This window comes from Ranitomeya variabilis, chromosome 3 (assembly GCF_051348905.1).
Source record: "Ranitomeya variabilis isolate aRanVar5 chromosome 3, aRanVar5.hap1, whole genome shotgun sequence".
Lineage (NCBI taxonomy): Eukaryota > Metazoa > Chordata > Amphibia > Anura > Dendrobatidae > Ranitomeya > Ranitomeya variabilis.
In genome coordinates, this window is record NC_135234.1 from 324,141,376 (window position 1) to 324,213,193 (window position 71,818).

A 71,818-nucleotide genomic window follows, 5' to 3' on the forward strand; every position below is an offset into this window, starting at 1 on the left:
CTTGCAAGAGGGTGCCTGCAGATTGCACCGTGAGATTGCGAGGAAATTACAGGACTGACTGGACTACGAGCGTTGTAGATGGCGCGGTGCAGCAGTGAGCAGATACCGCCAGCTCCTGGCGTGCTCCGGCCGGAAGCTACGCCGGAGCAGTGGCAGAGTGTGTAGGGGGCGTGCTACCTGTTGTGACGTCACAAGGTTGAGAGGCGGGCGCGTGTCAGGGTTGCCCTGGTGGGCAGAAAGTTGAATTTTGGGTGAAAAACCATATTTCCACACTTAGAAAAATATCAGACGTGTGTCAGACTTCCAGGCGGGGGAAACCGCTGGAGGCGTACCGAGGACACTTCCAGGAGCCTGGGGAAGCTTTTCTGAAAGTGTCCTTTGGACTTAGAAAAGTGCGTTGGGCCATCCTCCTCGGGTCTCACCTCATGACTGGTGTGTTGGGCTGCCCACCTCGAGTCTGGCCTCATGTCTGGTGTGTTGGGCCGCCTGCCTCGGGTCTGGACTCAGAACACCACACCAAACACGAGGCCAGATCAGAGGAGAGCGACCCACCTCCCCAGACACAAGGCCAGACCCGAGACGGGCAGACCAACACACCAAACAAGAGGCCAGATCCAAGGCGGGCGGCCCAACATACCAGACAGGAGGCCAATCCCCAGGCGGGCGGCCCAACACACCAGACATGAGGCCAAACCCAAGGCCAGACCCGAGGAATCCGGCCCTACACACCAGACACGAGGCCAGACCCGAGGAATCCGGCCCTACACACCAGACACGAGGCCAGACCCGAAGTGGGCAGCCCTACACCCCAGACACGAGGCCAGACCCGAGACGGGCGGTCCAACACACCAGACACATATATATATATATATATATATATATATATATACACAAGCTTTCAGACCACAAAGGCTCCATCATCAGGCTGTTTTACAAATGAATTCATAACACATCTGTAATTTTTCTTTGTATCTCCTCGCCTTATCCTCCCATTAAGATACCATGGTAATCGCAAACAATGTCACCTTTTTTAAAGACCTGGGTGGACCTATGGACCTATGCACTGCAACAAGTCCTTTCCATAATATAATATTGCAATATCGTTTACCTACATATTATTCATATTTGCAGCATATTAGTAAGTGTTTATCAAAGTCTGGGGTCATTTTCAAACTTTATAAACAAGTCATGGTCACTTTCAAGGGGGAAGAAGGTGCAATGCCTGAAAGTTCACCAAATGAAAAATAAATAAAACTGAAAAGGGGCGCACCAATCTATAATATCAAGATAACTACCAAGGGGTGCAATACTTAGTCTACATATGGCACATGAACATATGGGAAGAGAAAGGAGTAGACTAAAAATCGTATGCACAACCCAAAAGAATTGTAAAGACAATAACTAATTACCATAAGCAAAAGCACCTTTATTCAACACCTCAAAAGACATTTAAAAACATTTAAAAACAAATGGGTGGGTGCGCTCCCACCTTATCCCTCCTTCCCACCTTGGTGCCATTTTTGGGACCGTTACGCTCCTTGATTTCATATGGACTTTATCCCTGTGGTGCCTTGTGCCTTTGGACATTGCTGCACTTTCACAGACCTGAATTGACGTTGGACAGGTTGTATTTGCAGCAGTTACATTGCATGTCATATCTTTATTTTGGGATGATGCATTGCATGTCAGTTCCTATTTCTTTATTACTTCATGGCTTACAGCAGTGCAGATTGACATAGGGTGGCTCAGTCCGCTGTGGCCTATATAGGCACATCTTTTCAGGATTACACATGTGATCAGGTGGACCCAGGGTAGGACACTATCATTTCCCCATTTATGGGACTGTTATCTATCATGGGATATGGTGGGCATAGGTATTTGTATATTTGTTTTTAAATGTTTTTAAATGTCTTTTGAGGTGTTGAATAAAGGTGCTTTTGCTTATGGTAATTAGTTATTGTCTTTACAATTCTTTTGGGTTGTGCATACGATTTTTAGTCTACTCCTTTCTCTTCCCATATGTTCATGTGCCATATGTAGACTAAGTATTGCACCCCTTGGTAGTTATCTTGATATTATAGATTGGTGCGCCCCTTTTCAGTTTTATTTATTTTTCGTGCCAGTTGTTGCCCCGTGTCCCGGGGTGTTCTCTGGGAGCAGCACACGCATATTGTTGCGTATTTGTATATTATCATTATTTATTTCTGCATACACAGGTTTGGGGCGATGGATTGGGAGGCTAGGGAGGCGGCCTGTCTAGCCAAACCATCCAATGTATTCGATCTGTCAGGATCGGTTGCTGTCGAATCTGAATCTGGTTTTTCTAATGTGTGCTCAGAATTGATAAGGGCACATAAGACAGGGATTAGACTCTGGTGGAATATGAGGAGTCTAGAAGAATATTTGAAATTAGGTTTAATACCTCGTGGCTTGAGGGTCTCTATATTTCCAGCTTGGGAACCCTCAGGATCATTTAAACAGATCTGGGAACAGGGCCTTACACGTTGCTCCAATATACTCATTAACCTACTATTGGAGCACGATAGAGATTTATTTACACTGACTAAGTCTTCAATTAAGGAATTGGAAGCCAAACTGAATACATTTGAAGGGACACAGGTGCATACCTTTAAGACTACACTTAAAGAGACTTTGGACAAATATGAGGCAGAGGTGACAAGCAGAAAACGTAAGAAGCTCATCAGGGATAAGACTGACTTGGAGCAAAATGTAGTGTACAGATGGACGCACAGGGGTAATCCACGCCGGACTAAAACTTATGGCCATGGTTCCATGACAACAGCTACCACATCTATTTCTCTACCTCGTGGTGAAGAAAGTTCTAGTGATGATTTTTTATCTTCCACCGGAAGCGAGGTAGACCACGGACCAGACGTGGGAGGAGACAGAGGGGGAACAAGAAAACGTATAACACGTTACAGGGACCACAATCCGACTTACCCCCACAAATATTCAACCAGACGGAAATAAATCAAGCCTCCTCCCTGCCTGACACGGAGCAGACCTCGGGAGTCGCCACATCCACCCTCCAGGTAATAAATCTTTCCACACACGAACTCACTGCAGTGGAACTTGCCGTACTAAAGAGGGGTTTAACTTTTGCTCCTACGCATACAGCTGACAAATTTACCCTGGTTAAGGACCTCTATTTGTTTTGTAGGAACCTTACATTCCAGGTTATCTACAAAAAACCGGATATCCTACAATCAATACCGGAGGATGAACGTCAAGCTTTTCAAGATCTATTAGCTTTATTGGAGGAGAATGAATCAGGGTGTACCAGAAGAAAGTTCCCCGGCAGGAATAGATCCCTTAAAACGCCTTCCTTTTCCTTGGTACCCGTGTTAGCCGGAGTATTACCACAGCAGCGCGTGTTACTTCATATAAGCAGCAGAATCCAACGTAAGGCAAACTGTGTTTAATATATGCAGCTTGAACTGGAACAAAATAAGAAAGTTTTGACAGTAACTACCGATATAATCTAGTCCATGTAACACATGTCTCTCTGTGAAGGAAACAGCAGCAGACTGATGCAATCAGTGAGTGTCCTCTGACCCCTTTTTTTTTTTTTTTTTACAAACTTTAACAATCACAGCATAGCTGACAAATGAACACTCATAGACATTCAATGCAGACTACAACAGGAATGGAGTTGTTGCATTTAAACTTATTCCAACACCCCCACTCAACAACTGCTTATCCTGTTAGTCCCATTGCAGTTCTGAATTCTTCAAACTTGGCTCTTGACAATGGCTTTGTCAAAACATCTGCTAACATCTTGTCAGATTCACAGTAAACAAACTTTAGAACTTCACGCTCTACTAAGTCACGCAAGTGATGATGTTTAACATCAATGTGCTTTGTTCTTGCACTTATCCTTTCACTGCTGGCGAGCTTGATACATCCTTGGTTGTCCTCATAGATAACAGTTGGTTCAGCTAGTGGTTTGCCGAATTCTTCCAAAAGTTGCTTCAACCAAATTAACTCTTGACTTGCATGAGCAGCTGATGTATATTCTGCTTCTGTAGAAGACAATGCAACTGACACTTGTTTTCTACTCGACCATGAGATTGAAGTGTGTCCTAACTTGAACAAGTAACCACTTGTTGATCTTCGATCACTTGAGTCTCCAGCCCAATCTGCATCTACATATCCTCTGAGAATTAGATCTCCTGATGCAGAAATCTTTAGACTTAACTCTTGGGTTGCCTTAAGATACTGAAGAAGTCTCTTAATTGCATTCCAATCTCTTTGGCGTGGCTTGCTTACACGTCGGCAGAGAATTCCCACTGTGGCTGAGATATCTGGACGGGTTGTGGTTGCTATGTATAGAAGTGCCCCCACTGCTTGTCTGTAACTGTCATTTGTGGGTAGCAGATCTTCTTCTCCTTCCAATTTTAGGTAAGATGGATCCATTGGAGTTGATATGCCTTTGGCTTCTGACATTCCAAACTGGTTTAGAACTGTGGAGATTTTAGAATTTTGATTAAGAAGAAAACTTCCATCTTCCTCTCTCTGGATTTGGATTCCCAAATAGTATGTCACATCTCCAAGGTCCTTGGTCTCGAAATGCTTGTTCAGAATTTGACCTAGTTTTTGAAATTTCTCTCTCTTCTTGATGCGCTATTATTACATCATCCACATATAGAATAACATACATCCAATCTTGTGATACACTTTTTGTATACAAACATGGATCCGCTTGAGACCTTTTAAATCCTTCGTCGATTAACACTTTGTTCATCTTAGTGTTCCATGCTCTTGCTGATTGCTTAAGGCCATAGAGAGATTTTTGCATTCTGCAAACAAGGTTCTCTTTACCCCTTTTAACATAGCCTTCTGGTTGAGTCATGTACAGCTCTTCTTCAATGTCTCCATGTAGAAAGGCTGTTTTGATGTCAAAATGTCTTACTTTCATCTGCTGAACAGCAGCTATGGATAATAAAGTTCTGAATGTAGTTTGCTTGGCAACTGGAGCAAAAGTAGCATCATAATCTTCACCATATTTTTGTGAATATCCTTTTGCGACCAATCTTGCTTTAAAACGGTGAATATTACCTTCGGAGTCATATTTGTTCTTAAAGACCCACTTACATCCAATTGCTTTCTTGCCTTGAGGTAGCTCTGTGAGCTCCCATGTTTTGAGCTTATGAAGGGATTCCATTTCTTCATCAGCAGCTTTTATCCATTTTTGCTTCTTATGAATAGGCAGTTTTTGCATTTCCTGCCATGACTGTGGCTCTTCTTCTGGAATTGATCTGACCATATAAGAAAGGCGTTTAGCTGGAATTCCTTTATTTGATCTTTCTGATCTTCTGATCTCCTGAGGTTGGCTTGGTTCTTCTGTTTCTTTTTCAGTACTTTCAGAGCATATCCAGACTTCAGTATTTTCTTTGAGATTCTCTTCAATGTCTGGAATCACTGACTGAAATTCTTGTTCCTTAGGTTGAATTATTTGCGTAACCTCATGAAATTTGAGCGATACTGAGTTTTCATCAATCACTACATCTCTGCTGATTGTTACTGTGTTGGTCTGTGGATGCAGGATTCTGTATCCTTTCTGAGTTTCACTGTACCCCACAAGAACTCCTTCCTTTGCATGAGATTCCCACTTAGAACGTTTTTCTTTGGGAACATGCACAAAAGTTTTGCTTCCGAATATCCTGAGATGCTTCAGGTTGGGCTTCTCACAGTTCCATAGCTCATATGGAGTTTTACTTGTAGCTTTACTTGGCAGTCGATTTTGAAGATAGGTAGCAGTCATGATGGCTTCTCCCCAATATGTTGTAGGTAGGTTTCCATCAAATAGCATACTTCTTCCACTTTCACAAAGAGTTCGGTTCTTTCTCTCTGCTGTGCCATTCTGCTCTGGGTTGTATGGAACGGTTGTCTGGAACACGATTCCATTCTTTTTCAGGATGGTTTGCACTTTACCACTTGTATATTCAGTTCCATTATCTGCTCGCAGTACCTTTGGTATTCTTCCAAATTTGTTAAGAACTGCAGCAAGATATTCTTCAAGTTTCTGTGGAACTTCATCTTTACTTTGAAGTAGGTAAGTAACAGTATATCTGGAATAATCATCAATGAATGTGAGAAAATATCTCTTCTTGCTGGGAGTAAGAACACTCATTGGACCACACACATCTGTATGTATCAAATCCAGTATCTGTGCAGATTTAGTAGTGCTTACTTTAGGAAACGATTTTCTGGACATTTTCCCTTTTAGGCAACTTGTGCACTTCATTGTTTGATTACACTGGTTGATTGCAATACCATTTGCAAGTTGAGCTAGTTTCTTTACTGCTTCTGGATCTCTGTGGCCTAGGCGTCTGTGCCACACATGAATACAGTCCTTATGAAAATCTTGTCTAGCACTGTAAACAGTTTCATTGCATTTCAGCTGATAAAGTTCATCTTTGATTTTTCCTTCGGCAAGGGTATGACCCTTCTTTGAAATGATGCATCTGTCATCCTTAAATGTAACTATATTTCCTTGTTGTGCAAGCTTCTTTACAGATAAAAGGTTACTTTCAAGTTTGGGAACATACAGCACGTCTTTAACTGGGATTTTTCTGACTTGTGCTGAGGATTGAACTTGACAATGGAAATAACCATCTCCTATTCCTTCTGATGTCATATAGTGACCATTAGCTAAAATTACCTTTTCAGACTTGCTTTCATCTAGATTAATGAAGAAATCCTTATCACGTGTCATGTGAGCAGTCGCTCCAGAGTCAATACACCAAACATGGTTTGCATATGGGCTTGTGCTGACCCCAAATGCAGTCGCAATACATGCATCTTCCTTCTTTACAGCTGTTTTAACCTTTTGATGACTGTCCTGCTTTTTAAACTGATTCATTCTTGCTTTCCACACTCTGCAGTCTGCTTTAAGGTGACCAGGCTTTTTACAGACAAAACATTCACGAGTTTCCTTTAAATGACTCTGAGCTTTAGAAAAGTACTGTGTCTTTAATGCTGTTTCTGCTTTGCATATATTATTGCTAATAGTCTCTGACTTTCTCTTGTATTCATCTGCAAGTTTCCCTTTCACATATTCTAGTGTGAGTTCATCATCTGGTCTGGCATCTAATGCAGTCACAAGCGTGTCATAACTTTCTGGAAGACCACTTAATAGTAATGCAGCCACATGAAAATCTTTAATTTCTTCACCAATACCCCTTAGGCGCTCCACAATCTCTAGGGTGTTTCTGATATAGTCCTGCATATGCTGGCCATCACTTAATTTAGACTGATACAGCTTTCTCATAAGATATAGCTTATTGCTGAGATTTGACCTTTCATGCACTTTCTGTAATTCTTCCCACATTTTCTTTGCAGTATCACATTTGCATACATGTACAATCTGGTTATCATCTATGCTGGGGGAAATAGTGCTTTGTGCTTTCTGATCAGTCTCTAGCCAATCACCCGGTACTGGGTCAGGCACAGGCTGTTCAATACATTTCCATGTACCCTCTCTTATAAGTAACATCTTTACCTTGAATTTCCAGGAGCTGTAATTGTGATTTGTGAGACTTGGCACTGTGTACTTCACTGCATTCCTTTCTGTAGACATTCTTGTCTCTTGTACCTCTTTTTTTTTTTGTTTGTTACTGGCCCTTTAAGCTGCGCTGTCCGGTGCTCTGTACACTGCGGTACCTTTGCGTTCCGGTGTCCTTGTATTCCGGGGGTTCCTCTGTGCTGTCTGCGCTTGGCTCGCTGCTTATTCCGGTGACTGGGCTTTTTACCATTTACTTTCCGGTGGCTGGGCCCATAACCTGTTAGCCGGAGTATTACCACAGCAGCGCGTGTTACTTCATATAAGCAGCAGAATCCAACGTAAGGCAAACTGTGTTTAATATATGCAGCTTGAACTGGAACAAAATAAGAAAGCTTTGACAGTAACTACCGATATAATCTAGTCCATGTAACACATGTCTCTCTGTGAAGGAAACAGCAGCAGACTGATGCAATCAGTGAGTGTCCTCTGACCCCTTTTTTTTTTTTTTTTTACAAACTTTAACAATCACAGCATAGCTGACAAATGAACACTCATAGACATTCAATGCAGACTACAACAGGAATGGAGTTGTTGCATTTAAACTTATTCCAACAACCCGCCATCAAGATATTCTTTGAGCTGGTGAAACGAGACATTTTGGCAATGCCAATACAGGTGAGTAGATCTTCTAACCTGAATCTCGCTGAAAAACGAGCTCTGCGGGACTTACAAAGTAACAAGGAATTTGTGATTAAAGAAGCGGACAAGGGAGGCAATGTGGTGCTGTGGTCTAGTGTAGCATATCTAGAAGAGGCCAATAGACAGCTCACTAACCCTAGATGCTATCAAAAATTACCTTCAGACCCTACGGCAGTGTTTGCATCTAAATTTGACTCTCTACTCTGCAGGACGTTAAGCTTCGGCATCATCTCACCCCAAGAGAAGAGGTATCTATGGGTGGAACATCCGGTCACGGCAACATTTTATATGTTGCCGAAGATACACAAAAACGACAAGAAACCACCAGGAAGGCCAATAGTCTCCAGCATTGGGAGTATTTGCGAACGGGCAAGTGAGTATTTGGACTTCTTCTTCCAGCCAATAGTCACGGCCTTACCCTCCTTTATAAGGGACTCTGCCCATTTTATTGAAGTCTGTGGACGGATAGAACTGTCGGGAGAATTCTATCTGGTGACCTGTGATGTGGAGTCCTTGTACTCCAACATCAAGCATAGTGATGGTCTACATGCGGTGACTTTTTACCTAGACAAACTTCCACACGCGGATCGGGGTCATGATTCTTTTTTGCTGGATCTGTTAAAATTTGTTCTCTATCACAATTATTTTTTGTTTGATAGAACATTTTATTTACAAACAGCGGGAGTGGCCATGGGGGCGAAATGTGCACCAACCTATGTAAACATCTTTTTAGGTTGGTGGGAGGAGATGTTTGTATACCCATCCCTGGCATATCAACATCATGTTAGGTATTGGCATCGTTATATTGACGACTTATTCTTCATCTGGTCGGGCAGTATAGAGGGTTGCACTGATTTTATCCATAACCTCAATTCTAACCCCCACAATATCTTCCTAACCCACTCTATTTCCAGCAGTATGATCAGCTTTCTGGATCTGAAAATACTCGTACAAGGGAACAAGCTGGCCACGGACCTCTTTCGGAAGCCTACTGCTACGAACGCTCTTCTGGAGTTTAATAGCTTTCACCCTTGGCATACGAAGGTGGGTGTCCCGACGGGACAATTTTTACGTATTAGACGTAATTGTACTCGTGATGAAGACTTCCTGATACAAGCTCGGGATCTGACGAACCGTTTCAGACAAAGAAATTACCCCAAACGAGTGGTTTCCACAGCTTTTCAGCGAGCAAGACGACATGATCAGGCTTCCCTTCTCATTCCGGTGGGTCGCTCTCGAGAATCCCAGACGAGGTTTATCACAGATTATAACGACTGCTGGGGGCAGGTAAGACATATCCTCACTCGACATTGGCCGATTTTGCAAACAGATATGCAAACGACACATGTTGTCAGCAACAGGCCGTTATTGACATCTAGAAGGGCCCCGAATTTGAGACAGTTGTTGACCAGGAGCCATTTTTCCAGGCCCATGGTCAAACTTAATAGAGGCATTGTCCTTAGGGGATCTTTTCCGTGTGGGGAATGCAATGTTTGCCCCTTCATGACGCCCACCCGGGACATATTTACACACCCCACGAATTCCAGCAGACATGGGTTGAAAGCGTACATCAATTGCAGGAGCAGAAATGTTATTTATGTACTAATTTGCCCTTGTAATATGATCTATGTAGGGCAAACATCACAGGAGCTACGCAAGAGGTTTCAAAAACACTTATCAACCATACGCCTGGCGGTTACAGACCAAGGCAAAGGTAAAATCTTGACTCCTGTGGCGGCACATTTTCTGCTGAAACATAGGGGTTCGCCCACGGGTTTGCAAATTGTTGGGTTACAGAAGGTTTCCTGTGGTGAAAGGGGTGGTAATATATCTAACCATCTTTTACGCGCTGAGTCTAGGTGGATTTTCGACCTTCAGGCGGTCGCACCTATGGGCCTTAATGAAGAATTGCTTTTCACGGGGTTCTTAGGATAATTGGCGCGTAGACTCATGGAGGTACTGTCAGTCCAAGGATTTGGCATTCATATTTAATTCTGCATCTGTCCCCATTTAGGAAGGCTGAGGATGCACCCATGAGGATGAGGACCATCCCGGGACATTGGGATATGAAAACTACAAGTTCACTCTGGGGACCAATGTGGATGTGGATATCGTCGATACGATGGATAATAAAGTAGATTTTGGAGGGTGGATGTGCGGCATGCCATCATTAAAAATGGAAGGACATCTTGTGCAGAAGAGATTTGGTCCTCACTGCCATAATGTGGATTCTACCCTTATGATGAACGATGGGCTCAGATGTGGAGATTGGCAAGCTGGAAGAGGCTTATGATGAGGAATACCTTTTTACGCTTTATTGAGATGTTGTCGGTGTCATTGCACATGAGACTATGTGATGTCTACCTGACACCGCTATATACTGTATGGATACTTACGTGCATCTATGTTTATGTACTTGGTAACAACAATAATATGTCCTTTTCCCCTCTCAGATGTGCTATGTGGCCTCATACGTTTGGCCTGCTTATATCCTCTGGCGTTTTTGCCTTTAATTATCAATACACATCTCTATACTTTTTGTATATCCCTCGTTATTTCATGGGTGGATATTATGTGCTGTCATATTCTGTCACAATATATTTAAACTTGTCCGCTTCCCTCCTCATTTTTACCTTTTATATATATATACATTTTTTTTTTTTTTTTTTGTCTGTTTGCTGTGTTCTTTGACCTTCAGTGCAGTGCCTCATTGCATCCCCTCTATTCTGGGCCCTGCCATGCATCCATTCGGCGGGCCCTGCCGTTTCAGCTCAGTTCCCCATTTTAATCTCACCCCGGGCTTCTGTGCCCAATTTTGTGTCCATCCAGCCGGCTGGTACTGCGCGTGCGCAACGCGGTCCTATCGGATACCGCGGTTTGCGCATGCGCATGTCACCTTCCTGGACGCTCTGGGATCGTCATCCATCATGGTTTCACTATCATGGCGCGGCCGGCGCTTCCGGCACTCATCTCCCCCTCTTCCGTTCCGTTCCTCTACACCGGTATGCAGTCTATTATTATTAGATGTATTATTTAAGCATTGATTATGGCACCTTCAGCATCACTTCCCCTGACGAAGCTGCAGAGGCAGCGATACGCGTGAAAGGGTGCGCTCCCACCTTATCCCTCCTTCCCACCTTGGTGCCATTTTTGGGACCGTTACGCTCCTTGATTTCATATGGACTTTATCCCTGTGGTGCCTTGTGCCTTTGGACATTGCTGCACTTTCACAGACCTGAATTGACGTTGGACAGGTTGTATTTGCAGCAGTTACATTGCATGTCATATCTTTATTTTGGGATGATGCATTGCATGTCAGTTCCTATTTCTTTATTACTTCATGGCTTACAGCAGTGCAGATTGACATAGGGTGGCTCAGTCCGCTGTGGCCTATATAGGCACATCTTTTCAGGATTACACATGTGATCAGGTGGACCCAGGGCAGGACACTATCATTTCCCCATTTATGGGACTGTTATCTATCATGGGATATGGTGGGCATAGGTATTTGTATATTTGTTTTTAAATGTTTTTAAATGTCTTTTGAGGTGTTGAATAAAGGTGCTTTTGCTTATGGTAATTAGTTATTGTCTTTACAATTCTTTTGGGTTGTGCATACGATTTTTAGTCTACTCCTTTCTCTTCCCATATGAAAGTTCACCAAATAGCACAATATAAAATCTATCTATCTATCTATCTATCTATCTATCTATCTATCTTTCTATCTATCTAGATACAGCAAAAAAGAGAAAAGACTAGACTAATGATGGTATGCACACCCGAAAATTATAAAAAATCTGAAAACTTATATTATAACACCTCAATAAAGACAGACACAGATAAAACCATTTAAAAGGGGCTAAGATATAGGACCAATAAGTGACACCCCTATATATCGCAACTATAGTGTAGTACAACCAAAGAAACATTATAATTATAAGCAAATATGCATAATATAATAGGCTGTACAAATATAAATAACAAAATGTCTCTTGCTCATAGGTTAAATAAGTCAAGTCTCCTAGTATTGAACCAAAACCAAAAGAATGTCATGACACACAATGTGCTGCAAACATATACACACATAATTGAAGCCCTATGAAATAGGCGTGACTATAATAATTAACAGTGTTATCTAAGAGAGATTATTCACATGACATGAATGCCGATATGCTGCGGGGGGCAGCTATCCAGGCATTGAGCATGCTTAGAAAACACTTCCTAGGCACCTCAATCCGCTGCACTCCCCCGCAGCTCGAGTAGTATTTATCTACCTAGACTGGGCTTATTTTTCCCTAACATTGTGATATGAATATTGGTATTTGGGCTTTCCAGGCATTGAGCATGCTTAGATAACACTGTTAATTATTATAGTCACGCCTATTTCATAGGGCTTCAATTATGTGTGTATATGTTTGCAGCACATTTTGTGTCATGACATTCTTTTGGTTTTGGTTCAATACTAGGAGACTTGACTTATTTAACCTATGAGCAAGAGACATTTTGTTATTTATATTTGTACAGCCTATTATATTATGCATATTTGCTTATAATTATAATGTTTCTTTGGTTGTACTACACTATAGTTGCGATATATAGGGGTGTCACTTATTGGTCCTATATCTTAGCCCCTTTTAAATGGTTTTATCTGTGTCTGTCTTTATTGAGGTGTTATAATATAAGTTTTCAGATTTTTTATAATTTTTGGGTGTGCATGCCATCATTAGTCTATTCTTTTCTCTTTTTTGCTGTATCTAGTTTGCCCTACAGACTAGGTTTTGCACCTTGTATCATCATCATCAGTATAAGGGTGCGCCTCTTTCATATATATTTACAAGATCTATCTATCTATCTATCTATCTATCTATCTATCTATCTATCTGTCTGTCTGTCTGTCTGTCTGTCTGTCTATCTATCTATCTATCTGTGACCATTAATTTAAATCAAGCTACCAGTAATTAAGTGACTGCATGACTTTTATTTGATTTCCCCTCAGCCACTGATAAGAAATACAATATCAGGGCCGTGTGTCTCATTTTTATACCACAGTTCAGTTCTACTACATACATACACTCAGCCTTTTTCAGACGTTTCTTTAAAGTATTATTTAAAGTTTATTAACCTTATATATAAACATTAGTATAAAAACATGGGTATATGCACAAGTTTAAAAAAGGAATATCATACAGTTTATAGAACACAGTAATGGCAAACCTTGGCACTCTGACTGTTTAAAACTACAACTCCGAGCATGCCATAGCAACGTGCAGCAGTTGAGGCATGCTGGGAGTTGTAGTTTTACCACCACTGGAGTGCCAAGGCTAGCCAACACAATTCAAATTAAATGTATGAACTCAGGTTGTTGTCACGTTTCCAGCCAGTTCAGATCTTCTCCTTCTCCATAGGAACATCTTTTCACTCCGTAATCAAAAAGAAGTTCAGTTCCTGGATAAATGTCTTCCTTTGCCTCAAATAATATAATTGGAATTGTCCCACCCTTCATATATTTCAGAACCGGCTTTAGATTGTTTCTTTTACGTGAGTGGTTTATCAGGCGTCCAAATGTCGAAGGCATTTCTGAATGGCACTCGCAGGGCGCCTGGGTTGCATTTATGCACATTTTATGTCCTTTCTCACGAAAGAAGAAAATATAGCACTTTTCATCCGTGATTTTTCCTTGTATCTCTTCTCCTTCTCTTCCTCCCATTAAGACACCGTGGTAATCACAAACAATGTCACCTTTTTTAAAGACCTGGGACGTCTTTATGGATTGTCCACCCTTTTTGTGATCCTGCACTGCAACAAGTCCTTTCCACTCCTGGGTGTCCACCAAGCTTTCTATTTTAAACCATGTGTCCTGAATTTTCCAGGATTTGTGAGGTCTCCAGGCCTTTAGAACAATCTCAGGTTTCGGTATGTTGGTCTGCCAGCCCTGTTCCTTCATGTACACCATGATTTGCTGTTTGCTTGGAAGATTTCTGAATTTTTCTGCAAAAAAATAAAGCAAAATATTGTAAAATAGTCAGTATGCATACAAAACAACACAATAAATTGTTGCACAGGAACACCAACGTCTTGAATACATTAACCCATTCCTTCCATTATAATTAGCAGAATTGCACACCCAGAAAAAAAAATGTTGGCGAAAGACTGGGCCATTATTGACTTAGGTGTTTTTATACACAGGCATGATCTACCGCCCTCCCCAACAACCCTGATTGCAATAACACAGTAAATATAACAAAACCCGGCACTCAACTTCAATATGAGATGCTGAATATTTTATTGCGTAGTGTCAATAACAAAACGTTTCGGTCCTTCAGACCTTCCTCAGTTACGATTTGTGAGGTGAATAAGATAGAGTCTCATAGCCAATAGGTCCCTATTGGAATCACTTAATTTTCAGAAGCAGCTCCTGGATTTGAGTAAGAGCTGTTGTGTGTCCGGGTATAGACGCGGTGTCCACCGCTAGTCATTACCGTCTGCCGGAATCTATCTTATTCATCTCACAAATCGTAACTGAGGAAGGTCTGAAGGACCGAAACGTTTTGTTATTGACACTACGCAATAAAATATTCAGCATCTCATATTGAAGTTGAGTGCCGGGTTTTGTTATATTTACTAGCTATATGGTGTGGGAACCTACCCGTGCACCTACTGGAGCAGTGCTCACGGTCTAGTTCACTGCAATAACACAGTGACTTATGAAAACAAAGTGTTGTGAAATAATGAACATAACATAGACCTAAGGCCACGTTCACACGTTCAGTAGTTTACCTTAGTATATATAAGTCAAAACCAGGAGTGGGTGATAAATACAGAAGTGGTGCATGTGTTTCTATTATACTTTTCCTCTGATTGTTCCACTCCAGGTTTTGGCTTACAAATACTGAGGTAAAAAACGGACCAAATACTGAATGTGTGAACATGGCCTAAAATGCCGCAGTTATTGAAATATGTTGTATTTCCTAAAAAAAAGCATTAATATCCCAAAATGCTTATCACACAAAAATATGTAATCAACTGGAAATTACCAACAATGCATGCTTGAGTAATTATATAGTTTCAAAATTTTAACTAGACTATTTTTGTAGAAAATTGCAAGCAAATAAGCTAGGAGGCCTAAAACGCACCAGGTATGCATGCTAGGGTTAACAACTGGTTATATCAGAATAATAGATTCTGAAAAAAAAAACAAATACACACAACTTACCAACAACATTATCTATTCGAAGCTCCTTCTGCATCCTTCTCCATTTGTCTTGTGTGTATTGTGCAAAGTTTCCACTTGATTCTGCACACACGGCTATGGCTGGAGGTCGCGCATTTATATCAGCTGGACATCTTTTAAGCAGCCTCTTGAAAGCCTCTACTTTTAAACCCTTATTTTCCTCTGTATATGATGCATCTTCTTCATCTTGTTCTCCTTCTTCATTGTCTTCCAAGTCATTTTCTGTCCTCTTCCTTTTTCTAGATTACACAGAGATGCATGTCAATTACTATAGTTGATCTATAGTCATGGAGGATCTACCATCATGGTTGGTGAGGAATGGTTGAGAACAAAAACGACACTTACCTGGAGCTCTCTCCTTGATGATCGGACTTCAGTGTGGCCAGAATATGCATGCCTTCAAGCAGATGACTCTTTCTAACCGTATCTTTTAGATCTTTAATGTTGATATAGGTATATACAAGATCTCTTTTTTCATTGGAAAGATTCATCAGTGCCCACTTGTCAAATGCATCTCTTGCCTCTTTACAGGTAACTGAAGGTAGTTGAAGCCTAAAAAAGATTATTGAAGCCACTGTTAGCATAGTTTAATTAACATTAAAAAAAAAAAAAAATGGTGGCTCGTTATTACATGTACATTCCACTTCTCATGAAATCTTGACAAGTCCTTTGAGGCATTTTTTATAGGCTGTCCCTTAGATGTTACAAAGAAGCAGTCAACTTTGTGTGCATCCTTGACCAGCTGAGTCGGTCTGATGAATTTATAGTAAATGTTGAAGAGCTGGTAAAGGAAAACATTGCATTACTGACTTGCTTGCCAATTAATAAAATAGAAACATGCAACACATTGACAGTAAATGACTTAATGCTTACAAGCTCTTCCTCTTCTTCTAGCACGATGATGGTCTCATCAGAAGAGATAATAGCCACCTTCTGGTTTTGAAAGCGGGAGAACTTCCTTTCAACCCACTCCTTTACCTGTAAGAGAAATAAAGTTAATGAGGTTTAGAAGATCTGTCATTAGTCGATGAGCTGAAATAATTAATAATATTTCACAAATTATTTACATAATACATAATGTAATACATAGCAATACCAATAAAATGTAAGATAACACATTTGCAATATTTTCAAACTTTATAAAAGAGGTTGTCTGGGAAAAGAGAAATAGAAAAACCGCTTAATACCTGTTTATAGGCTAGAAGTGATATTTCACATGAGCTGCATCACTATGATGGAGATCAGCTACCGTAACACACTTTACCTATGGACAGGTGTAGTTCAGTAATAAAGCAGCCCTGCTTTTTTACATTTTGGACAACCCTTTTAAACTGGAATATCAACCACTCTATATAACACATAGTAATACAAATGCAATGTAGAAAGGCACAAAGGAAAAACGTTTCCAACAATGTGAAAAACATTGTCTGGGATAAGACAAACACAAAAAGTTAATGAGGCCTATGGGCTGAACTAACAATTAAAACTTACTGTCAGATTATGGATGATGGATGGTTTTTGAAGATGTTTCAACATCAGCAAGGCCTCAAGGTGCAAACAAGCAAGCATCTTTTCTTCAGTGTTCAACTCCTCGCCCAATTCTGCCTTTGCGAATATACCGTCCATAGTGGCTTTTTCTGAAATAAGAACCTTTCGACTGTCTTTGGGTCTAAGAAACCTGAGAACGAGAGAAGGCAGTTATGATGATGTTTATATTTTTTATGGCCATAAACACATTTATTCATAATCATCTAGCATACTTAGAGATACTTACTGCTTTTTCTTGTCCTTCTCATCTTTTGGGATCATTTCCTTATTAATTTCTATTAGGCTTGCCAGAAAATTGTCAGCAGCCTGTTTTCTGTCATCACCTATGTCATTGGGAAAGTCTTCAGAAATAGCAAATCTGACAAAATGTTGACTGTGCTTCAAGTACTATTTCACTGTGCACCGAGATGTCTTCAGACTTAAGAGGGTGCTGACAAACCTCTTTGTATTTTCCAAGTCATTCATGAATTCTAGGGAGATGCCATCTGGGTTCATGAAATATAGATACCTGGAAACATTTTCCACCTAAAATATACACAAGATGTCAGTTTCTGCATTGCACATTCAAGGAATAGTCATAAAATGCATGCATCATAGAGAACAATTCAAATCCTACTGACCATTTGCCTAATGCATAACTCAGAAAAGTTCTTCTCCAAGTACTGTTTAAAGGAGATCAACACCGGCAAATCAATGTCATATTTGTTGTGAAAACCAGCTTGAAAAAGTTTCTTACGCAGAGGGGAACTTGTCCTGAAATCAAAAGAAAGTGAAAGGTTAGTGCACATGCTACTGTTAGATGATCCATAGATAAAGGGATAGATGTACAGAAACATATATAAGATAAAGTTTATCTTTATAGATGGAAAAGTACATTCATATTGTGATGTAGCTGAGCTGTCAGCTATGCTACATGCCAAGCTCTGCCCATGTAGCACTGTTCAGCACCATAGAGTCCTCACCTGGTTGCTGCCGGCAGCACTCTCTGGGTCCTTCTAAAGTTGTTTTGCTTCTCCTGTCCATAATAGACATGAAGAACCACAGAAGCCTGGGGGACCCAGAAACAATTGCCAGCACACAGGTGAGGATGGAACCTGCTTCCTGCTTAGTGTCGCCTCATGCTGTGCTTGGTTACAGCATCAGATTTTCAAGGGAGCAAGGGCATGATGTGTGCCAGCTACCTTGCCAAGTCAATGCTAAAACCAGGCTGATCATGATATGAAATGTACTGTCACCACTAGGGTTGAGCGAAACGGGTCGATCATTTTCAAAAGTCGCCGACTTTTGGCTAAGTCGGCGTCTCATGAAACCCGATCCGACCCCTGTGCTTGTCGGCCATGCGGTACGCGACTTTCGCGCCAAAGTCGCGTTTCAATGACGCGAAAAGCGCCATTTCTCAGCCAATGAAGGTGAACGCAGAGTGTGGGCAGCGTGATGACATAGATCCTGGTCCCCACCATCTTAGAGAAGGGCATTGCAGTGATTGGCTTGCTGTCTGCGGCGTCACAGGGGCTATAAAGGGGCATTCCCGCCGACCGCCATCTTACTGCTGCTGATCTGAGCTTAGGGACAGGTTGCTGCCGCTTCGTCAGAAGGAGGGAGAGCGTTAGGCAGGGTCCACTAACCACCAAACCGCTTGTGCTGCAGCGATTTCCACTGTCCAACACCACCTTCGGTGTGCAGGGACTGTGGAAGCTATTTTTTTTTTTTTTTCCCCTCAGCGCTGTAGCTCATTGGGCTGCCCTAGAAGGCTCCGTGATAGCTGTATTGCTGTGTGTACGCCACTGTGGAAACCAACTGCTTTTTTCAAAGCACATATCCTCTTGTTCCTTCCTTTCTGCACAGCTATCTTTTTTGTTTGTCCACCTGCCATACCTGGCTTAGATTACTGCAGGGAGATAGTAATTGTAGGACAGTCCCTGTTTTTTTTTTTTTTTTTTTTTTTTTGTGGGAGATTAAGATTTGCATTTCTGCTACAGTGCCATCCCTGTGTGTGCCATCTCTCACTGAGTGGGCCATAGAAAGCCTATTTATTTTTTTCCGTGATTTGTGTTCTAAATTCTACCTCAACACAAAAACACTACATCAATCAGTGGGAGAAAAATATTGGCCTCAGTCAGGGCTTGTGTGCCACTGCTGTGTGTGCTATCTCTCATTCAGTGGGCTATAGAAAGCCTATTTTTTTTTTTTTTTAATATTATTTGGTTTCTAAAGTCTCCCTGAAAAAAAAAAAAAAACCTAAAAAAACATTGGGAGAGTAATATTGCCCTTTCAGCTTGTGTGCCAGTCTTGACTCCTGGGTGTGCCACCTCTCTCCCTCTCATTCAGTGGGCCATAGAAAGCCTATTTATTTTTTTTTTTAAATATTATTGGGTTTCTAAAGTCTCCCTTAAAAAACAAAAAATACATAAAAAAACAGTGGGAGAGTAATATTGCCCTTTCAGCTTGTGTGCCAGGCTTGACTCCTGGGTGTGCCACCTCTCTCTCTCATTCAGTGGGCCATAGAAAGGCTATTTTTTTTTTTGGTTTTTTTAATATTATTTGGTTTCTAAAGTCTCCCTGAAAAAAAAAAAAAACATAAAAAAACAGTGGGAGAGTAATATTGCCCTTTCAGCTTGTGTGCCAGTCTTGACTTCTGGGTGTGCCACCTCTCTCTCTCATTCAGTGGGCCATAGAAAGGCTATTTTTTTTTTGGTTTTTTTAATATTATTTGGTTTCTAAAGTCTCCCTGAAAAAAAAAAAAAACATAAAAAAACAGTGGGAGAGTAATATTGCCCTTTCAGCTTGTGTGCCAGTCTTGACTCCTGGGTGTGCCACCTCTCTCCCTTTCATTCAGTGGGCCATAGAAAGCCTATTTTTTTTTTTTTTTAAATATTATTGGGTTTCTAAAGTCTCCCTTAAAAAACAAAAAATACATAAAAAAACAGTGGGAGAGTAATATTGCCCTTTCAGCTTGTGTGCCAGTCTTGACTCCTGGGTGTGCCACCTCTCTCTCTCATTCAGTGGGCCATAGAAAGGCTATTTTTTTTTTGGTTTTTTTAATATTATTTGGTTTCTAAAGTCTCCCTGAAAAAAAAAAAAAACATAAAAAAACAGTGGGAGAGTAATATTGCCCTTTCAGCTTGTGTGCCAGTCTTGACTCCTGGGTGTGCCACCTCTCTCCCTCTCATTCAGTGGGCCATAGAAAGCCTATTTATTTTTTTTTTAAATATTATTGGGTTTCTAAAGTCTCCCTTAAAAAACAAAAAATACATAAAAAAACAGTGGGAGAGTAATATTGCCCTTTCAGCTTGTGTGCCAGGCTTGACTCCTGGGTGTGCCACCTCTCTCCCTCTCATTCAGTGGGCCATAGAAAGCCTATTTATTTTTTTTTTAAATATTATTGGGTTTCTAAAGTCTCCCTTAAAAAACAAAAAATACATAAAAAAACAGTGGGAGAGTAATATTGCCCTTTCAGCTTGTGTGCCAGTCTTGACTCCTGGGTGTGCCACCTCTCTCCCTCTCATTCAGTGGGCCATAGAAAGCCTATTTATTTTTTTTTTTAAATATTATTTGGTTTCTAAAGTCTCCCTGAAAAAAAAAAAAAACATAAAAAAACAGTGGGAGAGTAATATTGCCCTTTCAGCTTGTGTGCCAGTCTTGACTCCTGGGTGTGCCACCTCTCTCCCTTTCATTCAGTGGGCCATAGAAAGCCTATTTATTTTTTTTTTTAAATATTATTGGGTTTCTAAAGTCTCCCTTAAAAAACAAAAAATACATAAAAAAACAGTGGGAGAGTAATATTGCCCTTTCAGCTTGTGTGCCAGTCTTGACTCCTGGGTGTGCCACCTCTCTCTCTCATTCAGTGGGCCATAGAAAGGCTATTTTTTTTTTGGTTTTTTTAATATTATTTGGTTTCTAAAGTCTCCCTGAAAAAAAAAAAAAACATAAAAAAACAGTGGGAGAGTAATATTGCCCTTTCAGCTTGTGTGCCAGTCTTGACTCCTGGGTGTGCCACCTCTCTCCCTCTCATTCAGTGGGCCATAGAAAGCCTATTTATTTTTTTTTTTAAATATTATTGGGTTTCTAAAGTCTCCCTTAAAAAACAAAAAATACATAAAAAAACAGTGGGAGAGTAATATTGCCCTTTCAGCTTGTGTGCCAGTCTTGACTCCTGGGTGTGCCACCTCTCTCTCTCATTCAGTGGGCTATAGAAAGCCTATTTTTTTTTTTTTTTTTAATATTATTTGGTTTCTAAAGTCTCCCTGAAATAAAAAAAAAACTTAAAAAAACAGTGGGAGAGTAATATTGCCCTTTCAGCTTGTGCGCCAGTCTTGACTCCTGGGTGTGCCACCTCTCTCTCTCTAATTGTGGGCCATAGAAAGCCTTTTTTTTTTTTTTTTTAATAATTATTTGGTTTCTAAAGTCTCCCTGAGAAAAAAAAATAAATAAATTAGGTGGGAGATTAATATTGACATTAGTGCTTGAGTGACAGTCCTGCGTGTGTGTCATCTCTGTGATTTTGTGCCACAGAAAACAGAGTGTGTAACATTGTGCCTGATTTTCCTTGTGGTCTCACCAACCTGTTAAGGGATATTGAAATCATACTGAAGTTATAGCTCACCGTGTAAGTTGTTTGACAGCAACAAATAAAGTTACTTTGGTTAAGATTTTAAAACAATGAGGAAGTCTGGTGCAAGAGGTCGTCGTGGGCGTTCATTGTCAGCTGGTAATGATGGTAGTGGTAGTGGAGCATCAGGTGGTCGTGGGGATAAAAATATTCCACCTAAGTCTGGAGCTGTGGAGCCAGTTTCGTCGTCAGGCTACACAAGGCCTCGAACGCTCTCTTTTCTGGGAGTAGGAAAACCGCTTTTAAAGGCGGAGCAGCAACAGCAAGTTTTGGCTTACATTGCAGACTCAGCCTCTAGCTCTTTTGCCTCCTCTTCCGAAACTGGTAAATGTAAAAGCAGCGCGTCGCTTGTGGATGTTCACGGTCAGGGACAAGTCGCTTCCTTGTCCTCCTCAGCAAAAACTACAACAAGAGAGAAGGATGCAGCAGGCGACACAACGGGTCACTCCATGGAGCTCTTTACACATACCGTCCCTGGCTTAGAAAGTGAAACATTTAACAGGCCATGCCCATTACAAGTATATTCTGACATGGAGTGCACTGATGCACAGCCACAGCCAGAGTACTATGCTGCTCCTTTGACTCAGACCACCACATTGCCCTCTCAGGGTACAGATCCACAATCAGACCCTGATGAGACTATGTTGCCCCGCCACGAACGCTATACCACCGACCGACACAGTGACACAGACGAAGTTGCACACGAGCTCGAAGAGGAGGTAATAGATGACCCAGTTATTGACCCCGATTGGCAGCCATTGGGGGAACAGGGTGCAGGCGGCAGTAGTTCAGAAGCGGAGGTGGAGGAGGGGCCGCAGCAGGCATCAACATCGCAACAGGTTCCATCTGCCGGGCCCGTATCTGGCCCAAAACGCGTGTCAAAGCCAAAACCTGTTGGAGCACAGCGTTGCCATCCGGTTAAAGCTCAGTCTGCAATCCCTGAAAAGGGATCCGAGTCTAGGAAGAGTGCAGTCTGGCATTTTTTTAAACAACATCCAACTGATCAGCGCAAAGTCATCTGTCAAAAATGTTCAACTAGCTTAAGCAGAGGTCAGAATCTGAAAAGTCTAAATACTAGTTGCATGCATAGACACTTAACCACCATGCATTTTCAAGCCTGGACTAACTACCAAACGTCCCTCAAGGTTGTAGCACCCTCGGCCAATGAAGCTAGTCAGCAACGCAACATCCCTTCCGTCACTGTAAGGCCACCATTTTCCGCACCACCGGCAGTATCTGTGCAGGTTTCTTTGCCAGCCAAAAGCAGTCAGGGTCAGGGAATCACCAGTTTTGTAGGAGGAAATATTGCATCTAGGGCACCGGCGGAAACAATACCGTCTCCAACCGTCTCTCAGTCTGCCATGTACACCGGCACACCCGAAAGTTCCACGATCTCCAGCTCTCCAGTCCAGCTCACCCTACATGAGACTCTGGTTAGAAAAAGGAAGTACTTATCCTCGCATCCGCGTACACAGTGTTTTAACGCCCACATAGCTAGACTAATCTCGTTAGAGATGATGCCCTACCGGTTAGTTGAAAGCGAAGCTTTCAAAGCCCTGATGGAGTACGCTGAACCACGATACGAGCTACCCAGTCGACACTTTTTTTCCAGAAAAGCCATCCCAGCCCTGCACCAGCATGTTAAACAGCGCATCGTCCATGCACTCAGGCAATCTGTGAGTACAAAGGTGCACCTGACTACAGATGCATGGACCAGTAGGCATGGCCAGGGACGTTATGTGTCCATCACGGCACACTGGGTGAATGTGGTGGATGCAGGGTCCACAGGCGACATCAATTTAGGGACAGTTGTGCCTAGCCCACGGTCTAGGAAACAGTTGGCTGTAGGCGTTCGCACCCCCTCCTCCTCCTCCTCGTCCTCCTGCAGAAGCTACAGCTCTTCCACAGAACGCAGTCTGCCAACCACTCCATCGGCAGATGACACTGTTGCACACCAGTTGTCCCATTATGGGCCAGCTACTGCCAAGCGTCAGCAGGCTGTATTGGCTATGAAGTGCTTGGGCGACAACAGACACACCGCGGAAGTTCTGTCCGAGTTCTTGCAACAAGAAACGCAGTCGTGGCTGGGCACAGTAGATCTTGAGGCAGGCAAGGTAGTGAGTGATAACGGAAGGAATTTCATGGCTGCCATCTCCCTTTCCCAACTGAAACACATTCCTTGCCTGGCTCACACCTTAAACCTGGTGGTGCAGTGCTTATTGAAAACTTATCCTGGGTTCTCCGACCTGCTCCTCAAAGTGCGTGCACTTTGCTCACATATCCGACGTTCGCCTGTACACGCCAGCCGTATGCAGACCTATCAGCGGTCTTTGAACCTTCCCCAGCATCGCCTAATCATAGACGTTGCAACAAGGTGGAACTCAACACTGCACATGCTTCAGAGACTGTGCGAACAGAGGCGTGCTGTTATTTATTTGTGGGAGGATACACGGGCAGGCAGTAGGATGGCAGACATGGAGTTGTCAGGTGTGCAGTGGTCTAAGATACAAGACATGTGTCAAGTCCTTCAGTGTTTTGAGGAATGCACACGGCTGGTTAGTGCAGACAACGCCGTAATAAGCATGAGCATCCCCCTAATGCGTCTGCTGATGCAAAGTTTGACGCACATAAAGGAGCAGGCGTCTGCACCAGAGGAAGAGGAAAGCCTTGATGACAGTCAGCCATTGTCTGGTCAGGGCAGTGTACAGGACGAGGTAGCGGGCGAAGAGGAGGTGGAGGACGAGGAGGATGATGGGGATGAGTATATTTTTAATGCCGAACCTTTCCCGGGGGCACAGGAAATTGGTTGCGTGTCACGGCCGGGTTCTGGTTTTTTGAGGGACACAAGTGACGTAGATTTGCCTGCAACTGCCCCTCAACCAATCACAACCGGAGATTTGACAACTGGAACTTTGGCCCACATGGCGGATTATGCCTTACGTATCCTAAAAAGGGACACACGCATTACGAAAATGATGAACGATGACGATTACTGGTTGGCCTGCCTCCTTGATCCACGCTATAAAGGCAAATTGCAAAATATTATGCCACATGAGAACTTGGAACTAATATTAGCAACCAAACAATCAACTCTTGTTGACCGTTTGCTTCAGGCATTCCCAGCACACAGCGCACGTGATCGTTCTCACACGAGCTCCAGGGGGCAGCAGACTAGGAGTGTTAGGGGTGCACACATCAGAAGTGGCGTTGGACAGAGGGGTTTTCTGACCAGGTTGTGGAGTGATTTTGCTATGACCGCAGACAGGACAGGTACTGCTGCATCAATTGAAAGTGACAGGAGACAACATTTGTCCAGTATGGTTACTAACTATTTTTCATCCCTTATCGATGTTCTCCCTCAACCGTCATTCCCATTTGATTACTGGGCCTCCAAATTAGACACCTGGCCAGAATTGGCAGAATATGCATTGCAGGAGCTTGCTTGCCCGGCAGCAAGTGTCCTATCAGAAAGAGTATTCAGTGCTGCAGGTTCAATATTAACCGAAAAAAGGACTCGTCTGGCTACCCAAAATGTTGACGATCTAACATTCATTAAAATGAACCACAACTGGATTTCGAAATCTTTTGCCCCACCTTGCCCGGCCGACACCTAGCTTTCCTATGAAAGGCTCTTGCCTGTGAATTACTTTTCTAATGTCTAATTTGCTGCAGCTGATTGTACAGCATACGACATGTTTACACCTCCCTAAATGGCCAAACTCCCCACACGGGGCCGTGGTATCGCGACTTGGCGCAAGCACCCGTGAGACTGCTGTTTGTCTGAAGAGGTGGGTGTGCTCGCTTTTGGTTGACGGCATTGCTACTGGGTCCCTCATAGTACAATGTAGTGTCTCTGGCGGTGGTGGTGCGCACCCAACGTCAGACACACCGTTGTAACATGAGGGGCCCTGGGGCGGTCCCGCCGGCCTCTAGAGAGTTCCCCCCGTACCCCAGCTCAAAATGTGCTCTACCACATGCAAAATTATGTCGCACAGCTCCACCAATCTTTAGTCTATTCGCTGACATCATTCAATGTCTGGCACTGACAATACAAATTTGTAGACATCTATGATGCAACTTAAAGTAGTCTGTGTCTGTGTCCTATATTGGCACCATTAAATAGTTACTGCCAAATTACTATGTCAGAAATTCAGCAGATGAGCCCACCCCTGTACCTAAGTATGCCACCTTTTTTTTTGTTTTGGTTGTTTTGCGAGACATTAACATCTATTTATATTTTGGGAGTACTGGGACAGACACTCCTTGCACTACTCCTCCACTCACCACCAAGCTGCCCGTGTATCCATGTAACCGCTGTAAAACTGCCATGAGCCTATTGTTTGTTATTTTAGGCCTTTGAAGCCTGTCTGCGGTCCCTCCTTCCACTAGTCCTCCACTGACCAGACCACTGCTGCCCGTGTACCCCTGGAACCAATTATAAAGTGCCTACAGCCAGCCCATTTTTTTATGTTAGGCCTTTGAAGCCTGTCTGCGGTCCCTCCTTCCACTAGTCCTCCACTGGCCAGACCACTGCTGCCCGTGTACCCCTGGAACCAATTATAAAGTGCCTACAGCCAGCCCATTTTTTTATGTTAGGCCTTTGAAGCCTGTCTGCGGTCCCTCCTTCCACTAGTCCTCCACTGGCCAGACCACTGCTGCCCGTGTACCCCTGGAACCAATTATAAAGTGCCTACAGCCAGCCCATTTTTTTATGTTAGGCCTTTGAAGCCTGTCTGCGGTCCCTCCTTCCACTAGTCCTCCACTGGCCAGACCACTGCTGCCCGTGTACCCCTGGAACCAATTATAAAGTGCCTACAGCCAGCCCATTTTTTTATGTTAGGCCTTTGAAGCCTGTCTGCGGTCCCTCCTTCCACTAGTCCTCCACTGGCCAGACCACTGCTGCCCGTGTACCCCTGGAACCAATTATAAAGTGCCTACAGCCAGCCCATTTTTTTATGTTAGGCCTTTGAAGCCTGTCTGCGGTCCCTCCTTCCACTAGTCCTCCACTGGCCAGACCACTGCTGCCCGTGTACCCCTGGAACCAATTATAAAGTGCCTACAGCCAGCCCATTTTTTTATGTTAGGCCTTTGAAGCCTGTCTGCGGTCCCTCCTTCCACTAGTCCTCCACTGGCCAGACCACTGCTGCCCGTGTACCCCTGGAACCAATTATAAAGTGCCTACAGCCAGCCCATTTTTTTATGTTAGGCCTTTGAAGCCTGTCTGCGGTCCCTCCTTCCACTAGTCCTCCACTGGCCAGACCACTGCTGCCCGTGTACCCCTGGAACCAATTATAAAGTGCCTACAGCCAGCCCATTTTTTTATGTTAGGCCTTTGAAGCCTGTCTGCGGTCCCTCCTTCCACTAGTCCTCCACTGGCCAGCCCACTGCAGCCCGTGTACCCCTGGAACCAATTATAAAGTGCCTACAGCCAGCCCATTTTTTTATGTTAGGCCTTTGAAGCCTGTCTGCGGTCCCTCCTTCCACTAGTCCTCCACTGGCCAGACCACTGCTGCCCGTGTACCCCTGGAACCAATTATAAAGTGCCTACAGCCAGCCCATTTTTTTATGTTAGGCCTTTGAAGCCTGTCTGCGGTCCCTCCTTCCACTAGTCCTCCACTGGCCAGACCACTGCTGCCCGTGTACCCCTGGAACCAATTATAAAGTGCCTACAGCCAGCCCATTTTCTTATGTTAGGCCTTTGAAGCCTGTCTGCGGTCCCTACTTTAAATACTCCTCCACTGACCACCAAGCTGCCTGCCCGTGTATCCATGTAACCGCTGTAAAACTGCCATGAGCCTATTGTTTGTTATGTTAGGCCTTTGATAGCCTGTCTGCGGTCCCTACTTTAAATACTCCTCCACTCACCACCAAGCTGCCTGCCCGTCTATCCATGTAACCGCTGTAAAACTGCAATGAGCCTATTGTTTGTTATTTTAGGCCTTTGATAGCCTGTCTGCGGCCCCTACTTGCAATACTCCTCCACTGACCACAATGCTGCCTGGAGTGCCTGCCTGTGTATCCACGTAACCGATGTAAAACTGCCATGACTGCCTACTGTTTGTTATTTTAGGCATTTGATAGCCTGTCTGCAGCCCCTACTTGCAATACTCCTCCACTGACCACACCAATGCTGCCCGTGTACCCCTGGAACCTATTTAAAAGTTCATAGAGCCTAGTTATATATTTTATTTACTATTAATAAGGCCATGATGGACTACGCTGTACCACGCTACAAGCTAACCAGTCGACACTTCTTTTGCGAGAAAAGCCATCCCAACCCTCCACCAGCATGTAGAAGACCGCATTGTCCATGCACTCTGGCAATCTGTGAGTACAAAGGTGCACCTGACAACAGACGCATGGACCTGTAGGCATGGCCACGGAAGATTACGTGTCCATTACGGCGCAATGGGTTAATGTGGTGGATGCATGGTCCACAGGGGACAGCCTACTAAGTCTGTCTGCAGTCCCTAATTCAAATTGTCCTCCACTGTCTAAATCGGAGCTTCCACCTTCTGGCTTTCGGCCTATAGTATCAGAAATTAAACTGCATTTGGCCTTCAACTTTGGTTAGGGCCTACTAACGGCTTCTGCCCCTCCCTGGTGTTGTCCTCAACTAAATAAAGCTGAGCTTCAACCTTCTGCTCCAAATTACCATTTTAAAAAATGCAATAGGCTTTTCCGGCCTACTAAAGGTGTCTGTCTGTGTGCCCCTGCCTGGTGTTGTCCTCAACTAAATAAAGCTGAGCTTCAACCTTCCGGCTCTCATTAAGTGGTTTTAAAAAAAAAAAATGGTGGTTAGGGCCTACTAACGGCTTCTGCCCCTCCCTGGTGTTGTCCTCAACTAAATAAAGCTGAGCTTCAACCTTCCGGCTCTCATTAAGTGGTTTTAAAAAAAAAAAAATGGTGGTTAGGGCCTACTAACGGCTTCTGCCCCTCCCTGGTGTTGTCCTCAACTAAATAAAGCTGAGCTTCAACCTTCTGCTCCAAATTACCATTTTAAAAAATGCAATAGGCTTTTCCGGCCTACTAAAGGTGTCTGTCTGTGTGCCCCTCCCTGGTGTTGTCCTCAACTAAATAAAGCTGAGCTTCAACCTTCCGGCTCTCATTAAGTGGTTTTAAAAAAAAAAAATGGTGGTTAGGGCCTACTAACGGCTTCTGCCCCTCCCTGGTGTTGTCCTCAACTAAATAAAGCTGAGCTTCAACCTTCTGCTCCAAATTACCATTTTAAAAAATGCAATAGGCTTTTCCAGCCTACTAAAGGTGTCTGTCTGTGTGCCCCTGCCTGGTGTTGCCCTCAACTAAATAAAGCTGAGCTTCAACCTTCTGCTCCAAATTACCATTTTAAAAAATGCAATAGGCTTTTCCGGCCTACTAAAGGTGTCTGTCTGTGTGCCCCTGCCTGGTGTTGTCCTCAACTAAATAAAGCTGAGCTTCAACCTTCCGGCTCTCATTAAGTGGTTTAAAAAAAAAAAAATGGTGGTTAGGGCCTACTAACGGCTTCTGCCCCTCCCTGGTGTTGTCCTCAACTAAATAAAGCTGAGCTTCAACCTTCTGCTCCAAATTACCATTTTAAAAAATGCAATAGGCTTTTCCGGCCTACTAAAGGTGTCTGTCTGTGTGCCCCTGCCTGGTGTTGTCCTCAACTAAATAAAGCTGAGCTTCAACCTTCCGGCTCTCATTAAGTGGTTTTAAAAAAAAAAAATGGTGGTTAGGGCCTACTAACGGCTTCTGCCCCTCCCTGGTGTTGTCCTCAACTAAATAAAGCTGAGCTTCAACCTTCTGCTCCAAATTACCATTTTAAAAAATGCAATAGGCTTTTCCAGCCTACTAAAGGTGTCTGTCTGTGTGCCCCTGCCTGGTGTTGCCCTCAACTAAATAAAGCTGAGCTTCAACCTTCTGCTCCAAATTACCATTTTAAAAAATGCAATAGGCTTTTCCGGCCTACTAAAGGTGTCTGTCTGTGTGCCCCTGCCTGGTGTTGTCCTCAACTAAATAAAGCTGAGCTTCAACCTTCCGGCTCTCATTAAGTGGTTTAAAAAAAAAAAAATGGTGGTTAGGGCCTACTAACGGCTTCTGCCCCTCCCTGGTGTTGTCCTCAACTAAATAAAGCTGAGCTTCAACCTTCTGCTCCAAATTACCATTTTAAAAAATGCAATAGGCTTTTCCGGCCTACTAAAGGTGTCTGTCTGTGTGCCCCTGCCTGGTGTTGTCCTCAACTAAATAAAGCTGAGCTTCAACCTTCCGGCTCTCATTAAGTGGTTTTAAAAAAAAAAAATGGTGGTTAGGGCCTACTAACGGCTTCTGCCCCTCCCTGGTGTTGTCCTCAACTAAATAAAGCTGAGCTTCAACCTTCTGCTTCAAATTACCATTTTAAAAAATGCAATAGGCTTTTCCGGCCTACTAAAGGTGTCTGTCTGTGTGCCCCTCCCTGGTGTTGTCCTCAACTAAATAAAGCTGAGCTTCAACCTTCCGGCTCTCATTAAGTGGTTTTAAAAAAAAAAAATGGTGGTTAGGGCCTACTAACGGCTTCTGCCCCTCCCTGGTGTTGTCCTCAACTAAATAAAGCTGAGCTTCAACCTTCTGCTCCAAATTACCATTTTAAAAAATGCAATAGGCTTTTCCGGCCTACTAAAGGTGTCTGTCTGTGTGCCCCTGCCTGGTGTTGTCCTCAACTAAATAAAGCTGAGCTTCAACCTTCTGCTCCAAATTACCATTTTAAAAAATGCAATAGGCTTTTCCGGCCTACTAAAGGTGTCTGTCTGTGTGCCCCTGCCTGGTGTTGCCCTCAACTAAATAAAGCTGAGCTTCAACCTTCTGCTCCAAATTACCATTTTAAAAAATGCAATAGGCTTTTCCGGCGTACTAAAGGTGTCTGTCTGTGTGCCCCTGCCTGGTGTTGTCCTCAACTAAATAAAGCTGAGCTTCAACCTTCTGCTCCAAATTACCATTTTAAAAAATGCAATAGGCTTTTCCGGCCTACTAAAGGTGTCTGTCTGTGTGCCCCTGCCTGGTGTTGTCCTCAACTAAATAAAGCTGAGCTTCAACCTTCCGGCTCTCATTAAGTGGTTTTAAAAAAAAAAAATGGTGGTTAGGGCCTACTAACGGCTTCTGCCCCTCCCTGGTGTTGTCCTCAACTAAATAAAGCTGAGCTTCAACCTTCTGCTCCAAATTACCATTTTAAAAAATGCAATAGGCTTTTCCGGCCTACTAAAGGTGTCTGTCTGTGTGCCCCTGCCTGGTGTTGTCCTCAACTAAATAAAGCTGAGCTTCAACCTTCCGGCTCTCATTAAGTGGTTTTAAAAAAAAAAAATGGTGGTTAGGGCCTACTAACGGCTTCTGCCCCTCCCTGGTGTTGTCCTCAACTAAATAAAGCTGAGCTTCAACCTTCTGCTCCAAATTACCATTTTAAAAAATGCAATAGGCTTTTCCGGCCTACTAAAGGTGTCTGTCTGTGTGCCCCTCCCTGGTGTTGTCCTCAACTAAATAAAGCTGAGCTTCAACCTTCTGCTCCAAATTACCATTTTAAAAAATGCAATAGGCTTTTCCGGCCTACTAAAGGTGTCTGTCTGTGTGCCCCTGCCTGGTGTTGTCCTCAACTAAATAAAGCTGAGCTTCAACCTTCCGGCTCTCATTAAGTGGTTTTAAAAAAAAAAAAATGGTGGTTAGGGCCTACTAACGGCTTCTGCCCCTCCCTGGTGTTGTCCTCAACTAAATAAAGCTGAGCTTCAACCTTCTGCTCCAAATTACCATTTTAAAAAATGCAATAGGCTTTTCCGGCCTACTAAAGGTGTCTGTCTGTGTGCCCCTCCCTGGTGTTGTCCTCAACTAAATAAAGCTGAGCTTCAACCTTCCGGCTCTCATTAAGTGGTTTAAAAAAAAAAAAATGGTGGTTAGGGCCTACTAACGGCTTCTGCCCCTCCCTGGTGTTGTCCTCAACTAAATAAAGCTGAGCTTCAACCTTCTGCTCCAAATTACCATTTTAAAAAATGCAATAGGCTTTTCCGGCCTACTAAAGGTGTCTGTCTGTGTGCCCCTCCCTGGTGTTGTCCTCAACTAAATAAAGCTGAGCTTCAACCTTCCGGCTCTCATTAAGTGGTTTTAAAAAAAAAAAATGGTGGTTAGGGCCTACTAACGGCTTCTGCCCCTCCCTGGTGTTGTCCTCAACTAAATAAAGCTGAGCTTCAACCTTCTGCTCCAAATTACCATTTTAAAAAATGCAATAGGCTTTTCCGGCCTACTAAAGGTGTCTGTCTGTGTGCCCCTGCCTGGTGTTGTCCTCAACTAAATAAAGCTGAGCTTCAACCTTCCGGCTCTCATTAAGTGGTTTTAAAAAAAAAAAATGGTGGTTAGGGCCTACTAACGGCTTCTGCCCCTCCCTGGTGTTGCCCTCAACTAAATAAAGCTGAGCTTCAACCTTCTGCTCCAAATTACCATTTTAAAAAATGCAATAGGCTTTTCCGGCCTACTAAAGGTGTCTGTCTGTGTGCCCCTGCCTGGTGTTGTCCTCAACTAAATAAAGCTGAGCTTCAACCTTCCGGCTCTCATTAAGTGGTTTTAAAAAAAAAAAATGGTGGTTAGGGCCTACTAACGGCTTCTGCCCCTCCCTGGTGTTGCCCTCAACTAAATAAAGCTGAGCTTCAACCTTCTGCTCCAAATTACCATTTTAAAAAATGCAATAGGCTTTTCCGGCCTACTAAAGGTGTCTGTCTGTGTGCCCCTGCCTGGTGTTGTCCTCAACTAAATAAAGCTGAGCTTCAACCTTCTGCTCCAAATTACCATTTTAAAAAATGCAATAGGCTTTTCCGGCCTACTAAAGGTGTCTGCCCCTCCCTGGTGTTGTCCTCAACTGAACAAAGCTGAGCTTCCACATTCTGGCTTTCGCCCTATACTATCAGATATTAAACTGCATTTGGCCTACTAGTGTGGTTAGGCCCTTGAAACAGTGTCTGCTGCTCTTGGGTTTGCTACTCCACTGAACAAAGCAATGCCGCCTGTTTAGTCCTGTTACCAATTTTGAACTGCATGTAGCCTACTTTATTCTTTGGCCCTATATCTGTTTCCTCCTCATCCTGCCCATTGCCCAGCCACTGCTAAATGAGTCTGCTGGTACATTGACCTAGACCACTACATTCCCCTTGTACTCTACACAGCCAGAATCTGACCCTGCTGAAAGTAAGGTTCCCCTTCCCGCATGTTATACCACCTTACACAGGGACAAAGAGGAAGGTGCAGATGAAAGTGCAGGTTCCTTCATCAGGTGGGGGGGCATACTCGTTGGCGACGTCACTGGCACAGGGCCCCTCAGAGTACGCAAAAGTGTCGCTGCTGGTGGGAGGCGCCCCCGCCATGCAAACACACCGCCGTACTTTGAGGGGCCCTGTGCCAGTGGCAATGCGAACGAGTGGGCCCCCCCCTGCTTGCTCAGGATCACAGCACTTGCAACGTTTAAATACTTACCTTTCCCTGCAACACCGCCGTGACGTAGTCCGCATTTCCTGGGCCCACGAAAAACTTGAGCCAGCCCTACTCCCCCCACAACTTTCCCCCAATTCCCTATGCCCAACTATTATTATACAGTTAATTAAGATTGGCAAGCTTCAGAAACAAGAATGGATGTTTTTGGCATTAAAATGGGCACTGTAGGTGTTTTCCTGGCCTCCACTCACTGCCGACTATGCTTCCCCATTGACTTGCATTGGGTTTCGTGTTTCGGTCGATCCCCGACTTTTAGCGATAATCGGCCGACTGCACTCGACTCGACTCTGGACAAAATCGGGTTTCCCAAAACCCTACTCGATCTTAAAAAAATGAAAGTCGCTCAACCCTAGTCACCACCGCTCACATCACCATGTTACAAAGCAAATTGGTAGACCTTCAAGGCCTTTAGACTGCTAATAAATTGAACTTACATAGCCACTTCACTGACTTCACCTTCAGACTGAGCCTCTTCCATGGAAGGTTGCCTGGAGATATACAATGAATCATGAGTTAGAAAATAAGCATATTAAATTATTAGAATAAAAAAACATTAAATATATATAGATACATACCTTGTAGATGGTTGATCAGGAATGATGCAACCACGACTCTTCAAAAAGTCTGCAAAGAACTCCTGAGGGTCAGAAAAGCGACTTTTTCTGAAATTCAGATCCTGATATGAAACAATACTCAAAGATGCCAGCAGTTTATGCTTGTTTTGCCTTGCTTCTATCACAGCTTCAGTGATCTCAGCATCGGTCGCTCTTTTCATGCAAACTCTGCGAAGATGCACTGACAACTTCTCTTGATGCTTCATGCAGATCTTGCAGATGAGCAGGCTATGACTCTTTTTCTTGATGGAAGACATTGCTCAACACTAAATCGGTGATATCTTGCTCAAGACTGAACTGTGAGCCTGGAATCTGTACGCTTTATATACAGTTGAAGTGACTGAGGTGTCATGGGATTTTATTTTGAAACAGACACATATGTCAACAGTCACATATATCAAAGAGGGTAGGCTGGAGCCAGCCATACACCCAGTAGCACAATTCAAATGTAACATTTGGATTTCAAACTTTTATTTGCTTTTCACACTTCTTTTAACTTGTGGTTCATTAATTAACATTTATTTAACTGCTAAGGAGACAGCCAGACACTCTGGCATTGGAGTCATTCCTAACAGGTGTGAAACTAGGCCATTGAAGCACTCCACTGCTCTAGGCCACTAAACACCGATATTTACCCCCCAGCTGTATCACCACCTGCCCCATTCAGCTTGTGAGCCCACTGACACTATCATTGGAGCCATACACATCAGGTATGAAATCAGGGCAGTCCTGCACCCCACTGATGAGGAGTCACATGTTAGTCAAAGATTTGCATTCTTTAATTAAAAGACTTTTAAGGGAGCGATCTCATTGGTCAAGGTATGGCCACTTTCTGTATATAAGTCAGGTTCTGAGAACACTTTTTCAGATCACTTTTGGAAATCTGACTCTCAGCTCTTTCTGATACTGGTCTCTGCTAATTTTTCAGGTTTTTTTTGTCCACTTAAAGGTTGATTCCAGCAGCTTTCTTGAAAGCTTTACTCAACTCTAGACACATCGGAAACAGATATGGAATCAACAGTGTAAGTATATTGATTGTTCATCATTCTTTGCTTACCAATGTCATGCAGAATTCTTTCTAAGTAGTTGAAATTCCTTTCTTATTTATTTATTTGTAAACAGGCACAATAGGACTCCAATGACCTGCCCTATCTGTTTCAAAACAGATAATATCCTGTCTACTCACTTGCGCAGGAAATGCATGAAGTACCGCAGCGAAGATGAAATAAAGGCAACACTTGCTAAAGCAAAAAACAACTTGGTAGCCGTAGCTTCCAAAGGAATTGCCATTGACTACAGAGAGGTCTCCAACCTGGTGTGTGATGGGAAATGTCTGGATAGTGTCCTTAAGTTCCTTGAGGGACGTGGATTTGTACTCTACAATAAGCCTCTTGTGCCAAGGTTTGTCATATAGAATCTACAATGTTTCCCTTTTATAACAAGTAAAAAAAAATGATTAATAATAATTTGTGCATTTCGTCATTTCAGGAATAACAGTTTCAAAAGTACAGAAGAATCAAGCATCCTGGAAAGAGAACAGACTGTTGGTCAAGAGGATGTTCCATGTAGAGAACAAATTAACCCTGGATGTAAGAAGAAATGGTAAGTAATCTCCAAGATTCATTGATATCTACAAGTAGATTTGTGTGTACATAGAAATAGAAATGGTTATAGTCTTTTATAAATGTCTGAAAAAAAAGTTCAGTATAAAACACATAGGCGCTCCTATCCAAAGGACATCAAGGTTTATTAAACAGAATGATAAAATGGGGTAGACCTGAACGGACAAATACAATTTTTTAAATTCTTTTTAGTTTTTTTCCCATTTTAAGTTCCCATCTATCTATATCAGGGGTGGGGAACCTTGGTCTTCCAGCTGTTATAAAACTACAACTCCCAGCATGCCCTAGCAACTTGCAGCAGTTGAGGCATGCTGGGAATTGTAGTTCTCCCACAGCTGGAGGGCGAGGGTTCCCCACCCCTGAACTATATTAATCCCTTCCATCTTCAGCAACTTTTTTTGATATATTACATTGCATTTTCATGATGACAGGTTCCTTTTAAAGTGTAAAAAGTAGAATCTGCAGAACTTTCATTTTCGTATCAAATCATAGATATATAGGAAAAATGTAAAGCTGTGCATAACTGATGCAGACAGACCTCTTTTAACCATCCATGCATTTGTTGGAAATGTAACTTGTTCCTTATTCTGTGACAGCCCACAAACATGCCATACTGGTATTACAAATCAAGAGGAAGATGTGATCAGGATAATTGATTCAGATGAAAAAGACACTTGTGAAAAAATAATTGAAGAAACAGGAATGGCATCTGAATGTGAACCTAAAGTAGAGGAAGAAGAAAAAGAAAATTCATTACTGGAGATAAAAGCAAGTGAACCCAAGATTTCATGGAGCAACCCCTTGAGGAAAAAAATGGCAGATTCTAACATGTATATGAAGCACTCCCTGAAGACAGAACTTCTTTCCGGCTTTGTAAACTTCCTTTCAAATACCCTAGCCGTCCAACGGCACAAACAGGAGGTAAGAAAACTAGTTATCATACAAATAAGATGGCACCAATAATACTCCACGCCTATTTACTGCAGGACAGCCAGGTATTTTATATCTGGGATCACCATGGATATACACAGACTGGTTGTACTGCCATATATAGAGGTATAGCCTATTACTCTCCACCCTTATATACTGCAGTGCATCTAGTCAGTGTATATTCATGGTAATCATTTATATATGAACTGGTTGTACTGCCACATATTGGGGTAACACAGATCACTCTTCACCCCTACATATTGCAGTGAAGCTAGTCAGTGTATATTCGTGGTAATCATTGGTATACATGGACTGAATGCACTGCAGTATATAGGGGTAGCAGTGATTACCCTCCACTCCTGTATACTGCAGTGCAGCTAGTCAGTATATATCCATGATCCTGTGTTATTCACTATATTTACATATATCAGTAAATTATGATGGGGTGACCATACTTTGCATTGGGGCCTTTAAGCCATAGTTACATTATTATTAATTATATTTTACATTATCATTTTCAGGCCGAGAATGTTGCTCGTTTCCTGTATTTTATGGACAATGATAAGCCATCAATGGAATTTGTTTTTAACATCCAAAAGACTAATGAATATTTTTCAAAGCTTCTGGAAATTGGCAACACTCATCAGACTGTCTGCAATTATCAAAAAAGTTTGAAGCGGTTTCTTGCTTATATGAAAAACTCCACTGATCTCATACACAAAGACAAGAAGGTGTATGATGCACTTTGTATCTTCGTTGATCAACTGGAGGTGTTCCAAAAGAGGCTCAGCAAAGGAATATCTAAAGAAAATGTTGCAAAGAAGTAAAAAAACTGGTCTAAAACACGTTTTTTAATTAAGTTTTCATTCATTCATTCAATATCAGTTCTCATTCATATTTCTTTTCACAGACAGAAATGTTTGAGAGATGGAACTCAGACACCAAACCAGCTAGAAAACATCCTGAACGTTGCAAAATCTACTTTTATGCGTGTCTTAGGGCTGGCAAAAGAAGGGAAAAATCTACATGTGGACGAAAAATTGACAATTCTTCAGTATTTGGAAGCGCTTATCATTGTCAGAAAGCTGCAGAGACCTGGTGTTGTTCAGCATATGACGGTCAACAGCTTTGAGCTTTGTATTGCTTTATGTTAATGAGCAATATAGGGTTGTGTTTTTTAAATTAATGTATGTTATTTTTTGATCTTACAGGTAGATGAGTGGAAAGATAGAATACATAAATCGAATCATGTAGGTATTACTGTGTATGAGCACAAGACAGCGGCAAATCAGGTGGCAACAGTAATTTTAACTAAAGAAGAGGAAAGCGTAAGTACATTACAGCTCTGTATGCCTTTCTCTCTCTGTGCCCCCTCTCTCTCTGTCGTTCTTTATTTTATTTTTTTATTTTCTATTCCAGTGGTTTGATATCTACTTTGAAAAAGTGAGGCCCACATTCTTAAAGCCAAACAACGAAAATAACAGATTTTTTATTTCATCAACGGGAGAAAAAATCTACAATGTTTCAAATGATATTGCAAGACTTCATACCAAGTAGGTCTTTTCAAATAGAAACTATTAGTTAATAAGTCTACATGATCATAATAAAATGATTCACTTAATTTTCTTTTATTATACAGATTTAGATTGAAGCCAGTAACCAGCCAGATAGCGAGACGGATGGCAGAAACGTTTGTCGGTGCAAATTGTAAAGAGAGCACTGATAAAGATCACTTTTCGAAGTATCTGGCACATAGCAACAGTACTGCGGTCCGTGTTTATCGGGAAAACACAATGGACATGCTTATCAGAGCATCAAACTTGACCAGAAAAATTCAAGAGGAGGCTTCAACATCAGCGTAAGTATCTGAATAGTCGTGTGGTTGTCTCCAGCCTTGGTGCATCAGGTTGACTATTTTTATGTGATCTGTTACTAAAACATTTATATTTTACAGGACTGCAATGGAAGTGGATACTGTGAATGAGAAAGATAAAGACACTTGTCCTTCTGCTTTGTTGAGCTCCAAGGAAGAAGAATTTAAAAGATTTGAAATAAAATATCCTCTAACTTTAGACAAGGATGCACCATCATACAAAAAATGTAGGAAAGAATCTGAAACGCATGGGAAACAGATTTATGATCAGTGGAGGAAGAAGCAGAACAAACTGCGTGTGGACTATATTATCAGTAAGATGTTCCAATGGTTCCTATGCCATGTATCTAATCCCACACAATTTTATAATCCTATCTAACCCTTTAATGCAGAACCATGTGTCTATTCCAATCTTGAATGACACTGTCTGCTGACCTGTGTACCTAATCCTCTCCTGTTTGATACTGTCTTGTGGGCCATGTATTTACTCCAATCCTGTGTCATACTATCTGCTGAGCTGGGTATCAATTTATCCTGCATGATACATTCTTCTGAGCTGTGTATCTAATCCTATCCTATGTGACACTGTTGAGCTGTGTACCTAACCCATCTAATCAAGGCATTTGTAATAAACATTGTTTAGTATCTATATCACATTACCATATTACAATTTTTTTTTACATTTTCACAACAGGATTGTTTCAAGACAAAAGACCAGAAGAAGAGGAACTGAATGAATGCATCAGAAACCAGGGATGGAACAACAACAGGCCAAGAGTTAACGAAATATTGCTTCAATGGAAGAAAAGATATATGAAATAATGAATCGGATAATGAAAAATAAGAACCTATATTTATAAAAAATAAAATGGATGTGGACCTTTTTCATGTTGAGAAAGATGAAAAGAAGAAGAAAAGATTACTGTCAGATCCAAAAAAATCGACTTTTTTATTTCCATACAAGAAGGACTATCAGCTTTGGCTAATCTAGATGCCTTCATGTGCTGTTTAAAAAAAACCACAGACAGTATTTTATTATTTTATATTATATTTTTTGAATTGTTCAAATTTGAAATGTTCTTGGTGTATAGAATATTGATGTAAAGCACATATGTGTCATTATTGTGCTTAGGCTGTGTACACACTGGAGTGAAAACCTGGTATTATGAATAAGGTTTTCACGGTTCCAGTGAAATACATGGCCACAGGGCATTCTTGGCAGCAGGGAATTCATTTTCCCCGTCAAGAAACTATCCCTACGGCCATGTGGACGGCCGTGACAAAGCTCTGACAACGGCCGCAAAAAGAATGGTCTTGACCATTCTGTTTGCAGCTCACGGACCTCGGCTCCCATTGCAGTGAATGGGAGCCTGTCAGAGCCTGTGAAAATCACGGAAGGCACACATTACTCACATTATTGTAATGTCCGCGCCTCCGTGATTTTCTCCTATGCTGAGTGGACAGCTCCATATGTGCAGCTGTGGTTTCCCACTAATTGTCGGCAGGAAATGCGGCCAGTAATTAGTTGTAAAAATCACAGCTGTAAGTGAAAGTAAAGTAGAAAACGTTTTCCTTATTATTTTTTATTTGTTTATGGCTGTGTTCACACTACCGTATTTTCTTCCTGTGTTGAATGTAATCTAAAAATCAAGATTTAATAGGTTGGGTGATATTAACCTGGACCAGAGCCAGTGTATAGTGAATGGGAGCAGAACAGCATTAAGTGCAAGTCATATTATTACCACTTAACCATCACATCTGCCAATATGTCTGTCTAAAGGACCTCTAAGGAAATGTGTAGGCCTGCATCTCTGGAATTTATTGCCCTGCCTACTGATAAGGAAGACCATAAATGAAGATTCCCACCTCTCCTGTGCAGCTACATTTGCTATTGAGTCTTTTGCTCATATGTGCTTAGTTGCTTTGCTGCTAAGAACGCTACCAAACTATTGAATAATTCTTGATTTGTTTTGCTATTTTCCTATTGTTTTGCCTTATTTTGGTCACTGGACTTGGATATTTCAGTCATCTGCCTTTCTATTGCCAGCCTGAGGCGATAAATTCATATTTTTTTCAAAGGCTTACCTTTGGGATACCAAGTTCAAGCTACAGACATGGATCCTGCTTCCAAAGTGTAAGTTGCTTTACATAAAGCATATATGATGTTTTATTAAATGTGCTAAGCACCCAGCTCCATGCTAGGCTATGTACAGTACATGACTTATAGGGGGTTAGTGTCATTTATTGGGACATCTTGTGGCTAAATTTGAGAATGCACTTTGTGGTCCTATGAAAACAACTGTCTATTTTAATTTATAAACTCTAACCCTCTTATATAACAGGCACAATAGAACTCCAATGACATGTCCATTCTGCCTCAGTCCTGAAAAAATACTCTCTACACATCTGCGCAGAAAGTGCATGAAATTCAACTCAGATGAGGCGATAAAAGCTGTTTTGGAACAGGCCAAGAAAACCCTTGTCAATATTGCTTCTAAAGGCACCATCCTAGATTATCAAGACATCATGTCTCTTGGATCCTTGGACAATGTTGTACCCTTTCTGGAGACCAGAGGATTTGTAATAGTGAACAAACCAACTGTGGCCAGGTATGTTTTTTCACTGTCTTTGTAAGCCTTATATCCAGAGCCAATCTAAAGTCAGTTGCAAGAGTGTCTTTTATACTCCAACCCCCAAATCTATCCCACCCTACCAATCATAATTAATAAAATAAAAAAGTTCTTATAATTTCTGCTCGTGCCTTCACAAGTTCTTGTTTCACTCACTATATTTAATTGCCCTATCAATGATCTCATATAGTCAGTACTTGTACACCAAGACCTAAGGCCACTGAATCGACTTCCTAATATGCTGCATATATAAATACTATGCAGTGAGAATGGGGGAGAAATCATTCAGTGACCCCTTGGTGTACAAATACTGAATACTGAACATGTAACGCTGTCAACCTCTCTCGCGCTGTCACTCTCTCTTTCCCTATATATATATATATATATATATATATATATATATATATATATATAATAAATAATTAGGACATGTTGGACAAATGTGTTGAAAAGGCTAAAGGCCTTGTATCTGTCTGCTTTATTCATGAAGTTGTAGTGAAGTTGTCATTGAATCATTTTCTTTGACCACAGAGGACATGTTGAGCCTTACACAGCAGGTTTGACACCTACATATTGTAGCACCCTCTACAAACAAACAATACACATTTCCTCTGCCATAGGTTTCTAAAGAAGCCAGACATCTATTTGCATTTCAATCAAGCTACAAGTAATTAGGTGAATGCATGGCTTTTACTTGCTTTTCCGCTCAGTCACTAAATAGTCCTAGTATTCTAGGAGTGACAACTTTATTTGCAGCATATTAGTAAGTGCTTATCAAACTCTGGGGTCATTTTCAACCTTTATAAACATGTCAGTCACTTTCAAGGGGGAAGAAGGTGCAATGCCTGAAAGTTCACCAAACAGCACAATATAAAATCTATCCTATTTATCTATCTATCTATCTATCTTTGACCATTAACTTTTGTCAAGAAAATTTATGTGTGCTGTTATTCTTGGCCTTTTGATTGATTGAGGTGTAAAACACTAACACATTTGATGGGTCACTTCCATGGTGACGGTTCATTGACTGAGAGCCTGACAATCGCACAGAATCGGGTGCAGGATTCCATGGCTCTCAGTGGGGATGGGATCCACAGGTTCTTTTATGCCACCTTCCAAGTCCTTAGGGGTGTTTTATGCGGCCTCCTGAAACAACCCGATGACACAACTTCACATTATTTGTGGGAGTGTGGAACCCTGTTTGCACAATTCAACCCCCCCCAAATGCTCACCCTGCTTATACATGACATGCATGCTTACAAAAATTTTTTTTCTAATTTATAGGAATGTGCAACAAGAACCTGCATCAAGGTCTGCATCCTCTGTGACCTCACTGCCACAATGCACAGTTAATGCTGCTGAGGATCGTGATGATGCCATACCTGGCCAAGCGGATTTGGAGGGAGATTTGACACTGTTTCCTCAGTCCTCTACAGAAGAAATTGAGGTCAGTGAAACCCCAGAAGAAAATCAGACTGATGGAGAGGAAGAAAGAGAATATGAAGAATGTACAGCTGAAGTAGAGGAAGAACAATGTGAAGAAATGGAGAATGAAGAGACACCGAGGTCTGGATACAATTTGTGCAATATGTATGACTTTTAAGTGCTATAAAGTGATTAGCGAGTGCATACACGACTACATGATACTTGGTTGGGAAGGCTGCTCAAGTCCCCTATATACTCGCCCAAGTACCACATGTGTTTGAGGGTGCTACTCGAGTGCCCTTCTCAAATCATTGCTGCCTATTAGGTGACCAATGAGCAGGCATTTTAAGGCCTAGAAGCAAAAGCACAGAAGATGAATGCATATTGCATGCCATTCTCTGCACTATCTGCTTCTATGGTAACCCGACTGGTTTGTTGCTCAGATGTTTTTGATCCAGCAGACTATTAATGACATATGCATCACTGTGTGTCAGCAAATGTTCTGTTGTATGATGTGCAAGGAATGTCGCTCATTATAAAATGCTTTCAGAGAAGTTGGCAATTATGCAGCAATATGCAGGCTGCCCACTTCCTAATACTTCGTCCACTTATGCTTGACATGTTATAATGAAATGTGGCTTGCTTCGCTGTTAGCGCTACGACACTTAGCATTGACATTTCCTGTATCACAGGCACTATTCAGGGCAACAAGACCCAGGTGAATGCAAGGATGTATTTACATTGTGGCTGTCTTTGCTCCGCTACAGCTTCCTAGGCTTCAGGCCTAGTGACCTGCAGGTTATTGGAGCAAACAGTAGGGATGGAATCTGTAGCCCATCTTTCAAGTGCTTAGGGGTGTTTTGCATGGATTCTGGAAACAACCCTTACCACTATAATTGCACCCCTTAACAAACCTTGTGGGACTGAGGCACCCTGTTTATTTGCATCGGTCAAACCCTATAAATGCCTGCATTGCTTTTATCTCCATGCTCACGTCATTTTTTTATCTTTTATAGGAGTGATCAACAATAAGATTGATCAAGTTCTGTATCTTCTGTTGTCACATTGCCGCAATGCACAGCTGTTGCTGCTGTGGAGCTTAAAGATGCCATACCTGGACAAGTAGAGATGGAGGCAGCTAAAGAAGTGGAGGATGAACAAAGTGAAGAAAGTGAGACTGAAGAGACATTTGATGAAGAGACAAAGAGGTCAGGATACTATAGATGCAATGTTTATGTCTTTTAAGTGTTACATAGTGATAAGCAAGCATGCTTGCCACTATTAAATGCTCGATCGAGCATCATGGTGCTCGGGTACCTTTGCTCAAGTTCAACAAGTATTTGAGGGTGCTACTCCAAAGCCCTCCATGCATCATTGGTGCCTATTAGGCCATTAATGAGTGGGGAATTAAGATCTGGAAGCTATACTGCAGGCTGGTCTGATGCACATTTTTGGGGGATTTTCACTTAATTATACACTTTCCCCTCTGCCAAATATAGGGTGTATGTTTTAATGCTCGAGTCTCTCATAGACTTTGATTACAGTTTACTCGCTACTCAAGTTGATCACATCTGAGCATTAGACTTGCCTGACTCAAGTCTCAAGCTCATCACTAGTGATATAGAATGCATCAAGTCTGATCTGTTGTACTTTTCTCCCAAACTATAGAGCACTGCTGAGTAAATGGTCAACCGATACACGGAAGAAAATGAAGAAAGCAGGGTTATACAAGCGACATTCAACACGCGAACCAATATTGATGGGCTTTTCTCAGTACTTGCAAAAATCACTAATGGTAACCCACTATAAACAAGAGGTTCAAGACGTGGCAAGATTTCTTTACTACATGAACGCACAGCGTGCAAGTTTGGACTTTGTTAAAGACATTAAAAAGGCCAATAAATTTTTCAACACGCTACGAGACATGAAGCTTGCAAATCAGACCATCTTCAATTATCTGAAACATGTCCGGAGGTTCCTGACATACAACTTGAAATCGACCAACCTATTTGAAGACAATGCAACACTGTTTAACTCCTGCAAATTCTTTATAGAGGTCACAGAAGAGGTTGAGCAAGGGTATTTCTAGAGAAGTGGTGGGAAAAAGGTAAATTATAAGCTCACCCATTATTAAATTCCAATATTTTCCATAATTATAAAAGTTTTGCCTAATAAACTATTTTAAACTACTATGTTCTTATAAGGCAGATTGGAATTTCTGTGACTGAGGACATGAGTCGCTCAGTAAACTGAAATGTGGTTAGGTGTCAATATATAAATATCCCTGATATAACTTGCCATAGCACAAGGGGAGGCAATCAGACATCATTAGCAAAACCTAAACATTCATGAGTGCAAAATATTAGCATTTTCCACCATCAGCCATATGATTACTATAGTGTTAATATGTTCATCACTCTGCTAAAATTAACCTGTCTCACCACCTTCTGATGCCTGTGATGAAATGTACACTTGTTATTACATCTTATGTTTGATCTATTACTACTGTATATATATTTTCAGTATAATAAAATTATATTGTTTACTCCTTTTTCTAGATACCAGGCATTGATGTCTTCGACTAAAACACCCCGGGAATGTCAGAAGGTTTTAGATGTCGCAAGGCCAAGCTTTTTGAAGTGTATCCAAAATGTCAAGCACTCAAAAGTCTCAACTAAAGCCACTAAGCTTGAAATTCTCTATTATCTGGAGGCCATACTAGTCTTAAAACATCTCCAAAGACACGGAGTAGTACAAAATATGAGTGTAAGTAAATTTTCCTTCTATCTATTTATTAATTTTATTTTACTGTCCCTCAAACATAACTATGTCTTGACTCATATGTTTCTGAATGGAATCAGCGGATACCGAACAAATATAAAGGGAAAAATCTCTTTGTTATTGGAGTGAAGCATCATAAAACATCATCTCAACAAGTCGCAACGTTTGTGTTGGATGAGGAAGAAGAAACAGTAATATTTTTAAATGTATTTCTTATAATACAGAGGTTTAATGTTTTTTCCGTCACTGATTTTTATATTTTTTTTTTTACAGTGGTTCAATATCTACTTTGAAAAAATAAGACCTCAGTTGACATCAAGCTGCATGCCCGATGACAAATTTTTCATAAATACCTCCGGAAAGAAGATTTATAACGTATCCAATGACATCAGACGTCTTCAAGAAAAGTAAGAGTCTTTTAGTGCCAATATATTTCTTAATCTCTAATAGTAAGGATCATTATTTTAAATATTTTTCTTTTTTTATTTCTAGATTCAAAGTTCCTGGCATCAGCAGCCAGCTTATCAGGAGGGTCTGTGAAACCTCAACTCTTTCAAAATTTTCAGACTCGGAGAAGTGTCTTTTTGCAAGATTTTTGTCTCATACAAACCTTACAGCTGAAAGAAGCTACAGAGAAAAGACGCTTACCGACATATGCCACGGTCATGAGCTTGTTACGCAGACAGGACTTTATAACAGTGATGAGCCCATAGCTAGCACCTCACGGTAATATATTAAGAAAGGGGCAGATGATTATTGCTTTGTGGCATTTATTATTTTTGTTTCCCAAGTATAATAGTTTTTGTTTTTCCCTTGTCTGCTGAAAAGAAATCAAGATACAATAGTGACGCAGAGAAGACACGATGACAGTAATAGGCCCCAAGCTGCTACCTCAAGGTAATTTTTTGAAAAGGGACAAAGAAATGGGTGTTCACTCCTTATACAATATAAAAAGGATAGGTAAACTGGAATTTTGGGGTCAAGAGGATGCGGATGAATTTGGGTGGCTTAATCCAAATCAGATTTCCACAACTTTGGAGAGAGGCTCAAGTCAGAGAACTGTCAAAAGGAGGCAACGTTACCTATATTCTAAAATACACCGCCATCCTACTACTTGCTGAGAAATATAGACCATAGGTTTCCTATCCTAATGAGCAGGTTGTTGCAGGATTGTGTCCAACAGGGTCTCCACAAGGATTGGATATGAGAGCTTGGTTTTTGGGGGTCAGTAGAAACATAGCAAAAAATGTTGGGTATGATCACCAAGTATAATACTTTTTGCTTCTCTTGTTTTCTGTAAAGAAATCAAGATGCAGCAGTGGTAGAGACTACAGACGAAAGCCAGGAAGAAGATGAAGATGCCACTGACAAAGAAGAGTCAAGTCACCAAAGTGGGCAGGAAGAAGAATCCGAAAGTGACATCAACAGTGAAACGTACATTTCAAGGTTGATATAGCCTTAAAATAATACAACTGTTCTAAACTAATAAATGTTTGCATGCAATGTTGCATTATGCTTTTTTCATTTCAGTGCCAAAAAATCATCTCATGACACTGTAAGAAGATCTACTAGACAGAGGCAGACAGGGTTACAAACATCTACCAGGTAAGAAGACAAGCAATTTGATGGCATTCATTTTTGAAATTCAAATGTTATAAATGAGTTTTCTGACACTAATATGTGGCATTTATTTTTTTTCAGAGCTGTAAAGCGAAAAGAAATAATTTCCAAAGAAAAGAAAGACAGTTGTCCTACCCATAAGCTGATGTCTAAGGAGGAACATTTTAAAAGATTTACTAAAAAATATCCCATTACTCTGGAGAAGGATGTGCCATCACCGAGCATATGTCGAGAAGAGTCCAGAACTAATTGGCGATACTTTGGTGATCGATGGAGGAAGATACAGAACAAAATGCGAGTTGATCATATCACTGGTAAGATGTTTAAATGTTTACCATTTTTTATGGAATCTATTTTACATTATCATGTTACAAAATTCAATTATGTGTTCTTTATAGGAATGCTTCAGAAAAGTAATGTGAAAATATCAGAAGTAGAACGACACATTGAAAATCAAGGCTGGAAAAGGAACCTACCAAGAGTGACTGATATATTGCATCAGTTAAAGAAATGATTACTAAAATGGTAAAAAATGGGTAAATATGCAGTAGATGTGTGTTTGTGTATGTGCACCTGTGTGCTTTGGAGAATTGTTCAATGCAGTAGCAGAAGAGATTTGTAAAATGTTACAATCAAGTAGTGTATGCCTTAAACTAGGATTTAATATTAGTATTTAATGTATTTTTTCCCTACAGATGGAGGAAGAGCCGTATTTCACAATGAAGATTCCAGTCCTGATGGAAGAATTAAAGCCTAAGTCACACTAAACGACTTACCAACGATCACGACCAGCGATACGACCTGGCCGTGATCGTTGGTAAGTCGTTGTGTGGTCGCTGGGGAGCTGTCACACAGACAGCTCTCTCCAGCGACCAACAATCAGGGGAACAACTTCGGAATCGTTGAAACTGTCTTCAACTATGCCGTAGTCCCCCTGCAGCACCCGGGTAACCAGGGGTAAACATTGTGTTACTAAGCACAGGGCCGCGCTTAGTAACCCGATATTTACCCTGGTTACCATTGTCACCGCCGTGCTCTGCTTTACAACCGGCGCTGACACAGTCAGTGCAGGGAAGCTCTCGGCCGAAGTGCGTGCATTAGCAGCGCTCCTGCCGAAAGCAGTTTTAACCCTGTGGACGCCGGGGGACGTGACAAACATCAGAATGTGAGTATGTACTGGTTTTTTTTTTTACTTTTACAATGGTAACCAGGGTAAATATCGGGTTACTAAGCGCGGCCCTGCGCTTAGCAACCCGATATTTACCCTGGTTACAAGTGAACACATCGCTGGATCGGCGTCACACACGCCGATCCAGCGATGACAGCGGGTGATCAGCGACCAAAAAAAGGTCCTGATCATTCCCTACGACCAACGATCTCCCAGCAGGGGCCTGATCGTTGGTCGCTGTCACACAACGAGATCGTTAGAAGGATCTTGCTACGTCATCAAAAGCGTGACGTTGCAACGATATCGTTAACGATATCGTTATGTGTGACTCAGCCTTAAGAGGACTCGAAATGTCACAATCAATTGGATTTTGCCTCAGGGAAGTAAAGTAGTTGTAGTTAGTGATGGTTGAGCACCAAAGTGCTCGAATGCTTGATAGTCAAGCTGAACACCTCGCAGAGAATCGGCAAAAGTACCTGATAGGCATAAGGCAGGGGCACAAGTGCCGGCTAAGGCATAAGGCAGGGGCACAAGTGCCGGCTAAGGCATAAGGCAGGGGCACAAGTGCCGGCTAAGGCATAAGGCAGGGGCACAAGTGCCGGCTAAAGCATAAGGCAGGGGCACAAGTGCCGGCTAAAGCATAAGGCAGGGGCACAAGTGCCGGCTAAGGCAGGGGCACAAGTGCCGGCTAAGGCATAAAGGAGGGGCACAAGTGCCGGCTAAGGCATAAGGCAGGGGCACAAGTGCCGGCTAAGGCATAAGGCAGGGGCAAAAGTGCCTGCTAAGGCATAAGGCAGGGGCACGAGTACCTGATAAGCATAAGGCAGGGGCACAAGTGCCGGCTAAGGCATAAGGCAGGGGCACAAGTGCCGGCTAAGGCATAAGGCAGGGGCACAAGTGCCGGCTAAGGCATAAGGCAGGGGCACAAGTGCCGGCTAAGGCATAAGGCAGGGGCACAAGTGCCGGCTAAGGCATAAGGCAGGGGCAAAAGTACCTGATAGGCATAAGGCAGGGGCACAAGTGCCGGCTAAGGCATAAGGCAGGGGCACAAGTGCCGGCTAAAGCATAAGGCAGGGGCACAAGTGCCGGCTAAAGCATAAGGCAGGGGCACAAGTGCCGGCTAAGGCAGGGGCACAAGTGCCGGCTAAGGCATAAGGCAGGGGCACAAGTGCCGGCTAAAGCATAAGGCAGGGGCACAAGTGCCGGCTAAAGCATAAGGCAGGGGCACAAGTGCCGGCTAAAGCATAAGGCAGGGGCACAAGTGCCGGCTAAAGCATAAGGCAGGGGAACAAGTGCCGGCTAAGGCATAAGGCAGGGGCACAAGTGCCGGCTAAGGCATAAGGCAGGGGCACAAGTACCTAATAGGCATAATGCAGGGGCACAATTGCTGGCTAAGGCATAAGGCAGCGGCACAAGTGCCGGCTAAAGCATAAGGCAGGGGCACAAGTGCCGGCTAAGGCAGGGGCACAAGTGCCGGCTAAGGCATAAGGCAGGGGCACAAGTGCCGGCTAAAGCATAAGGCAGGGGCACAAGTGCCGGCTAAAGCATAAGGCAGGGGCACAAGTGCCGGCTAAAGCATAAGGCAGGGGCACAAGTGCCGGCTAAAGCATAAAGCAGGGGCACAAGTGCCGGCTAAGGCATAAGGCAGGGGCACAAGTGCCGGCTAAGGCATAAGGCAGGGGCACAAGTGCCGGCTAAGGCATAAGGCAGGGGCACAAGTGCCGGCTAAGGCATAAGGCAGGGGCACAAGTGCCAGCTAAGGCATAAGGCAGGGGCAAAAGTACCTGATAGGCATAAGGCAGGGGCACAAGTGCCGGCTAAGGCATAAGACAGGGGCAAAAGTGCCTGCTAAGGCATAAGGCAGGAGCACAAGTGCCGGCTAAGACATAAAGGCAGGGGCAAAAGTACCTGATAGGCATAAGGCAGAGTCACAAGTGCCAGCTTAGGCACAGGTGCACAAGTGCCGGCTAAGGCATAAGGCAGGGGCACAAGTGCCGGCTAAGGCATAAGGCAGGGGCACAAGTACCTGATAGGCATAAGGCAGGGGCACAAATGCCAGGTAAGGCATAAGGCAGGGGCACAAGTATGTGATAGGCATAAGGCAGGGGCACAAGTGCCGGCTAAGGCATAAGGCAGGGGCACAAGTGCCGGCTATGGCATAAGGCAGGGGCACATGTGCCAGCTAAGGCATAAGGCAGGGGCACAAGTTCCGGCTAAGGCATAAGGCAGGGGCACAAGTGCCGGCTAAAGCATAAGGCAGGGGCACAAGTGCCAGCTAAGGCATAAGGCAGGGGCAAAAGTACCTGATAGGCATAAGGCAGCGGCACAAGTGCCGGCTAAGGCATAAGACAGGGGCAAAAGTGCCTGCTAAGGCATAAGGCAGGAGCACAAGTGCCGGCTAAGACATAAAGGCAGGGGCAAAAGTACCTGATAGGCATAAGGCAGAGTCACAAGTGCCAGCTTAGGCACAGGTGCACAAGTGCCGGCTAAGGCATAAGGCAAGGGCACAAGTGCCGGCTAAGGCATAAGGCAGGGGCACAAGTACCTGATAGGCATAAGGCAGGGGCACAAATGCCAGGTAAGGCATAAGGCAGGGGCACAAGTATCTGATAGGCATAAGGCAGGGGCACAAGTGCCGGCTAAGGCATAAGGCAGGGGCACAAGTGCCGGCTAAGGCATAAGGCAGGGGCACAAGTGCCGGCTAAGGCATAAGGCAGGGGCACAAGTGCCGGCTAAGGCATAAGGCAGGGGCACAAGTGCCCGCTAAGGCATAAGGCAGGGGCACAAGTGCCGGCTAAGGCATAAGGCAGAGGCACAAGAGCCAGCTAAGGCATAAGGCAAGGGTACAAGTGCCGGCTAAGGCATAAGGCAGGGGCACAAGTGCCGGCTATGGCATAAGGTAGGGGCACATGTGCCGGCTAAGGCATAAGGCAGGGGCACAAGTGCCGGCTAAGACATAAGGCAGGGGCACAAGAGCCAGCTAAGGCATAAAGGCAGGGGCAAAAGTACCTGATAGGCATAAGGCAGAGTCACAAGTGCCGGCTTAGGCATCAGGCAGGGGCACAAGTGCCGGCTAAGGCATAAGGCAGGGGCACAAGTGCCGGCTAAGGCATAAGGCAGGGGCACAAGTGCCGGCTAAGGCATAAGGCAGGGGCACAAGTGCCGGCTAAGGCATAAGGCAGGGGCACAAGTGCCGGCTAAGGCATAAGGCAGGGGCACAAGTGCCGGCTAAGGCATAAGGCAGGGGCACAAGTGCAGGCTAAGGCATAGGGCAGGGGCACAAGTACCTGATAGGCATAAGGCAGGGGCACAAGTGCCGGCTAAGGCATAAGGCAGGGGCACAATTGCCGGCTAAGGCATAAGGCAGGGGCACAAGTGCTGGCTAAGGCATAAGGCAGGGGCAAAAGTACCTGATAGGCATAAGGCAGGGGCACAAGTTCCAGCTAAGGCATAAGGCAGGGGCACAAGTGCCGGCTAAGGCATAAGGCAGGGGCACTAGTGCCGGCTAAGGCATCAGGCAGGGGCACAAGTGCCGGCTAAGGCATCAGGCAGGGGCACAAGTGCCGGATAAGACATCAGGCAGGGGCACAAGTGCCGGATAAGGCATAAGGCAGGGGCACAAGTACCTGATAGGCATAAAGCAGGGGCACAAGTGCCAGCTAAGGCATAAGGCAGGGGCACAAGTGCCAGCTAAGGCATAAAGGCAGGGGCAAAAGTACCTGATAGGCATAAGGCAGGGGGACAAGTACCTGATAGGCATAAGGCAGATGCACAAGTTCCGGCTAAGGCATAAGGCAGGGGCACAAGTGCCGGCTAAGGCATCAGGCAGGGGCACAAGTGCCGGCTAAGGCATCAGGCAGGGGCACAAGTGCCGGCTAAGGCATCAGGCAGGGGCACAAGTGCCGGCTAAGGCATCAGGCAGGGGCACAAGTGCCGGCTAAGGCATAAGGCAGGGGCACAAATGCCGGCTAAGGCATAAGGCAGGGGCACAAGTGCCGACTAAGGCATAAGGCAGGGGCACAAGTGACGGCTAAGGCATAAGGCAGGGGCACAAGTGCCGGCTAAGACATAAGGCAGGGGCACAAGTGCCGGCTAAGGCATAAGGCAGGGGCACAAGTGCCAGCTAAGGCATAAGGCAGGGGTACAAGTGCCAGCTAAGGCATAAGGCAGGGGCACAAGTGCCAGCTAAGGCATAAAGCAGGGGCAAAAGTACCTGATAGGCATAAGGCAGGGGCACAAGTGCCGGCTAGACATAAGACAGGGGCACAAGTGCCGGCTAAGGCATCAGGCTGGGGCACAAGTGCCGGCTAAGGCATCAGGCTGGGGCACAAGTGCCGGCTAAAGCATGAGGCAGGGGCACAAGTGCCGGCTAGGCATAAGGCAGGATTACATGTGCCAGCTAATGCATAAGGCAGGGGCACAAGTGCCAGCTAAGGCATAAGGCAGGGGCAAAAGTAGCTGATAGGCATAAGGCAGGGGCACAAGTGCCGGCTAGGCATAAGGCAGGGGCACAAGTACCTGATAGGCATAAGGCAGGGGCACAAGTACCTGATAGGCATAAGGCAGGGGCACAAGTGCCGGCTAAGGCATAAGGCAGGGGCACAAGTGCCAGCTAAGGCATAAGGCAGGGGTACAAGTGCCAGCTAAGGCATAAGGCAGGGGCAAAAATGCCTGCTAAGGCATAAGGCAGGGGCGCAAGTACCTGATAGGCATGAGGCAGGGGCACAAGTGCCGGCTAAGGCATAAGGCAGGGGCACAAGTGCCGGCTAAGGCATAAGGCAGGGGCACAAGTGCCGGCTAAGGCATAAGGCAGGGGCACAAGTGCCGGCTAAGGCATAAGGCAGGGGCACAAGTGCCGGCTAAGGCATAAGGCAGGGGCACAAGTGCCGGCTAAGGCATAAGGCAGGGGCACAAGTGCCGGCTAAGGCATAAGGCAGGGGCACAAGTGCCGGCTAAGCAATAAGGCAGGGGCACAAGTGCCGGCTAAGGCATAAGGCAGGGGCACAAGTGCCGGCTAAGGCATAAGGCAGGGGCAAAAGTACCTGATAGGCATAAGGCAGGGGCAAAAGTACCTGATAGGCATAAGGCAGGGGCACAAATGCCAGCTAAGGCATAAGGCAGGGGCACAAGTACCTGATAGGCATAAGGCAGGGGCACAAGTGCCGGCTAAGGCATAAGGCAGGGGCACAAGTGCCAGGTAAGGCATAAGGCAGGGGCACAAGTGCCGGCTAAGGCATAAGGCAGGGGCACAAGTACCTGATAGGCATAAGGCAGGGGCACAAGTGCCGGCTAAGGCATAAGGCAGGGGCACAAGTGCCGGCTAAGGCATAAGGCAGGGGCACAAGTGCCGGCTAAGTCATAAGGCAGGGGCACAAGTGCCGGCTAAAGCATAAGGCAGGGGCACAAGTGCCGGCTAAAGCATAAGGCAGGGGCACAAGTGCCGGCTAAGGCATAAGGCAGGGGCACAAGTGCCGGCTAAGGCATAAGGCATGGGAAAAGTACCTGATAGGCATAAGGCAGGGGCACAATTGCCGGCTAAGGCATAAGGCAGGGGCAAAAGTGCCTGCTAAGGCATAAGGCAGGGGCACAAGTGCCGGCTAAGGCATAAGGCAGGGGCACAAGTGCCGGCTAAGGCAGCGGCACAATTGCCGGCTAAGGCATAAGGCAGGGGCACAAGTGCCGGCAAAGGCATAAAGCAGGGGCACAAGTGCCGGCTAAGGCATAAGGCAGGGGCACAAGTGCCGGCTAAGGCATAAGGCAGGGGCACAAGTGCCGGCTAAGGCATAAGGCAGGGGTACAAGTGCCGGCTAAGGCATAAGGCAGGGGCACAAGTGCCGGCTAAGGCATAAGGCAGGGGCACAAGTGCCGGCTAAGGCATAAGGCAGGGGCACAAGTGCCGGCTAAGGCATAAGGCAGGGGCAGAAGTGCCGGCTAAGGCATAAGGCAGGGTGTTAGAAAAAATGTATCTTAGTGAGGATTGGGAAGAAAAGCAAAAATAGAATTGTGTGGATAAAACAGAACTCATTTAATGTCCATTCAAAAAGAGTGATTACAAAAATGAAGAAAAAGTAAATTATAAGTTCATTGCACACAAAATTAAGTATTAGGTTAAAAAGAAAATGGAAGCAAGCATTGATCTTACATATAGTCTTGTGTGATGATGTGTTCATCCATGTAGAGAGCCTCAAGGTATGGGAACTCTACCACATGCTGAGAAGAGACGGTTTATATACAAATCCGTCCCATAGGCTTTCATGGGTTACTATTTTCTCCTACATAATATCCACATAAGGTAACCCAGTTCCATGCCCATGGTCTATACCATAAAAGTAGATTCCAGAATATTCCTTATGATCCTATGCATTACCTCATGTTAGGTTGCTTAGTTACACTTGTTTACCGCTAGAAATAACGCTAGACATCCAAATATAGGTTGGGTTTGACAAACACCCTCTAGCTTTTGACATGCAGGGGACAGATGGTCAACGACAAGACCTTCAGAAACTCCGGATTCATTCACTTTCCCTATACCCTTGGTTCTTTATTTGATTTCATGTAATTATCCATATGTAAGTGATTATATATTATTATTTATTATTATAGGATTTTACATTCCCCCCTGATTATGATTTGAGAATATCATAATTAACCCTAAAATCTTTCTCTCACCATTCGTATCACATTCATTCTTTATTCTGAAAACCTTGTATTAACATCTGTCTCGAATGTCACCTGAGTTTTGAAAAACTAAAATTAGATTAGAGAATTATATTTTTCTTTTCAGCATTTCTCTCAAAATGTCATCTTCCTTTTTAATTTCTGTCTTTATCTTTTTATAAATGTTCTTAATTTTACACATAATAACTATTTGATATATAATACACAGCAAAACTATAATAAATATAATAACAATCGGATTAGATAATACATTTCCTACTGCCATTTTCGTTGAAGACTGTGACCAACTAGTTACTGATTTTCCTAAATTTTTCCACCAAGATGAGCCTGACATACTCGTCCATTCATGTTCAATATCATTTAAATTACCTTGCTCATGTCTGAATACAATTTCAGCTTCTTTTAATTGTTTTGTTAACAAATTTAACAAACCCTTGTCTTTCTTTATCTCATTTGTCCACATATTCCAAGGAAAATTATTTATTTGGGACAAATTGAACTGTATTGGAAGGATTTTTAGGCTTCTTGAGCCTATTAATGTAATATTAATACTTCCTTCCTTCTTTGAGAGAGTTTTCACATTTCCCTCAATACAATATAAACCTATTGTCAGACTTTCAGCATGTACACAAGATGAAAAGTATGCAGAAACAACTTCTTTCTCTGACATAACTTGGAAACAAATCTTATTAGCGCTTACTGGTGTCACCAAGTCATGGATCGTATGTACATTCTCAACTCTGGCATGACATGAGGTATGATTATTGAAACATGAATGATAAATGACTTTATCCTGTCCAGGTAAACACATTACCTTAGAAACAAAATTTAAACATGAAGAAATGTCTAATTGTTCAGTGTTTGTTCCGTCAAATGCAAAATCTGTGTACTGTAATTGATAGTATAGCAATTGTGTGTGACTAACAGGAATTCCCAGAACAGTTATAGGAACTAAGGTTTCTTCTCTTCCTGATACTGGAATCAGTGATGTTCCCACACAAATATCCTGGTCACATCCTAACCACTTATTTACCCACAAATCTGTATGATTTAATGCAAAACTATATTCTGTAGGCAAATTTCTCATTAGTCCTAAAGGTGTAATTCCACTTTGTAATGCTTGTGCAATCATTTTTAGATTGGTGGAATATTCAATCTGGATTTCTAGACATGTTTTGGCCACTTGAGATACCTGTTCACTTTCTATTAATGCTAAAGTAGCATCTTGTAGATGTGAGACAGAAGACCCCAATACAGTAGCAGTAGTCAAAACCATTTTCTCAAGAACTTGATTCAAACTTTTCTGAATTTTTACTCCTTTACCTCCGATATACCCAATATTTTCCAAATCTGATTTAAGTGTATGTATATCCATAGTATTAATTAGACTTCCTACTGTACCTAATCCCCCCAAAATACCTTCCAACACTCCCCTCTTACTTCTAACTTGTGTTGGAGTTCTTTTCCCAAACCATTGTTCTATTCCCATTTCCATATTAATGAGATGTGATTGACATTGGGGATATCTAGAAGAAATTTTCCAATTAGACATGTTAAAAGTCCATATCATAGTCATAAACACTCCATCTCGTAATATAGGTTTAGATTGGAATTGGTTAATTTGGAAAGGAGTAGATGGTTGAAATCTTGTCTGTGTGCAAACATTATCTACTGCTGACCATATATTTACATTTACATCTTTGCATTGTTTGTAATTATTTTTTGTTAAAACGCAACATTGGTAAAGTCCAGAATCCTTAGGAGATGGATTATCTACAGAAAAAATAAAATTCTTATTCAACCATCTCACATTTCCGGATTGACCTCTGTGTATAACATTTGTTGGACCACTTGCAAAACTTCCCAAAAATAAATTATCTTTGGTCCAGGTTAACAGAGATTCCGAAGGTAACTCTAACCTTGTGTTGCATTTTAATGACAAAGGAGACATATTTTCTTGGCTATGTACTGTTTGTGGTGTAACCCTTACTTCTGGAACTATAGTATTAGTTACTGTAAAAATTACAGATACCTGTACTTGTACTGGTTCTCTAGTTATCTGGAAGTTCCATGTTTTTACCCAATCTTCATCTCCTTCTGTAATAGAAAGTAATGAAGGATCTAAAGTTTTCCCAAAAAGTTGTGTTTTCAACCAAATATCTGTTTTGGATGTTCCAACTTTCCCTTTTGTGATCATATCATTTGTAATATCTCCTGACCACACAGCTTTCTCTTCACCTCTTATCTCTATATTCCAGTATAACACATCTGTAGGATTACATTCCCATGTACCCGTCTTATTATTGTGTACATAATCTCCTTGTAACTGTATAAACCCAGTCTTAGGTCCTGTGGTAGCATGTAATATTATGTCAGTGTCGTGTATGAAGTGTAGCTCAATACAGCATTTCACCCCATAACCCATGCAAATGTTTCCAGTAATATCTACTGAATTGTCCGGTATGTCTTCATCTTTAAGGTTTTGTAGACTTGATCCTCTTGGTTTCCTCGAATGTAGAGTTCTTCTGAAAGGTTCATTCACTTCACTAGTGTTGGTTTCACGATATAAGATGTCTTCTGCGTAGATCACAGTTGAAATAGTACATAGCAGCAGAAATGTGATTCCCATCAGATAGTAGCTTTTCCTGGGAACTGTCGTTTTTTCCCGAAGGATTGGTGTTGAATCCCTTCCATCAAGGTCATGGTGTTTCGTATTCCAGTTCTTATTGGAATTCATTTCTTCCTAAAAGAAATGCAGTATCATTATTTTGCAATATACAATTTGCATTGATCAACATGTACCCACACTCTTTGTTGCCTGCGGGTATTTTTAACCACGTTTGATGCTCGTTGCACAAGAATCATAACTTGTCCCATGGTTTCAATGATATCAAAGGGACCTTCCCAGTTACTTTCCCAAGGTCCATTCTTCCTGAAAGTTTTGATCATCACCTGAGCCCCTTTTTTGAATTTGGACTCATATGGTGGCTCCATTCTCTGCATTCTTGATGCAGCATGTGGAAGAATTGTTTTCAAATTTTCCTGCAACAATTGCAACCATTTGGACCTTGCAACAGCATCTTTTTGAGGTGTGGACAAAAATGGTTCATGTGGAAAAATCAATGGCATTTTTCTTCCTGTCATTAGTTCAAAAGGAGTGAACTGAGTTGTGGAAGAAGTTGTTCCTCTCACACTCAACAATACAAAAGGTACGGCATCAACCCAAGTATTGCCTTTGTCCAATAGCATCTTGGCAATTCTGGATTTTATTGTCCTATTCATCCTTTCCACAATACCAGCAGACTGTGGATGGTAAGGTACATGGAACTGTTGTTGTACCCCTAGAATAGTACAAACGGCTTGCATGATTTTTCCTGTAAAGTGACTTCCTCGATCAGAGGAGATCATTCTTGGGATCCCCCAAGTACAAAAGACATGATTAACTAATGCTCTAGCTGTAGACAAAGCATCATCTTTTCTGACAGGTAAAATTTCAACCCATTTGGAAAAAACATCTACTACAACCAATGCATACCTGAGACCATTTTTACCTGATGGTAACGGACCAATGTAGTCGATTTGTAGTGTAGACCATGGACCATCTGCAGGTGCGGTTCGGAGTAGTGGCGGTTTCTGTCCTTTTGGTCTTGGATTAATTTGGGCACAAATGAGACATGATTGGACAATACTTTGTACTGTCTCTTCCATCTTTTCCCAGTAAAATTTCTCTCTGAGAATGTCTAACAATTTCTGTTGGCCCAAATGACCCAAACTTTCATGATTATATTTTGTGAACTCAGCCTGTAGATGTTTTGGTACAACAGGACGCAACTCCCCGTTTAAGTCATGACACAAAACCCCGTTTTCACAAACAAAGGGAGGTTTTGGATCAACCCGGGAAGCAACAAGAGATGTGTCTTTCTCCTGTTCTTCCGCAAATGAAGGGATATGCGTGTCTGTTCTTTGAACTGCTACAAGCTCAATAGTCTCTGGTTGAAACACTTCTTCTCCTGTCAGGGCTGCCTCTTTGGCTAACCTATCTGCAGTAGCATTTCCTACAGATAACTCATCATCAGATTTTTTGTGGGCTGGCACTTTGACAATAGCAAAACCATTAGGGTTTTTTTTTATGCTATTTTGAAAATTGTTTTCAGTGTGTCACTATGTATAAGAGTCTTATTTGAAGAATCTACATAGCCTCTTTTTTCCCAAACTGGCAAATAATCTGTCAGTGATCTAACAACATAGGAGCTATCACTGTAGATTACAATGGGACACTGATCATCAGCTTCGTTCAGCTGTAGCACCATTTTTACTGCTTCTAGCTCTGCTCTTTGAGCTGAAAAATGACTTGGTAATTTGTGTTTTACTACCTGTTCTCTTTTGGGATAAAAAATGGAATATCCTGCATAGTAATGTCCATCTGCATAAAATCTGGAACCATCAACAAAAATTGGTTCATCTGTTGCCTCTGCCTTCCGTCTGAAAAGCGATGGACATGGATCCTGAAAAGACTGTAAACAATCATGAGTTTGTCCTTCATATTGCATCAACTGAGGAAGAACATATTTGGCTTTGTAATCTACCTCAATTTGTTTGGGAGACAATGACAGTAACCAATGAGCAAATCTCTGATGTGACACACCTGGGATATTATTCTCAAAGAGAAGTTTTAGTGTAGAATGAGGAGTTTGCAAAGTGATTTTGTTGAACCCAACAATGTGTTCAGTTGCTTTGACTGCAAAGTACACACCTACCAGGTGTCTTGCACATGTCTCAAACCCTCTTTCAACAGGTGAGAGAAGCTTAGAAAAATAGCCCAAAATTCTCCACTCTTCTCCTTGCAACTGCAGCAGCACAGCAGACACAGAAGTCTCTGATGTGTGCACTTGCAAAGCAAATGGAGCCGTAGGATCTACTGTGGACAAAGCAGGTGCAGTTTGTAAATTAATTTTCAATTGTTCAAATGAGGTTTGTTGTTCATCACCCCAAGGACCAAAATATTCACTATTTTCAAATTTTAAAAGATCATACAAAGGCCTGGCTTTGTCTGCAAAATTCTCAATGAACTCCCTTGAAAAATTTATAAGACCCAAGAAATGTCGTACTGCCTTGTGTGATGTTGGAACTGGCAAAGAAGCAATTGCATCGATCCTTTCCTGCAATGGTTGCCTTTTACCTGGGCTCAACAATACTCCTAAGAATCTGACCTCAGTCTGCAGCAATTTTACCTTTTTAGTGTTCAATTTCAACCCTGCATCATGCAGCAGCTCAAACAACTCTTTCAGAAGTGAAACATGTGATTCTTTATCATCAGTAGACAGCAAAATATCATCCACATACTGTAAAATACAGTCCGGCCTTGAAAATTTAGACAATACCTTTGCCAATGCCTGATGAAAGATGCTTGGTGACAAATGAGCTCCCTGAGGTAACCTGCAAAACAGGTATTGCTCATCCAAGAAAGTAAAAGCAAACTTGTACTGACAACTCTTTTCAAGAGGTATACTGAAAAAACCATTACTGATGTCTAGTACAGAAAAGTATTTTGCCTTTGCATTCAGCCTTGCCATCATGTCATGAGTATCTGCAACAATGGGTGCTACATTGGGAGTATGTTTATTAAACATCCGCAGATCCAATATCATCCGATAAGAACCATCAGACTTCAAAACACACCACAAAGGATTGTTACTTACAGAATTAGCCTTTCGGATGACACCTTGTTTTAACAATTCCTGTATGATTTTTGACATAGACTCAATTGATTCTGGAGGCAATTTATACTGACGCTGGGGAGGAGGGTCACGCCCCTCGACATTTACAATAACATCTTTCATGGTCCCTACTTCATTCCTGAACTGAGCCCAAAGAGAAGGAAAAAGCTGTACAATTTCTGTCAATACCTCATCACCACCAGTTTCAGGCCACAGATGATCTGGTGACACAACATCATTTAAGCAAATACTTCCAACGTGGCTATAATCACTAGGATCAATGACTACAGGTTTACAACCATTAGAATCCTTCCAGATCACCTGATTTCCTAGATCAACAACCCATCCAAATTTCTGCATAAAATCCGTGCCAAGTATATTTTCAGAGTCACGACAATACCAAATGTCAATTCCTGTTTTGAAAGAACTAGGTATTTCCAATATCACATCAGTAACTAAGGTTGCTCTAGTTCCACCTTTTCCACTAAAACCAACAATTGTACTAACTGGTGAATCTGGTTGTAACTTCAGATCAAGATTTGTGACACTTAATTGAGCTCCTGTATCAATGAGAAATACAACATTCTGTCCTGCTAGATTTACCTTGACAAATGGTCTTCCACATTCATCTAATGTAACTCGAGTCACAAATTCCAGTGGATGAGGTGTAGGAATTGTCTGTGATTGTCAGAAAGATGAAGGAGAAGGAAGAAGTCCAGTGTCCTTCTTGAAAGCACTCGGCATTCTATTCCTGGACTCAGGCTCCTTAACTGTCATCTCTCTGATCTGTCTGATTAATGGTGCATATGGAGACTGCGTTTGTCTGTTGTCAGTGTGAGTGGGGGCATTAGGCTGTAATGGAGGTGCAGAAGGTCTGGTGGATACTTTTGGCATGAGACCATTTTCCCTTCCAAGATTACCTGTCCCTTGTGTACCTGTCTCTGATTCTGCTCTCAAGAATTTTCTGCATTGCCACTTTAAGTGTCCAGGTATACCACAGAAATAACAATGGATATTGTTTCTTTGTGTAGTATTTTTTCCTCTTTGATCCACGTAATCTCTGCTCTTGAATGTTACTGTGGGTCTAGATTTCAGCTGACTATCCTCTTTTTCATGAATTACTGCTATTTTAGCCTTCACCTGATTTTGCTTCATGGATCTCCTTACTCTGTCGATAAAAACTGTTGCTTCTTGCAATGATGGCTGAGTACTAGCCATTTGTTCTGAGGCAGGATCCAAATATTTGAACTTTTTCACAAAAAATCTGATCATGGATGTTGGCTCCTGATTAGGCCCAATTTCCATCACCATTCTATAGGCCTGCTCAAATTTTACCAAAAATACAAATGGATCCTCATTAATATTAGTTTTTAATTGTTCCAAAATTTCAGCATTCGGAGTGGCCTCTCCTGTGATGTAAGAATTTAATTGCCTAAGTCTGTCCTCTCTTGTACTATGTGTCAATTCATGGTTCTCATTTAATCTGGGTGTGGTCTGTAACCTTCTTCCCATATGTGAGGGTAACCATACTTTGAAAATCTTGTTTTTCTGTTCATCATTAAGATTGTATTTGTCTGTGTTCGATTAAAAAATGTCTGCATTGTAAAAGGCATCCATCTTGTCATTGAATTTTGGAATGTCTTTTGCAATTTTCATTTACTGATCGTGTATTTTTAGATTAATGCGTGCAGCTCTGTCATGGAATTTTTTCCGTTGCAATTCTTCTGCATGTAAATCTACTGATTCATCTAATTCTTGTGTGTCAGGTATAAATGATGCAGAAGCAGCATTGTCTTCTTGGTCTTTTGATCGTGTAACAACAGAAGCTTTTTTAATATCTTGTCTCAATTTGGACAATAATTCTGTTCTGGTATCAATTTGATCTTCCAATTGTTCAATATGTTCAGACAATATCAAACAATTTGGACAGTCAAAGTAATCCCCGTCAGCTTCATGTGTGCCACCTTGTATGTCAGTATGATCAATGTCTTGTGTGACAGTACATATTTGTGTCTGGGTTTCAGTTTTATCAAAAACTAAATTATTGTACACTCGGACCATGTGCATTACATTCTGCAGCTTCCTTTGCAACTTTTTTACAGAAAAAAACCTCATCAATTTTAAGATTCTCTGCTTCACATTGACTATACAAACTAGACCATAATTGTGCATTTGTATGGCTATGAACAAACTGAAACTGTATATTACTCTTCTTAGAGTATTCATGGATAAACTCCATTTCTCTTACCTATGGAAATTCTTTTCCTCCTGGATTGGTCCAATAGTCAATGTAAGATCCTCTGTCTTTATGGATCCTTCAGAGCTCCGTGTGGATGGGACTTGCAGCTTGTACGTATCCTCACTTCTGTGTGTAGGTTCCGTCTGACTTTTGTAACACGATATAGTGGAATTTCTGTGCCTTTAACAACTCAAAACAGGTGTTTTAGCAACCTCCCCCCTGAAAAGGCTGAAATTCCTCACAGAAAAGACAAAAATCAGATCTGGCTAAGGCTCGCCAAAATGTTAGAAAAAATGTATCTTAGTGAGGATTGGGAAGAAAAGCAAAAATAGAATTGTGTGGATAAAACAGAACTCATTTAATGTCCATTCAAAAAGAGTGATTACAAAAATGAAGAAAAAGTAAATTATAAGTTCATTGCACACAAAATTAAGTATTAGGTTAAAAAGAAAATGGAAGCAAGCATTGATCTTACATATAGTCTTGTGTGATGATGTGTTCGTCCATGTAGAGAGCCTCAAGGTATGGGAACTCTACCACATGCTGAGAAGAGACGGTTTATATACAAATCCGTCCCATAGGCTTTCATGGGTTACTATTTTCTCCTACATAATATCCACATAAGGTAACCCAGTTCCATGCCCATGGTCTATACCATAAAAGTAGATTCCAGAATATTCCTTATGATCCTATGCATTACCTCATGTTAGGTTGCTTAGTTACACTTGTTTACCGCTAGAAATAACGCTAGACATCCAAATATAGGTTGGGTTTGACAAACACCCTCTAGCTTTTGACATGCAGGGGACAGATGGTCAACGACAAGACCTTCAGAAACTCCGGATTCATTCACTTTCCCTATACCCTTGGTTCTTTATTTGATTTCATGTAATTATCCATATGTAAGTGATTATATATTATTATTTATTATTATAGGATTTTACACAGGGGCACAAGAGCAAGCTAAGGCATAAGGCAAGGGTACAAGTGCCGGCTAAGGCATAAGGCAGGGGCACAAGTGCCGGCTAAGGCATAAGGCAGGGGCACAAGTGCCGGCTAAGGCATAAGGCAGGGGCACAAGTGCCGGCTAAGACATAAGGCAGGGGCACAAGTGCCAGCTAAGGCATAAAGGCAGGGGCAAAAGTACCTGATAGGCATAAGGCAGAGTCACAAGTGCCGGCTTAGGCATCAGGCAGGGGCACAAGTGCCGGCTAAGGCATAAGGCAGGGGCACAAGTGCCGGCTAAGGCATAAGGCAGGGGCACAAGTGCCGGCTAAGGCATAAGGCAGGGGCACAAGTGCCGGCTAAGGCATAAGGCAGGGGCACATGTGCCGGCTAAGGCATAAGGCAGGGGCACATGTGCCGGCTAAGGCATAAGGCAGGGGCACAAGTACCTGATAGGTATAAGGCAGGGGCACAAGTGCCGGCTAACACATAAGGCAGGGGCACAAGTGCCAGCTAAGGCATAAAGGCAGGGGCAAAAGTAACTGATAGGCATAAGGCAGAGTCACAAGTGCCGGCTTAGGCATCAGGCAGGGGCACAAGTGCCGGCTAAGGCATAAGGCAGGGGCACAAGTGCCGGCTAAGGCATAAGGCAGGGGCACAAGTGCCGGCTAAGGCATAGGGCAGAGTCACAAGTACCTGATAGGCATAAGGCAGGGGCACAAGTGCCGGCTAAGGCATAAGGCAGGGGCACAAATGCCAGCTAAGACATAAGGCAGGGGCACAAGTGCCGGTTAAGGCATAAGGCAGGGGCACAAGTGCCGGCTAAGGCATAAGGCAGGGGCACAAGTGCCGGCTAAGACATAAGGCAGGGGCACAAGTTCCGGCTAAGGCATAAGGCAGGGGCACAAGTGCCGGCTAAGGCATAAGGCAGGGGCACAAGTGCCGGCTAAGGCATAAAGCAGGGGCACAAGTGCCGACTAAGGCATCAGGCAGGGGCACAAGTGCCGGATAAGGCATAAGGCAGGGGCAAAAGTGCCGGCTAAGGCATAAGGCAGGGGCAAAAGTACCTGATAGGCATAAGGCAGGGGCAAAAGTACCTGATAGGCATAAGGCAGGGGCACAAATGCCAGATAAGGCATAAGGCAGGGGCACAAGTACCTGATAGGCATAAGGCAGGGGCACAAGTCCCGGCTAAGGCATAATGCAGGGGCACAAGTGCCGGCTAAGGCATAAGGCAGGGGCACAAGTGCCGGCTAAGGCATAAGGCAGGGGCACAAGTGCCGGCTAAGGCATAAGGCAGGGGCACAAGTGCCGGCTAAGGCAGGGGCACAAGTGCCGGCTAAGGCATAAGGCAGGGGCACAAGTGCCGGCTAAAGCATAAGGCAGGGGCACAAGTGCCGGCTAAGGCATAAGGCAGGGGCACAAGTGCCGGCTAAGGCATAAGGCAGGGGCACAAGTGCCTGCTAAGGCATAAGGCAGGGGCACAAGTGCCGGCTAAGGCATAAGGCAGGGGCACAAGTGCCGGCTAAGGCATTAGGCAGGGGCAAAAGTGCCGGCTAAGGCATAAGGCAGGGGCAAAAGTACCTGATAGGCATAAGGCAGGGGCACAAGTGCCGGCTAAGGCATAAGGCAGGGGCACAAGTGCCGGCTAAAGCATAAGGCAGGGGCACAAGTGCCGGCTAAAGCATAAGGCAGGGGCACAAGTGCCGGCTAAAGCATAAGGCAGGGGCACAAGTGCCGGCTAAGGCATAAGGCAGGGGCACAAGTGCCAGCTAAGGCATAAGGCAGGGGCAAAAGTGCCTGCTAAGGCATAAGGCAGGGGCACAAGTACCTAATAGGCATAAGGCAGGGGCACAAGTGCCGGCTAAAGCATAAGGCAGGGGCACAAGTGCCGGCTAAAGCATAAGGCAGGGGCACAAGTGCCGGCTAAGGCAGGGGCACAAGTGCCGGCTAAGGCATAAGGCAGGGGCACAAGTGCCGGCTAAGGCATAAGGCAGGGGCACAAGTACCTAATAGGCATAAGGCAGGGGCACAATTGCTGGCTAAGGCATAAGGCAGCGGAACAATTGCCGGCTAAGGCATAAGGCAGGGGCACAAGTGCCGGCTAAGGCATAGGGCAGGGGCACAAGTGCCGGCTAAGGCAAAAGGCAGGGGCACAAGTGCCGGCTAAGGCATAAGGCAGGGGCACAAGTGCCGGCTAAGGCATAAGGCAGGGGCACAAGTGCCGGCTAAGGCATAAGGCAGGGACACAAGTGCCGGCTAAGGCATAAGGCAGGGGCACAAGTGCCGGCTAAGGCATAAGGCAGGGGCACAAGTGCCGGCTAAGGCATAAGGCAGGGGCACAAGTGCCGGCTAAGGCATAAGGCAGGGGCACAAGTGCCGACTAAGGCATAAGGCAGGGGCACAAGAGCCAGCTAAGGCATAAAGCAAGGGTACAAGTGCCGGCTAAGGCATAAGGCAGGGGCACAAGTGCCGGCTATGGCATAAGGCAGGGGCACAAGTGCCGGTTAAGGCATAAGGCAGGGGCACAAGTGCCGGCTAAGGCATAAGGCAGGGGCACAAGTGCCGGCTAAGACATAAGGCAGGGGCACAAGTTCCGGCTAAGGCATAAGGCAGGGGCACAAGTGCCGGCTAAGGCATAAGGCAGGGGCACAAGTGCCGGCTAAGGCATAAAGCAGGGGCACAAGTGCCGACTAAGGCATCAGGCAGGGGCACAAGTGCCGGATAAGGCATAAGGCAGGGGCAAAAGTGCCGGCTAAGGCATAAGGCAGGGGCAAAAGTACCTGATAGGCATAAGGCAGGGGCAAAAGTACCTGATAGGCATAAGGCAGGGGCACAAATGCCAGATAAGGCATAAGGCAGGGGCACAAGTACCTGATAGGCATAAGGCAGGGGCACAAGTCCCGGCTAAGGCATAATGCAGGGGCACAAGTGCCGGCTAAGGCATAAGGCAGGGGCACAAGTGCCGGCTAAGGCATAAGGCAGGGGCACAAGTGCCGGCTAAGGCATAAGGCAGGGGCACAAGTGCCGGCTAAGGCAGGGGCACAAGTGCCGGCTAAGGCATAAGGCAGGGGCACAAGTGCCGGCTAAAGCATAAGGCAGGGGCACAAGTGCCGGCTAAGGCATAAGGCAGGGGCACAAGTGCCGGCTAAGGCATAAGGCAGGGGCACAAGTGCCTGCTAAGGCATAAGGCAGGGGCACAAGTGCCGGCTAAGGCATAAGGCAGGGGCACAAGTGCCGGCTAAGGCATTAGGCAGGGGCAAAAGTGCCGGCTAAGGCATAAGGCAGGGGCAAAAGTACCTGATAGGCATAAGGCAGGGGCACAAGTGCCGGCTAAGGCATAAGGCAGGGGCACAAGTGCCGGCTAAAGCATAAGGCAGGGGCACAAGTGCCGGCTAAAGCATAAGGCAGGGGCACAAGTGCCGGCTAAAGCATAAGGCAGGGGCACAAGTGCCGGCTAAGGCATAAGGCAGGGGCACAAGTGCCAGCTAAGGCATAAGGCAGGGGCAAAAGTGCCTGCTAAGGCATAAGGCAGGGGCACAAGTACCTAATAGGCATAAGGCAGGGGCACAAGTGCCGGCTAAAGCATAAGGCAGGGGCACAAGTGCCGGCTAAAGCATAAGGCAGGGGCACAAGTGCCGGCTAAGGCAGGGGCACAAGTGCCGGCTAAGGCATAAGGCAGGGGCACAAGTGCCGGCTAAGGCATAAGGCAGGGGCACAAGTACCTAATAGGCATAAGGCAGGGGCACAATTGCTGGCTAAGGCATAAGGCAGCGGAACAATTGCCGGCTAAGGCATAAGGCAGGGGCACAAGTGCCGGCTAAGGCATAGGGCAGGGGCACAAGTGCCGGCTAAGGCAAAAGGCAGGGGCACAAGTGCCGGCTAAGGCATAAGGCAGGGGCACAAGTGCCGGCTAAGGCATAAGGCAGGGGCACAAGTGCCGGCTAAGGCATAAGGCAGGGACACAAGTGCCGGCTAAGGCATAAGGCAGGGGCACAAGTGCCGGCTAAGGCATAAGGCAGGGGCACAAGTGCCGGCTAAGGCATAAGGCAGGGGCACAAGTGCCGGCTAAGGCATAAGGCAGGGGCACAAGTGCCGACTAAGGCATAAGGCAGGGGCACAAGAGCCAGCTAAGGCATAAAGCAAGGGTACAAGTGCCGGCTAAGGCATAAGGCAGGGGCACAAGTGCCGGCTATGGCATAAGGCAGGGGCACAAGTGCCGGCTAAAGCATAAGGCAGGGGCACAAGTGCCAGCTAAGGCATAAGGCAGGGGCAAAAGTACCTGATAGGCATAAGGAAGGGGCACAAGTGCCGGCTAAGGCATAAGACAGGGGCAAAAGTGCCTGCTAAGGCATAAGGCAGGGGCACAAGTGCCGGCTAAGACATAAAGGCAGGGGCAAAAGTACCTGATAGGCATAAGGCAGAGTCACAAGTGCCAGCTTAGGCCCAGGTGCACAAGTGCCGGCTAAGGCATAAGGCAGGGGCACAAGTGCCGGCTAAGGCATAAGGCAAGGGCACAAGTATCTGATAGGCATAAGGCAGGGGCACAAGTGCCGGCTAAGGCATAAGGCAGGGGCACAAGTGCCGGCTAAGGCATGAGGCAGGGGCACAAGTGCCGGCTAAGGCATAAGGCAGGGGCACAAGTGGCGGCTAAGGCATAAGGCAGGGGCACAAGTGCCGGCTAAGGCATAAGGCAGGGGCACAAGAGCCAGCTAAGGCATAAGGCAAGGTTACAAGTTCCGGCTAAGGCATAAGGCAGGGGCACAAGTGCCGGCTATGGCATAAGGCAGGGGCACATGTGCCGGCTAAGGCATAAGGCAGGGGCACAAGTGCCGGCTAAGACATAAGGCAGGGGCACAAGAGCCAGCTAAGGCATAAGGGAAGGGTACAAGTGCCGGCTAAGGCATAAGGCAGGGGCACAAGTGCCGGCTAAGGCATAAGGCAGGGGCACAAGTGCCGGCTAAGACACAAGGCAGGGGCACAAGTGCCAGCTAAGGCATAAAGGCAGGGGCAAAAGTACCTGATAGGCATAAGGCAGAGTCACAAGTGCCGGCTTAGGCATCAGGCAGGGGCACAAGTGCCGGCTAAGGCATAAGGCAGGGGCACAAGTGCCGGCTAAGGCATAAGGCAGGGGCACAAGTGCCGGCTAAGGCATAAAGCAGGGGCACAAGTGCCGGCTAAGGCATAAGGCAGGGGCACAAGTACCTGATAGGCATAAGGCAGGGACACAAGTGCCGGCTAAGGCATAAGGCAGGGGCACAAGTGCCGGCTAAGGCATAAGGCAGGGGCACAAGTGCCGGCTAAGGCATAAGGCAGGGGCAAAAGTACCTGAAAGGCATAAGGCAGGGGCACAAGTTCCAGCTAAGGCATAAGGCAGGGGCACAAGTGCCGGCTAAGGCCTAAGGCAGGGGCACAAGTGCCGGCTAAGGCATCAGGCAGGGGCACAAGTGCTGGCTAAGGCATCAGGCAGGGGCACAAGTGCCGGATAAGGCATAAGGCAGGGGCACAAGTGCCGGATAAGGCATAAGGCAGGGGCACAAGTACCTGATAGGCATAAAGCAGGGGCACAAGTGCCAGCTAAGGCATAAGGCAGAGGCACAAGTGCCAGCTAAGGCATAAAGGCAGGGGCAAAAGTACCTGATAGGCGTAAGGCAGGGGGACAAGTACCTGATAGGCATAAGGCAGAGGCACAAGTTCCGGCTAAGGCATAAGGCAGGGGCACAAGTGCCGGCTAAGGCATCAGGCAGGGGCACAAGTGCCGGCTAAGGCATCAGGCAGGGGCACAAGTGCCGGCTAAGGCATAAGGCAGGGGCACAAGTGCCGGCTAAGGCATAAGGCAGGGGCACAAGTGCCGGCTAAGGCATAAGGCAGGGGCACAAGTGCCGGCTAAGACATAAGGCAGGGGCACAAGTGCCGGCTAAGGCATAAGGCAGGGGCACAAGTGCCAGCTAAGGCATAAGGCAGGGGTACAAGTGCCAGCTAAGGCATAAGGCAGGGGCACAAGTGCCAGCTAAGGCATAAGGCAGGGGCAAAAGTACCTGATAGGCATAAGGCAGGGGCACAAGTGCCGGCTAGACATAAGACAGGGGCACAAGTGCCGGCTAAGGCATCAGGCTGGGGCACAAGTGCTGGCTAAGGCATCAGGCTGGGGCACAAGTGCCGGCTAAAGCATGAGGCAGGGGCACAAGTGCCGGCTAGGCATAAGGCAGGATTACATGTGCCAGCTAAGGCATAAGGCAGGGGCACAAGTGCCAGCTAAGGCATAAGGCAGGGGCAAAAGGACCTGATAGGCATAAGGCTGGGGCACAAGTGCCGGCTAAGGCATCAGGCAGGGGCACAAGTGCTGGCTAAGGCATAAGGCAGGGACACAAGTGCCAGCTAAGGCATAAGGCAGGGGTACAAGTGCCAGCTAAGGCATAAGGCAGGGGCACAAGTGCCAGCTAAGGCATAAGGCAGGGGCAAAAGTACCTGATAGGCATAAGGCAGGGGCACAAGTGCCGGCTAGGCATAAGACAGGGGCACAAGTGCCGGCTAAGGCATCAGGCTGGGGAACAAGTGCCGGCTAAGGCATAAGGCAGGGGCACAAGTGCCGGCTAAAGCATGAGGCAGGGGCACAAGTGCCGGCTAGGCATAAGGCAGGAGTACATGTGCCAGCTAAGGCATAAGGCAGGGGCACATGTACCAGCTAAGGCATAAGACATGGGCACAAGTGCAAGCTAGGCAAAAGACAGGGGTACAAGTGCCGGCTAAGGCATAAGGCAGAGGCACAAGTGCCGGCTAAGGCATAAGGCAGGGGCACAAGTGCCGGCTAAGGCATAAGGCAGGGGCACAAGTGCCGGCTAAGGCATAAGGCAGGGGCACAAGTGCCGGCTAAGGCATAAGGCAGGGGCACAAGTGCCGGCTAAGGCATAAGGCAGGGGCACAAGTGCCGGCTAAGGCATAAGGCAGGGCCACAAGTGCCGGCTAAGGCATAAGGCAGGGGAACAAGTGCTGGCTAAGGCATAAGGCAGGGACACAAGTGCCAGCTAAGGCATAAGGCAGGGGTACAAGTGCCAGCTAAGGCATAAGGCAGGGGCACAAGTGCCAGCTAAGGCATAAGGCAGGGGCAAAAGTACCTGATAGGCATAAGGCAGGGGCACAAGTGCCGGCTAGGCATAAGACAGGGGCACAAGTGCCGGCTAAGGCATCAGGCTGGGGAACAAGTGCCGGCTAAAGCATGAGGCAGGGGCACAAGTGCCGGCTAGGCATAAGGCAGGCGTACATGTGCCAGCTAAGGCATAAGGCAGGGGCACATGTACCAGCTAAGGCATAAGACATGGGCACAAGTGCAAGCTAGGCAAAAGACAGGGGTACAAGTGCCGGCTAAGGCATAAGGCAGAGGCACAAGTGCCGACTAAGGCATAAGGCAGGGGCACAAGTGCCAGCTAAGGCATAAGGCAGGGGCACAAGTGCCGGCTAAGGCATAAGGCAGGGGCACAAGTGCCGGCTAAGGCATAAGGCAGGGGCACAAGTGCCGGCTAAGGCATAAGGCAGGGGCACAAGTGCCGGCTAAGGCATAAGGCAGGGCCACAAGTGCCGGCTAAGGCATAAGGCAGGGCCACAAGTGCCGGCTAAGGCATAAGGCAGGGCCACAAGTGCCGGCTAAGGCATAAGGCAGGGGCACAAATGCCAGATAAGGCATAAGGCAGGGGCACAAATGCCAGATAAGGCATAAGGCAGGGGTACAAGTGCCGGCTAAGGCATAAGGCAGGGGCACAAGTGCCGGCTAAGGCAGGGGCACAAGTGCCGGCTAAGGCATAAGGCAGGGGCACAAGTGCCGGCTAAAGCATAAGACAGGGGCACAAGTGCCGGCTAAGGCATAAGGCAGGGGTACAAGTGCCGGCTAAGGCATAAGACAGGGGCACAAGTGCCGGCTAAGGCATAAGGCAGGGGTACAAGTGCCGGCTAAGGCATAAGGCAGGGGCACAAGTGCCGGCTAAGGCATAAGGCAGGGGCACAAGTGCCGGCTAAGGCATAAGGCAGGGGCACAAGTGCCGGCTAAGGCATAAGGCAGGGGCAAAAGTACCTGATAGGCATAAGGCAGGGGCACAAGTGCCGGCTAAGGCATAAGGCAGGGGCACAAGTGCCGGCTAAGGCATAAGGCAGGGGCACAAGTGCCGGCTAAGGCATAAGGCAGGGGCAAAAGTACCTGATAGGCATAAGGCAGGGGCATAAGTGCCGGCTAAGGCATAAGGCAGGGGCACAAGTGCCGGCTAAGGCATAAGGCAGGGGCACAAGTGCCGGCTAAGGCATAAGGCAGGGGCACAAGTGCCGGCTAAAGTATAAGGCAGGGGCACAAGTGCCGGCTAAGGCAGGGGCACAAGTGCCGGCTATGGCATAAAGCAGGGGCACAAGTGCCGGCTAAGGCATAAGGCAGGGGCAAAAGTGCCGGCTAAGGCATAAGGCAGGGGCACAAGTACCTGATAGGCATAAGGCAGGGGCAC

At 44.4% G+C, this 71,818-nt stretch overlaps 2 protein-coding genes and 1 long non-coding RNA gene across 3 annotated transcripts; all 3 read left to right on the forward strand.

The window, feature by feature from the left end:
- The first annotated feature begins 36,031 nt into the window (after positions 1–36,031).
- On the forward strand, positions 36,032–37,413 carry LOC143817687 (uncharacterized). The gene is made up of 3 exons (XM_077299179.1): positions 36,032–36,250; positions 36,781–37,082; positions 37,170–37,413. The coding sequence occupies exons 1-3, from the start codon at positions 36,032–36,034 to the stop codon at positions 37,411–37,413; spliced, it is 765 nt and encodes a 254-aa protein (XP_077155294.1).
- Positions 37,414–40,503: 3,090 nt separating this feature from the next.
- On the forward strand, positions 40,504–42,066 carry LOC143818203 (uncharacterized). The gene is made up of 3 exons (XR_013224379.1): positions 40,504–40,741; positions 41,383–41,437; positions 42,047–42,066. It is a non-coding gene; the product is annotated as an uncharacterized LOC143818203 (long non-coding RNA).
- A 3,284-nt stretch (positions 42,067–45,350) lies between these two features.
- Positions 45,351–47,102, forward strand: LOC143817688 (uncharacterized). The gene is made up of 6 exons (XM_077299180.1): positions 45,351–45,375; positions 45,535–45,694; positions 45,797–45,865; positions 46,271–46,414; positions 46,499–46,573; positions 46,670–47,102. Exons 1-6 carry the CDS (start codon positions 45,351–45,353, stop codon positions 47,100–47,102), a joined length of 906 nt encoding a protein of 301 aa, XP_077155295.1.
- Positions 47,103–71,818: the final 24,716 nt, after the last annotated feature.

What these genes read in the sequence shown, in the direction of transcription:
- LOC143817688 (XM_077299180.1), top strand. Translation starts at nt 45,351, where the DNA reads ATGACATCAGACGTCTTCAAGAAAA. An exon ending in CCCCAAGCTGCTACCTCAAG is followed by an intron (nt 45,866 to 46,270) that starts GTAATTTTTTGA and finishes TTTTCTGTAAAG; the next exon opens with AAATCAAGATGCAGCAGTGG. An exon ending in AGTGAAACGTACATTTCAAG is followed by an intron (nt 46,415 to 46,498) that starts GTTGATATAGCC and finishes TTTTCATTTCAG; the next exon opens with TGCCAAAAAATCATCTCATG.
- LOC143817687 (XM_077299179.1), top strand. Translation starts at nt 36,032, where the DNA reads ATGGCATCTGAATGTGAACCTAAAGTAGAGGAAGAAGAAAAAGAAAAT. An exon ending in TCCAACGGCACAAACAGGAG is followed by an intron (nt 36,251 to 36,780) that starts GTAAGAAAACTA and finishes TATCATTTTCAG; the next exon opens with GCCGAGAATGTTGCTCGTTT. An exon ending in AAAGAAAATGTTGCAAAGAA is followed by an intron (nt 37,083 to 37,169) that starts GTAAAAAAACTG and finishes TTCTTTTCACAG; the next exon opens with ACAGAAATGTTTGAGAGATG.